Source organism: Ixodes scapularis, unplaced genomic scaffold, assembly GCF_016920785.2.
Source record: "Ixodes scapularis isolate PalLabHiFi unplaced genomic scaffold, ASM1692078v2 PGA_scaffold6__148_contigs__length_123643588, whole genome shotgun sequence".
In the NCBI taxonomy this organism is placed as follows: Eukaryota; Metazoa; Arthropoda; class Arachnida; order Ixodida; family Ixodidae; genus Ixodes; species Ixodes scapularis.
Genome location: NW_024609881.1, coordinates 15,133,545 through 15,205,633, shown reverse-complemented (window position 1 = coordinate 15,205,633; position 72,089 = coordinate 15,133,545). Strand labels below are relative to the sequence as shown.

The window sequence follows — 72,089 nt, the reverse complement described above, 5'->3', positions numbered from 1 at the left end:
ACGCTTAGCGAAAACCACGACCGGACAGAACGAACATCTGCCGCCGTTGAGAAATCCCGGGCACACTCCCGATGTCATCCCTGATGCCGTCGCCGCGGGTGCACCAAGCGTCAGTAGCACGCTTAGCGAAAACCACGACCGCACAGAACGAACATCCACCGCCGTTGAGAAATCCCGGGCACACTCCCGATGTCATCCCTGATGCCGTCGCCGCGGGTGCACCAAGCGTCAGTAGCACGCTTAGCGAAAACCACGACCGCACGGAACGAACATCTGCCGCCGTTGAGAAATCCCGGGCGCACTCCCGATGTCATCCGTAATGCCGTCGCCGCGGGTGCACCAAGCGTCAGTAGCACGCTTAGCGAAAACCACGACCGCACAGAACGAACATCTGCCGCCGTTGAGAAATCCCGGGCACACTCCCGATGTCATCCCTGATGCCGTCGCCGCGGGTGCACCAAGCGTCAGTAGCACGCTTAGCGAAAACCACGACCGCACAGAACGAACATCCACCGCCGTTGAGAAATCCCGGGCACACTCCCGATGTCATCCCTGATGCCGTCGCCGCGGGTGCACCAAGCGTCAGTAGCACGCTTAGCGAAAACCACGACCGCACAGAACGAACATCTGCCGCCGTTGAGAAATCCCGGGCACACTCCCGATGTCATCCCTGATGCCGTCGCCGCTGGTGCACCAAGCGTCAGTAGCAGGCTTAGCGAAAACCACGACCGCACAGAACGAACATCCACCGCCGTTGAGAAATTCCGGGCACACTCCCGATGCCATCCCTGATGCCGTCGCCGCGGGTGCACCAAGCGTCAGTAGCACGCTTAGCGAAAACCACGACCGCACAGAACGAACATCCGCCGCCGTTGAGAAATCCCGGGCACACTCCCGATGTCATCCCTGATGCCGTCGCCGCGGGTGCACCAAGCGTCAGTAGCACGCTTAGCGAAAACCACGACCGCACAGAACGAACATCCACCGCCGTTGAGAAATCCCGGGCACACTCCCGATGTCATCCCTGATGCCGTCGCCGCGGGTGCACCAAGCGTCAGTCGCACGCTTAGCGAAAACCACGACCCCACAGAACGAACATCTGCCGCCGTTGAGAAATCCCGGGCACACTCCCGATGTCATCCCTGATGCCGTCGCCGCGGGTGCACCAAGCGTCAGTAGCACGCTTAGCGAAAACCACGACCGCACAGAACGAACATCCACCGCCGTTGAGAAATCCCGGGCACACTCCCGATGTCATCCCTGATGCCGTCGCCGCGGGTGCACCAAGCGTCAGTAGCACGCTTAGCGAAAACCACGACCGCACAGAACGAACATCTGCCGCCGTTGAGAAATCCCGGGCACACTCCCGATGTCATCCCTGATGCCGTCGCCGCGGGTGCACCAAGCGTCAGGAGCACGCTTAGCGAAAACCACGACCGCACAGAACGAACATCCACCGCCGTTGAGAAATACCGGGCACACTCCCGATGTCATCCCTGATGCCGTCGCCGCTGGTGCACCAAGCGTCAGTAGCACGCTTACCGAAAACCACGACCGCACAGAACGAACATCCACCGCCGTTGAGAAATCCCGGGCACACTCCCGATGTCATCCCTGATGCCGTCGCCGCGGGTGCACCAAGCGTCAGTAGCACGCTTAGCAAAAACCACGACCGCACAGAACGAACATCTGCCGCCGTTGAGAAATCCCGGGCACACTCCCGATGTCATCCCTGATGCCGTCGCCGCGGGTGCACCAAGCGTCAGTAGCACGCTTAGCGAAAACCACGACCGCACAGAACGAACATCCACCGCCGTTGAGAAATCCCGGGCACACTCCCGATGTCATTCCTGATGCCGTCGCCGCGGGTGCACCAAGCGTCAGTAGCACGCTTAGCGAAAAACACGACCGCACAGAACGAACATCCACCGCCGTTGAGAAATTCCGGGCACACTCCCGATGTCATCCCTGATGCCGTCGCCGCGGGTGCACCAAGCGTCAGTAGCACGCTTAGCGAAAACCACGACCGCACAGAACGAACATCCACCGCCGTTGAGAAATCCCGGGCACACTCCCGATGTCATCACTGATACCGTCGCCGCGGGTGCACCAAGCGTCAGTAGCACGCTTAGCGAAAACCACGACCGCACAGAACGAACATCCACCGCCGTTGAGAAATCCCGGGCACACTCCCGATGTCATCCCTGATGCCGTCGCCGCGGGTGCACCAAGCGTCAGTAGCACGCTTAGCGAAAACCACGACCGCACAGAACGAACATCCACCGCCGTTGAGAAATCCCGGGCACACTCCCGATGTCATCCCTGATGCCGTCGCCGCGGGTGCACCAAGCGTCAGTAGCACGCTTAGCGAAAACCACGACCGCACAGAACGAACATCCACCGCCGTTGAGAAATCCCGGGCACACTCCCGATGTCATCCCTGATGCCGTCGCCGCGGGTGCACCAAGCGTCAGTAGCACGCTTAGCGAAAACCACGACCGCACAGAACGAACATCCACTGCCGTTGAGAAATCCCGGGCACACTCCCGATGTCATCCCTGATGCCGTCGCCGCGGGTGCACCAAGCGTCAGTAGCACGCTTAGCGAAAACCACGACCGCACAGAACGAACATCCACCGCCGTTGAGAAATCCCGGGCACACTCCCGATGTCATCCCTGATGCCGTCGCCGCGGGTGCACCAAGCGTCAGTAGCACGCTTAGCGAAAACCACGACCGCACAGAACGAACATCCACCGCCGTTGAGAAATCCCGGGCACACTCCCGATGTCATCCCTGATGCCGTCGCCGCGGGTGCACCAAGCGTCAGTAGCACGCTTAGCGAAAACCACGACCGCACAGAACGAACATCCACCGCCGTTGAGAAATCCCGGGCACACTCCCGATGTCATCCCTGATGCCGTCGCCGCGGGTGCACCAAGCGTCAGTAGCACGCTTAGCGAAAACCACGACCGCACAGAACGAACATCCACCGCCGTTGAGAAATCCCGGGCACACTCCCGATGTCATCCCTGATGCTGTCGCCGCGGGTGCACCAAGCGTCAGTAGCACGCTTAGCGAAAACCACGACCGCACAGAACGAACATCTGCCGCCGTTGAGAAATCCCGGGCACACTCCCGATGTCATCCCTGATGCCGTCGCCGCGGGTGCACCAAGCGTCAGTAGCACGCTTAGCGAAAACCACGACCGCACAGAACGAACATCTGCCGCCGTTGGGAAATCCCGGGCACACTCCCGATGTCATCCCTGATGCCGTCGCCGCGGGTGCACCAAGCGTCAGTAGCACGCTTAGCGAAAACCACGACAGCACAGAACGAACATCTGCCGCCGTTGAGAAATCCCGGGCACACTCCCGATGTCATCCCTGATGCCGTCGCCGCGGGTGCACCAAGCGTCAGTAGCACGTTTAGCGAAAACCACGAACGCGCGAAACGAACATCCGCCGCCGTTGACAAATCCCGGGCACACTCCCGATGTCATCCCTGATGCCGTCGCCGCGGGTGCACCAAGCGTCAGTAGCGCGCTTAGCGAAAACCACGACCGCACAGAACGAACATCCGTCGCCGTTGAGAAATCCCGGGCACACTCACGATGTCGTCCCTGATGCCGTCGCCGCGGGTGCACCAGGCGTCAGTAGCACGTTTAGCGAAAACCACGAACGCGCGAAACGAACATCCGCCGCCGTTGACAAATCCCGTGCACACAGACGATGTCATCTCTGATGCCGTCGCCGCGGGTGCACCAAGCGTCAGTAGCACGCTTAGCGAAAAACACGACCGCACAGAACGAACATCCGCCGCCGTTGAGAAATCCCGGGCACACTCCCGATGTCGTCCCTGATGCCGTCGCCGCGGGTGCACCAGGCGTCAGTAGCACGTTTAGCGAAAACCAACAACGCGCGAAACGAACATCCGCCGCCGTTGACAAATCCCGTGCACACTCCCGATGTCATCCCTGATGCCGTCGCCGCGGGTGCACCAAGCGTCAGTAGCACGCTTAGCGAAAACCACCACCGCAAAGAACGAACATCCGCCGCCGTTGAGAAATCCCGGGCACACTCCCGATGTCATCCCTGATGCCGTCGCCGCGGGTGCACCAAGCGTCAGTAGCACGCTTAGCGAAAACCACGACCGCACAGAACGAACATCCGCCGCCATTGAGAAATCCCGGGCACACTCCCGATGTCATCCCTGATGCCGTCGCCGCGGGTGCACCAAGCGTCAGTAGCACGCTTAGCGAAAACCACGACCACACAGAACGAACATCCGCCGCCGTTGAGAAATCCGGGGCACACTCCCGATGTCATCCCTGATGCCATCGCCGCGGGTGCACCAAGCGTCAGTAGCACGCTTAGCGAAAACCACGACCGTACAGAACGAACATTCGTCGCCGTTAAGAAATCCGGGGCACACTCCCGATGTCATCCCTGATGCCGTCGCCGCGGGTGCACCAAGCGTCAGTAGCACGCTCAGCGAAAACCACGACCGCACAGAACGAACATCCGCCGCTGTTGAGAAATCCGGGGCACACTCCCGATGTCATCCCTGATGCCGTCGCCGCGGGTGCACCAAGCGTCAGTAGCACGCTTGGCGAAAACCACGACCGCACAAAACGAACATCCGCCGCCGTTGAGAAATCCCGGGCACACTCCCGATGTCATCCCTGATGCCGTCGCCCCGGGTGCACCAAGCGTCAGTAGCACGCTTAGCGAAAACCACGACCGCACAGAACGAACATCCGCCGCCGTTGAGAAATCCCGGGCACACTCCCGATGTCATCCCTGATGTCGTCGCCGCGGGTGCACCAAGCGTCAGTAGCACGCTTAGCGAAAACCACGACCGCACAGAACGAACATCCACCGCCGTTGAGAAATCCCGGGCACACTCCCGATGTCATCCCTGATGCCGTCGCCGCGGGTGCACCAAGCGTCAGTAGCACGCTTAGCGAAAACCACGACCGCACAGAACGAACATCCACCGCCGTTGAGAAATCCCGGGCACACTCCCGATGTCATCCCTGATGCCGTCGCCGCGGGTGCACCAAGCGTCAGTAGCACGCTTAGCGAAAACCACGACCGCACAGAACGAACATCCACCGCCGTTGAGAAATCCCGGGCACACTCCCGATGTCATCCCTGATGCCGTCGCCGCGGGTGCACCAAGCGTCAGTAGCACGCTTAGCGAAAACCACGACCGCACAGAACGAACATCCACTGCCGTTGAGAAATCCCGGGCACACTCCCGATGTCATCCCTGATGCCGTCGCCGCGGGTGCACCAAGCGTCAGTAGCACGCTTAGCGAAAACCACGACCGCACAGAACGAACATCCACCGCCGTTGAGAAATCCCGGGCACACTCCCGATGTCATCCCTGATGCCGTCGCCGCGGGTGCACCAAGCGTCAGTAGCACGCTTAGCGAAAACCACGACCGCACAGAACGAACATCCACCGCCGTTGAGAAATCCCGGGCACACTCCCGATGTCATCCCTGATGCCGTCGCCGCGGGTGCACCAAGCGTCAGTAGCACGCTTAGCGAAAACCACGACCGCACAGAACGAACATCCACCGCCGTTGAAAAATCCCGGGCACACTCCCGATGTCGTCCCTGATGCCGTCGCCGCGGGTGCACCAAGCGTCAGTAGCACGCTTAGCGAAAACCACGACCGCACAGAACGAACATCTGCCGCCGTTGAGAAATCCCGGGCACACTCCCGATGTCATCCCTGATGCCGTCGCCGCGGGTGCACCAAGCGTCAGTAGCACGCTTAGCGAAAACCACGACCGCACAGAACGAACATCTGCCGCCGTTGGGAAATCCCGGGCACACTCACGATGTCATCCCTGATGCCGTCGCCGCGGGTGCACCAAGCGTCAGTAGCACGCTTAGCGAAAACCACGACAGCACAGAACGAACATCTGCCGCCGTTGAGAAATCCCGGGCACACTCCCGATGTCATCCCTGATGCCGTCGCCGCGGGTGCACCAAGCGTCAGTAGCACGTTTAGCGAAAACCACGAACGCGCGAAACGAACATCCGCCGCCGTTGACAAATCCCGGGCACACTCCCGATGTCATCCCTGATGCCGTCGCCGCGGGTGCACCAAGCGTCAGTAGCGCGCTTAGCGAAAACCACGACCGCACAGAACGAACATCCGTCGCCGTTGAGAAATCCCGGGCACACTCACGATGTCGTCCCTGATGCCGTCGCCGCGGGTGCACCAGGCGTCAGTAGCACGTTTAGCGAAAACCACGAACGCGCGAAACGAACATCCGCCGCCGTTGAAAAATCCCGGGCGCACTCCCGATGTCATCCCTGATGCCGTCGCCGCGGGTGCACCAAGCGTTAGTAGCACGCTTAGCGAAAACCACGACCGCACAGAACGAACAACCGTCGCCGTTGAGAAATCCCGGGTACACTCACGATGTCGTCCCTGATGCCGTCGCCGCGGGTGCACCAGGCGTCAGTAGCACGTTTAGCGAAAACCACGAACGCGCGAAACGAATATCCGCCGCCGTTGACAAATCCCGTCCACACAGACGATGTCATCCCTGATGCCGTCGCCGCGGGTGCACCAAGCGTCAGTAGCACGCTTAGCGAAAAACACGACCGCACAGAACGAACATCCGCCGCCGTTGAGAAATCCCGGGCACACTCCCGATGTCGTCCCTGATGCCGTCGCCGCGGGTGCACCAGGGGTCAGTAGCACGTTTAGCGAAAACCAACAACGCGCGAAACGAACATCCGCCGCCGTTGACAAATCCCGTGCACACTCCCGATGTCATCCCTGATGCCGTCGCCGCGGGTGCACCAAGCGTCAGTAGCACGCTTAGCGAAAACCACCACCGCAAAGAACGAACATCCGCCGCCGTTGAGAAATCCCGGGCACACTCCCGATGTCATCCCTGATGCCGTCGCCGCGGGTGCACCAAGCGTCAGTAGCACGCTTAGCGAAAACCACGACCGCACAGAACGAACATCCGCCGCCATTGAGAAATCCCGGGCACACTCCCGATGTCATCCCTGATGCCGTCGCCGCGGGTGCACCAAGCGTCAGTAGCACGCTTAGCGAAAACCACGACCGCACAGAACGAACATCCGCCGCCGTTGAGAAATCCCGGGCACACTCCCGATGTCATCCCTGATGCCGTCGCCGCGGGTGCACCAAGCGTCAGTAGCACGCTTAGCGAAAACCACGACCGTACAGAACAAACATCCGCCGCCGTTGAGAAACCCCGGGCACACTCACGATGTCGTCACTGATGCCGTCGCCGCGGGTGTACCAAGCGTCAGTAGCACGCTTAGCGAAAACCACGACCGTACAGAACGAACATCCGTCGCCGTTGAGAGACCCCGGGCACACTCACGATGTCGTCCCTGATGCCGTCGCCGCGGGTGCACCAGGCGTCAGTAGCACGTTTAGCGAAAACCACGAATGCGCGAAACGAACATCCATCGCCGTTGACAAATCCCGGGCACACTCCCGATGTCATCCATGATGCCGTCGCCGCGGGTGCACCAGGCGTCAGTAGCACGTTTAGCGAAAACCACGACCGCACAGAACGAACATCCGTCGCCGTTGAGAAATCCCGGGCACACTCCCATGTCATCCCTGATGCCGTCGCCGCGGGTGCACCAAGCGTCAGTAGCACGTTTAGCGACAACCACGACCGCACAGAACGAACATCCGCCGCCGTTGAGAAATCCCGGGCACACTCCCGATGTCATCCCTGATGCCGTCGCCGCGGGTGTACCAAGCGTCAATAGGGAGTTTTCGTAGACCGCGCTGCCCCTTCCGCTAAGCGTTCCGCAACGAAGAAGTTGCCACTGCGCCTGCGCGCCGATAGCCTTGACTGTGGAGTTCCCGCTATCGTAGCGGGTTGCGGAGGGCCTTACGGGACGGCGAAAACGATCTACGAAAACTCCCTAGTAGCACGCTTAGCGAAAACCACGACCGTACAGAACGAACATCCGTCGCCGTTGAGAAACCCCGGGCACACTCACGATGTCGTCCCTGATGCCGTCGCCGCGGGTGCACCAGGCGTCAGTAGCACGTTTAGCGAAAATCACGAACGCGCGAAACGAACATCCGCCGCCGTTGACAAATCCCGGGCACACTCCCGATGTCATCCCTGATGCCGTCGCCGCGGGTGCACCAAGCGTCAGTAGCACGCTTAGCGAAAACCACGACCGCACAGAACGAACATCCGTCGCCGTTGAGAAATCCCGGGCACACTCACGATGTCGTCCCTGATGCCGTCGCCGCGGGTGCACCAGGCGTCAGTAGCACGTTTAGCGAAAACCACGAACGCGCGAAACGAACATCCGCCGCCGTTGACAAATTCCGTGCACACTGCCGATGTCATCCCTGATGCCGTGGCCGCGGGTGCACCATGCGTCAGTAGCACGCTTAGCGACAACCACGACCGCACAGAACGAACATCCGCCGCCGTTGACAAATCCCGGGCACACTCCCGATGTCATCCCTGATGCCGTCGCCGCGGGTGCACCAAGCGTCAGTAGCACGCTTAGCGAAAACCACGAACGCGCGAAACGAACATCCGCCGCCGTTGACAAATCCCGGGCGCACTCCCGATGTCATCCCTGATGCCGTCGCCGCGGGTGCACCAAGCGTTAGTAGCACGCTTAGCGAAAACCACGACCGCACAGAACGAACAACCGTCGCCGTTGAGAAATCCCGGGTACACTCACGATGTCGTCCCTGATGCCGTCGCCGCGGGTGCACCAGGCGTCAGTAGCACGTTTAGCGAAAACCACGAACGCGCGAAACGAATATCCGCCGCCGTTGACAAATCCCGTCCACACAGACGATGTCATCCCTGATGCCGTCGCCGCGGGTGCACCAAGCGTCAGTAGCACGCTTAGCGAAAAACACGACCGCACAGAACGAACATCCGCCGCCGTTGAGAAATCCCGGGCACACTCCCGATGTCGTCCCTGATGCCGTCGCCGCGGGTGCACCAGGCGTCAGTAGCACGTTTAGCGAAAACCAACAACGCGCGAAACGAACATCCGCCGCCGTTGACAAATCCCGTGCACACTCCCGATGTCATCCCTGATGCCGTCGCCGCGGGTGCACCAAGCGTCAGTAGCACGCTTAGCGAAAACCACCACCGCAAAGAACGAACATCCGCCGCCGTTGAGAAATCCCGGGCACACTCCCGATGTCATCCCTGATGCCGTCGCCGCGGGTGCACCAAGCGTCAGTAGCACGCTTAGCGAAAACCACGACCGCACAGAACGAACATCCGCCGCCATTGAGAAATCCCGGGCACACTCCCGATGTCATCCCTGATGCCGTCGCCGCGGGTGCACCAAGCGTCAGTAGCACGCTTAGCGAAAACCACGACCGCACAGAACGAACATCCGCCGCCGTTGAGAAATCCCGGGCACACTCCCGATGTCATCCCTGATGCCGTCGCCGCGGGTGCACCAAGCGTCAGTAGCACGCTTAGCGAAAACCACGACCGTACAGAACAAACATCCGCCGCCGTTGAGAAACCCCGGGCACACTCACGATGTCGTCACTGATGCCGTCGCCGCGGGTGTACCAAGCGTCAGTAGCACGCTTAGCGAAAACCACGACCGTACAGAACGAACATCCGTCGCCGTTGAGAGACCCCGGGCACACTCACGATGTCGTCCCTGATGCCGTCGCCGCGGGTGCACCAGGCGTCAGTAGCACGTTTAGCGAAAACCACGAATGCGCGAAACGAACATCCATCGCCGTTGAGAGACCCCGGGCACACTCCCGATGTCATCCATGATGCCGTCGCCGCGGGTGCACCAGGCGTCAGTAGCACGTTTAGCGAAAACCACGACCGCACAGAACGAACATCCGTCGCAGTTGAGAAATCCCGGGCACACTCCCATGTCATCCCTGATGCCGTCGCCGCGGGTGCACCAAGCGTCAGTAGCACGTTTAGCGACAACCACGACCGCACAGAACGAACATCCGCCGCCGTTGAGAAATCCCGGGCACACTCCCGATGTCATCCCTGATGCCGTCGCCGCGGGTGTACCAAGCGTCAATAGGGAGTTTTCGTAGACCGCGCTGCCCCTTCCGCTAAGCGTTCCGCAACGAAGAAGTTGCCACTGCGCCTGCGCGCCGATAGCCTTGACTGTGGAGTTCCCGCTATCGTAGCGGGTTGCGGAGGGCCTTACGGGACGGCGAAAACGATCTACGAAAACTCCCTAGTAGCACGCTTAGCGAAAACCACGACCGTACAGAACGAACATCCGTCGCCGTTGAGAAACCCCGGGCACACTCACGATGTCGTCCCTGATGCCGTCGCCGCGGGTGCACCAGGCGTCAGTAGCACGTTTAGCGAAAATCACGAACGCGCGAAACGAACATCCGCCGCCGTTGACAAATCCCGGGCACACTCCCGATGTCATCCCTGATGCCGTCGCCGCGGGTGCACCAAGCGTCAGTAGCACGCTTAGCGAAAACCACGACCGCACAGAACGAACATCCGTCGCCGTTGAGAAATCCCGGGCACACTCACGATGTCGTCCCTGATGCCGTCGCCGCGGGTGCACCAGGCGTCAGTAGCACGTTTAGCGAAAACCACGAACGCGCGAAACGAACATCCGCCGCCGTTGACAAATTCCGTGCACACTGCCGATGTCATCCCTGATGCCGTGGCCGCGGGTGCACCATGCGTCAGTAGCACGCTTAGCGACAACCACGACCGCACAGAACGAACATCCGCCGCCGTTGACAAATCCCGGGCACACTCCCGATGTCATCCCTGATGCCGTCGCCGCGAGTGCACCAAGCGTCAGTAGCACGCTTAGCGAAAACCACGACCGTACAGAACAAACATCCGCCGCCGTTGAGAGACCCCGGGCACACTCGCGATGTCGTCCCTGATGCCGTCGCCGCGGGTGTACCAAGCGTCAGTAGCACGCTTAGCGAAAACCACGACCGTACAGAACAAACATCCGCCGCCGTTGAGAAACCCCGGGCACACTCACGATGTCGTCCCTGATGCCGTCGCCGCGGGTGCACCAGGCGTCAGGAGCACGTTTAGCGAAAACCACGAATGCGCGAAACGAACATCCGCCGCCGTTGACAAATCCCGGGCACACTCCCGATGTCATCCATGATGCCATCGCCGCGGGTGCACCAGGCGTCAGTAGCACGTTTAGCGAAAACCACGACCGCACAGAACGAACATCCGTCGCCGTTGAGAAATCCCGGGCACACTCCGATGTCATCCCTGATGCCGTCGCCGCGGGTGCACCAAGCGTCAGTAGCACGTTTAGCGACAACCACGACCGCACAGAACGAACATCCGCCGCCGTTGAGAAATCCCGGGCACACTCCGATGTCATCCCTGATGCCGTCGCCGCGGGTGTACCAAGCGTCAATAAGGAGTTTTCGTAGACCGCACTGCCCCTTCCGCTAAGCGTTCCGCAAGGAAGAAGTTGCCACTGCGCCTGCGCGCCGATAGCCTTGACTGTGGAGTTCCCGCTATCGTAGCGGGTTGCGGAGGGCCTTACGGGACGGCGAAAACGATCTACGAAAACTCCCTAGTAGCACGCTTAGCGAAAACCGCGACCGTACAGAACGAACATCCGTCGCCGTTGAGAAACCCCGGGCACACTCACGATGTCGTCCCTGATGCCGTCGCCGCGGGTGCACCAGGCGTCAGTAGCACGTTTAGCGAAAACCACGAACGCGCGAAACGAACATCCGCCGCCGTTGACAAATCCCGGGCACACTCCCGATGTCATCCCTGATGCCGTCGCCGCGGGTGCACCAAGCGTCAGTAGCACGCTTAGCGAAAACCACGACCGCACAGAACGAACATCCGTCGCCGTTGAGAAATCCCGGGCACACTCACGATGTCGTCCCTGATGCAGTCGCCGCGGGTGCACCAGGCGTCAGTAGCACGTTTAGCGAAAACCACGAACGCGCGAAACGAACATCCGCCGCCGTTGACAAATCCCGTGCGCACTCCCGATGTCATCCCTGATGCCGTCGCCGCGGGTGCACCAAGCGTCAGTAGCACGCTTAGCAAAAACCACGACCGCACAGAACGAACATCCGCCGCCGTTGAGAAATCCCGGGCATACTCCCGATGTCATCCCTGGTGCCATCGCCGCGGGTGCACCAAGCATCAGTAGCTCGTTTAGCGAAAACCACGAACGCGCGAAACGAACATCCGCCGCCGTTGACAAATCCCGTGCGCACTCCCGATGTCATCCCTGATGCCGTCGCCGCGGGTGCACCAAGCGTCAGTAGCACGCTTAGCGAAAACCACGACCGCACAGAACGAACATCCGCCGCCGTTGAGAAATCCCGGGCACACTCCCGATGTCATCCCTGGTGCCGTCGCCGCGGGTGCACCAAGCGTCAGTAGCACGCTTAGCAAAAACCACGACCGCACAGAACGAACATCCGCCGCCATTGAGAAATCCCGGGCACACTCCCGATGTCATCCCTGATGCCGTCGCCGCGGGTGCACCAGGCGTCAGTAGCACGTTTAGCGAAAACCACGAACGCGCGAAACGAACATCCGCCGCCGTTGACAAATCCCGGGCACACTCCGATGTCATCCCTGATGCCGTCGCCGCGGGTGCACCAAGCGTCAGTAGCACGTTTAGCGACAACCACGACCGCACAGAACGAACATCCGCCGCCGTTGAGAAATCCCGGGCACACTCCGATGTCATCCCTGATGCCGTCGCCGCGGGTGTACCAAGCGTCAATAAGGAGTTTTCGTAGACCGCGCTGCCCCTTCCGCTAAGCGTTCCGCAAGGAAGAAGTTGCCACTGCGCCTGCGCGCCGATAGCCTTGACTGTCTAGTTCCCGCTATCGTAGCGGGTTGCGGAGGGCCTTACGGGACGGCGAAAACGATCTACGAAAACTCCCTAGTAGCACGCTTAGCGAAAACCGCGACCGTACAGAACGAACATCCGTCGCCGTTGAGAAACCCCGGGCACACTCACGATGTCGTCCCTGATGCCGTCGCCGCGGGTGCACCAGGCGTCAGTAGCACGTTTAGCGAAAACCACGAACGCGCGAAACGAACATCCGCCGCCGTTGACAAATCCCGGGCACACTCCCGATGTCATCCCTGATGCCGTCGCCGCGGGTGCACCAAGCGTCAGTAGCACGCTTAGCGAAAACCACGACCGCACAGAACGAACATCCGTCGCCGTTGAGAAATCCCGGGCACACTCACGATGTCGTCCCTGATGCCGTCGCCGCGGGTGCACCAGGTGTCAGTAGCACGTTTAGCGAAAACCACGAACGCGCGAAACGAACATCCGCCGCCGTTGACAAATCCCGGGCTCACTCCCGGTGTCATCCCTGATGCCGTCGCCGCGGGTGCACCAAGCGTCAGTAGCACGCTTAGCGAAAACCACGACCGCACAGAACGAACATCCGTCGCCGTTGAGAAATCCCGGGCACACTCACGATGTCGTCCCTGATGCCGTCGCCGCGGGTGCACCAGGCGTCAGTAGCACGTCTAGCGAAAACCACGAACGCGCGAAACGAACATCCGCCGCCGTTGACAAATCCCGTGCACACTCCCGATGTCATCCCTGATGCCGTCGCCGCGGGTGCACCAAGCGTCAGTAGCACGCTTAGCGAAAACCACGACCGCACAGAACGAACATCCGTCCCCGTTGACAAATCCCGTGCACACTCCCGACGTCATCCCTGATGCCGTCGCCGCGGGTGCACCAAACGTCAGTAGCACGTTTAGCGAAAACCACGACCGCACAGAACGAACATCCGCCGCCGTTGACAAATCCCGTGCACACTCCCGATGTCATCCCTGATGCCGTCGCCGCGGGTGCACCAAGCGTCAGTAGCACGCTTAGCGAAAACCACGACCGCACAGAACGAACATCCGTCGCCGTTGAGAAATCCCGGGCACACTCACGATGTCGTCCCTGATGCCGTCGCCGCGGGTGCACCAGGTGTCAGTAGCACGTTTAGCGAAAACCACGAACGCGCAAAACAAACATCCGCCGCCGTTGACAAATCCCGGGCACACTCACGATGTCATCCCTGATGCCGTCGCCGCGGGTGCACCAAGCGTCAGTAGCACGCTTCGCGAAAACCACGACCGCACGGAACGAACATCCGTCGCCGTTGAGAAATCCCGGGTACACTCACGATGTCGTCCCTGGTGCCGTCGCCGCGGGTGCACCAGGCGTCAGTAGCACGTTTAGCGAAAACCACGAACGCGCGAAACGAACATCCGCCGCCGTTGACAAATCCCGTGCACACTCCCGATGTCATCCCTGATGCCGTCGCCGCGGGTGCACCAAGCGTCAGTAGCACGCTTAGCGAAAACCACGACCGTACAGAACGAACATCCGTCGCCGTTGAGAAACTCCGGGCACACTCACGATGTCGTCCCTGATGCCGTCGCCGCGGGTGCACCAGGTGTCAGTAGCACGTTTAGCGAAAACCACGAACGCGCGAAACGAACATCCGCCGCCGTTGACAAATCCCGTGCGCACTCACGATGTCATCCCTGATGCCGTCGCCGCGGGTGCACCAAGCGTCAGTAGCACGCTTAGCGAAAACCACGACCGCACAGAACGAACATCCGCCGCCGTTGAGAAATCCCGGGCACACTCCCGATGTCATCCCTGATGCCGTCGCCGCGGGTGCACCAGGTGTCAGTAGCACGTTTAGCGAAAACCACGAACGCGCGAAACGAACATCCGCCGCCGTTGACAAATCCCGGGCACACTCACGATGTCGTCCCTGATGCCGTCGCCGCGGGTGCACCAAGCGTCAGTAGCACGCTTAGCGGAAACCATGACCGCGCGAAACGAACATCCGCCGCCGTTGAGAAATCCCGGGCGCACTCACGACGTCGTCCCTGATGCCGTCGCCGCGGGTGCACCAGGCGTCAGTAGCACGTTTAGCGAAAACCACGAACGCGCGAAACGAACATCCGCCGCCGTTGAGAAATCCGGGGCACACTCACGATGTCGTCCCTGATGACGTCGCCGCGGGTGCACCGAGCGTTAGAAGCACGCTTAGCGAAAACCACGAACACGCGAAACGAACATCCACCTTCACTGACGTTGAGAAATCTTTGGCACAGTCTTTTTCGCTCGCTGGATGCTTCTGAAGACGGACGGACAAAAAGGCGTAAGAAACAGGTTACTGAAAAATATATTCTTTTCATCTGCACACCCAGCTGCTTTGGAACATACAGGTCGCGCACATGGAACAAGAAGCCGGGACTGAGCGTTCGTTCCTGGCCGGCCGTTGCTCGTTGACGGACAAAGAAACCGGTTTTCTTAAAAAAATATAAGTCAGCAAAACGACCCTCTTGCATTTTCCCCACGAACCCAATGCGAGGGAGAGAGGGTGCGTGGGGACTCGTCCTTGGTGCGAGGCACCATAATTACACACACATCCCAGGCTCGTCTCGGTTTCCCCCTCCCTTCGCGTCGGCTTCGAGTGAAGGTCGGTAAACAGGGGAGCGAGTCACCCGTTCCGGGTAAGATTTTTAGGAGAAGCGGGTCGTCCGGTGCACGAAAGGAGCTGCCGGTGACATTCCTGTGAAATCTGTTTGCCGTCAAATAATCTACCAAAGACTTGTAAACTGGTTCCGAATGAAAACGGGTGAAAGTGCCAACCTTTTTGGATCGTCAAAACAGTTTACTGCACGCACTTCTTGAGAATTGCAACGTCGTCCCGAGCTAAAACTCGCAATTACGAGAATGCCGCTCGAGTGGCCTCGTAACTGCTCTGTCCCAGACTTTTGCCTGTCGCAAATATCAAGTTGCCGGTGATCGCTGCCCACCTTTTTGGATCGTCAAAACAGTTCGTTGCAAGCACTTCTTGTAGAATCGCAACGTCATTTCGAGCTAAAACACGCACTCACAACAATGCCGCTGCATTGGTGGCCGCCATTACGAACACAGTCCCCCTGCTCGTCTTGGCTTCCTTGACTTTACCCGTTCCCCTTGCGTCGGCTTCCAGTGATGTTCGGTGTCCGGCAAACGAGGGTGGCATCCGGTAGGATTCCAGCGGCGGGTAATCGAAAGTGGTTCTGGTATAACTTCCAGCGGAAGTGGCTACGCTGGTTTCTGGTGAAAATGAGTGGAAATTACCCATTTCCGCCGAATGTCACGGGAAGTTTTTGCCGGATTTAAACCGTAAGTGGCTCCGGTAAAAGGTGCAGCGAAATCTGGTTACTGAAAGTGGCGGCCGGTAATATTACCACCAAAGGCTGGTAAACTACGCTAGTTTCTGGTGAAAATGAGTGGAAATTAACCCATTTCCGCCGAATGTCACGGGATGTTTTTGGCGCATTTTAACCGTGAGTGGCTCCGGCAAAAGGTGCAGCGAAATCTGGTTACTGAAAGTGGCGGCCGGTAATATTTCCACCAAAGACTGGTAAACTACGCTGGTTTCCGGTGAAAATGAGTGGAAATTAACTTGTTTCCACCGAATGTCACGGGAAGTTTTTGCCGGATTTTAACCGTTAGTGGCTCCGGTAGAAGGTGCGGCGAAATCTGGTTACTGAAAGTGGCGGCCGGTAATATTTCCATCAAAGACTGGTAAACTATGCTGGTTTCTGGTGAAAATCAGGGGAAGTTAACCCGTCTTCACCAAATGTCACTGGAAGTTTTTGCCGGAGTTTAACCGTAAGTGGCTCCGGTAAAAGGTGCAGCGAAATCTGGTTACTAAAAGTGGCGGCCGGTAATATTTCCACCAAAGACTGGTAAACTACGCTGGTGTCTGGTGAAAATGAGTAAAAATTAGCCTGTTTTTACCAAATGTCACTGGAAGTTTTTGCCGGAGTTTAAACGTAAGTGGCTCCGGTAAAAGGTGCAGCGAAATCTGGTTACTGAAAGTTGCGGCCGGTAATATTTCCACCAAAGACTGGTAAACTACGCTGGTGTCTGCTGAAAATGAGTGGAAATTAGCCCGTTTCCGCCGAATGTCACGGGAAGTTTTTGCCGGATTTTAGCCGTAAGTGGCTCCGGTAAAAGGTGCAGCGAAATCTGGTTACTGAAAGTGGCGGCCGGTAATATTTCCACCAAAGACTGGTAAACTACGCTGGTTTCTGGTGAAAATGAGTGGAAATTAACCCATTTCCGCCGAATGTCACGGGACGTTTTTGCCGGATTTTAGCCGTAAGTGGCTCCGGTAAAAGGTGCAGCGAAATCTGGTTACTGAAAGTGGCGGCCGGTAATATTTCCACCAAAAACTGGTAAACTATGCTGGTGTCTGGTAAAAATGAGTGGAAATTAACCCATTTCCGCCGAATGTCACGGGAAGCTTTTGCCGGATTTTAGCCGTAAGTGGCTCCGGTAAAAGGTGCAGCGAAATCTGGTTACTGAAAGTGGCGGCCGGTAATATTTTCACCAAAAACTGGTAAACTATGCTGGTGTCTGGTGAAAATGAGTGGAAATTAGCCCGTTTCCACCAAACGTCACTGGAAGCTTTTGCCGGAGTTTAACCGTAAGTGGCTCCGGTAAAAGGTGCAGCGAAATCTGGTTACTGAAAGTGGCGGCCAATAATATTTCCACCAAAGACTGGTAAACTACGCTGGTGTTTGGTGAAAATGAGTGGAAATTAGCCTGTTTCCACCAAATGTCACTGGAAGTTTTTGCCGGAGTTTAACCAGAAGTGGCTCCGGTAAAAGGTGCAGCGAAATCTGGTTACTGAAAGTTGCGGCCGGTAATATTTCCACCAAAGACTGGTAAACTACGCTGGTGTCTGGTGAAAATGAGTGGAAATTAGCTCGTTTCCACCAAATGTCACTGGAAGTTTTTGCCGGAGTTTAACCATAAGTGGCTCCGGTAAAAGGTGCAGCGAAATCTGGTTACTGAAAGTGGCGGCCGGTAATATTTCCACCAAAGACTGGTAAACTACGCTGGTTTCCGGTGAAAATGAGTGGAAATTAACTTGTTTCCACCGAATGTCACGGGAAGTTTTTGCCGGATTTTAACCGTTAGTGGCTCCGGTAGAAGGTGCGGCGAAATCTGGTTACTGAAAGTGGCGGCCGGTAATATTTCCATCAAAGACTGGTAAACTATGCTGGTTTCTGGTGAAAATCAGGGGAAGTTAACCCGTCTTCACCAAATGTCACTGGAAGTTTTTGCCGGAGTTTAACCGTAAGTGGCTCCGGTAAAAGGTGCAGCGAAATCTGGTTACTAAAAGTGGCGGCCGGTAATATTTCCACCAAAGACTGGTAAACTACGCTGGTGTCTGGTGAAAATGAGTAAAAATTAGCCTGTTTTTACCAAATGTCACTGGAAGTTTTTGCCGGAGTTTAAACGTAAGTGGCTCCGGTAAAAGGTGCAGCGAAATCTGGTTACTGAAAGTTGCGGCCGGTAATATTTCCACCAAAGACTGGTAAACTACGCTGGTGTCTGCTGAAAATGAGTGGAAATTAGCCCGTTTCCGCCGAATGTCACGGGAAGTTTTTGCCGGATTTTAGCCGTAAGTGGCTCCGGTAAAAGGTGCAGCGAAATCTGGTTACTGAAAGTGGCGGCCGGTAATATTTCCACCAAAGACTGGTAAACTACGCTGGTTTCTGGTGAAAATGAGTGGAAATTAACCCATTTCCGCCGAATGTCACGGGACGTTTTTGCCGGATTTTAGCCGTAAGTGGCTCCGGTAAAAGGTGCAGCGAAATCTGGTTACTGAAAGTGGCGGCCGGTAATATTTCCACCAAAAACTGGTAAACTATGCTGGTGTCTGGTAAAAATGAGTGGAAATTAACCCATTTCCGCCGAATGTCACGGGAAGCTTTTGCCGGATTTTAGCCGTAAGTGGCTCCGGTAAAAGGTGCAGCGAAATCTGGTTACTGAAAGTGGCGGCCGGTAATATTTTCACCAAAAACTGGTAAACTATGCTGGTGTCTGGTGAAAATGAGTGGAAATTAGCCCGTTTCCACCAAACGTCACTGGAAGCTTTTGCCGGAGTTTAACCGTAAGTGGCTCCGGTAAAAGGTGCAGCGAAATCTGGTTACTGAAAGTGGCGGCCAATAATATTTCCACCAAAGACTGGTAAACTACGCTGGTGTCTGGTGAAAATGAGTGGAAATTAGCCTGTTTCCACCAAATGTCACTGGAAGTTTTTGCCGGAGTTTAACCAGAAGTGGCTCCGGTAAAAGGTGCAGCGAAATCTGGTTACTGAAAGTTGCGGCCGGTAATATTTCCACCAAAGACTGGTAAACTACGCTGGTGTCTGGTGAAAATGAGTGGAAATTAGCTCGTTTCCACCAAATGTCACTGGAAGTTTTTGCCGGAGTTTAACCATAAGTGGCTCCGGTAAAAGGTGCAGCGAAATCTGGTTACTGAAAGTTGCGGCCGGTAGTATTTCCACCAAAGACTGGTAAACTACGCTGGTGTCTGGTGAAAATGAGTGGAAATTAGCCCGTTTCCACCAAATGTCACTGGAAGTTTTTGCCGGAGTTTAACCGTAAGTAACTCCGGTAAAAGGTGCAGCGAAATCTGGTTACTGAAAGTGGCGGCCGGGAATATTTCCACCAAAGACTGGTAAACTACGCTGGTGTCTGGTGAAAATGAGTGGAAATTAGCCCGTTTCCACCAAATGTCACTGGAAGTTTTTGCCGGAGTTTAACCGTAAGTGGCTCCGGTAAAAGGTGCAGCGAAATCTGGTTACTGAAAGTGGCGGCCGGTAATATTTCCACCAAAGAATGGTAAACTACGCTGGTGTCTGGTGAAAATGAGTGGAAATTAGCCCGTTTCCACCAAATGTCACTGGAAGTTTTTGCCGGAGTTTAACCGTAAGTGGCTCCGGTAAAAGGTGCAGCGAAATCTGGTTACTGAAAGTGGCGGCCGGTAATATCTCCATCAAAGACTGGTAAACTACGCTGGTGTCTGGTGAAAATGAGTGGAAATTAGCCCGTTTCCACCAAATGTCACTGGAAGTTTTTGCCGGAGTTTAGCCGTAAATGGCTCCGGTAAAAGGTGCAGCGAAATCTGGTTACTGAAAGTGGCGGCCGGTAATATTTCCACCAAAGACTGGGAAACTACGCTGGTTTCTGGTGAAAATGAGTGGAACTTAACCCATTTCCGCTGAATGTCACGGGAAGCTTTTGCCGGATTTTAACCGTAAGTGGCTCCGGTAAAAGGTGCTTCGAAATCTGGTTACTGAAAGTGGCGGCCGGTAATATGTTTACCAAAGACTGGTAAACTAAGCTGGTTTCTGGTGAAAATGAGTGGAAATTAACCCATTTCCGCCTAATGTCATGGGAAGTTTTTGCCGGATTTTAACCGTAAGTGGCTCCGGTAAAAGGTGCAGTGAAATCTGGTTACTGAAAGTGGTGGCCGGTAATATTTCCACCAAAGACTGGTAAACTACGCTGGTTTCTGGTGAGAATGAGTGGAAATTAACCCATTTCCCGCCGAATGTCACGGGAAGTTTTTGCAGGATTTTAACACTAAGTGGCTCCGGTAAAAGCTGGTTAACGCCGTCACTATGGCGGAAGCTGAACCCCGTATCCAAGTGGTTCGCGTCGGAGCGTCGGGACTTCATCCTCCGGCTCCATTCACTTTCACCAGCCCGGCGGAATGTCCGACATGGATCGCGACTTATCAGGAATACGCCTTCGCAGCCGGTCTCGATACTGCCAGCGACGAAATGCAGGTACGCACGCTCTTGTACTGCATGGGACCGCAAGCTCGAAGCGTCCTGTCATCGTTCGGAGCGCCAACTCCAGAGACCCTGTCGTTCGCGGTCGTCAAAGAGAAGTTGGCCGGGAACTTCATGCATCCCGTCAACGAAATATACGAGAGTCGCCGGTTCCACCGTCGGACGCAAGAGCAAGGCGAGTCTGTCGACGACTTCTTCACGTCGCTTCGTAACCTGGTCAAGCGCTGCGGTTACAACAGTGCGGACGTCGAAGACCGCCTGGTACGTGACAAATTATTCGTGGGGTTGCGGGATGAGAAGCTCTCTGACCAGTTGTGTCGTTCTACGAGGCTCTCTGCGGAAGAAGCGCTCTGTCAGGCCTGTGTTCATGAGAACGCCGAAAAAGAGCGGCTGTCACGCTCCAGCGTTGCCCGCGGGAATACCGCCCCCGAAAAGCTGAATGTCGACACCGCGAGACGGAAGAAGATAGCGACCAGTCAATCGGCACGCTATCACGGCAAATCTGAGCAGTCCGCCAGTTACACTTGTGAGTATTGCGGACGTCACCCTCACCTGCGGAAAGATTGCCCAGCGCGGAAATCGTCTTGCCATTTCTGCAAGAAGCAGGGCCGTTTTGCAGAAGTTTGCAAAGCTAAGAAGAGAAAAGAACTCTTGGGCTTTGTGGAGCTTCACGCAGTCAGCACACGGCATGCAAGATACACCGAGGTGCGCGTGAATGGTCATCTTTCCAAGTTCAAAACTGACTCGGGTGCGGAGGTCACCGTTGTTTCACCCTCTTTTCCGGGGCTTCCTATTGTCCTGGACGAAGCCGACGGCGAGGTGTCGGGTCCCGGCAACCTACGTCTGAACGTTCTGGGGACTTTCAAGGCTACCTTGGAGTGGCGTGGCAAGTTCACGGTCCAGCGTCTCTACGTCGTGCAAAATCAGCACACGTCTCTTCTCGGACTGCCTGCCATTGAAGCTCTGGGCGTTATCCAGTTCCTGGACTCCACGGAATACGTTCCATCAACTCAAGCCAAGATTTTTCAAGGCTTGGGGGAACTCCAAGAGGAGTATCACATCCATCTCCAGCCGAATGTTTGTCCATTTTCTCTGAGCGTTCCAGGACGGATTCCAATCCCTCTGCTAGGTGTCGTGAAAAAGGAACTGGATGACATGGAGGCCCAAGGTGTCATTCGAAAAATCGACACGCCAACTCAGTGGTGTTCCGGTCTAGTCGTTGTTCCCAAACCATCAGGCGGGTACAGACTGTGCGTGGACTTGACAAAGCTGAATCAAGTGATTCAGCGAGAACGTTACGTCTTGCCCACTGTCGAATACATACTGGGTCAGTTGGGTGAAGCTCAGATATTTTCCAAGCTCGATGCCAGGTCCAGATTTCATCAGGTGAAACTTAGTCGTGACAGTGAAGAGCTCACGACGTTCATCACTCCCTTCGGCCAGTATTGCTACAAGCGTCTTCCATTTGGCATCGCATCGGCACCGGAGTACTTTCAACGCCTGATGTCAAGACTTCTTGAAGGTCTCTCGGGTGTCGTCAACATGATTGACGACATTCTAATTTTTGGGAGGGATCGTCGCTAACACGATCAACGTCTGGCCGATGTCTTGAGTCGCCTGGAACAAGCTGCGGTTACACTGAACGAGAAAAAGTGTGAATTCCGCGTTACCTCTGTCACGTTCCTAGGCGTTGTCGTGGATGCCGAAGGAATTTCGCCAGATCCAGACAAGATCAAAGCCATCAAGAATTTGATGCCACCAGAAGATATCAGCGGTGTACGCCGGTTGCTTGGGACGGCTAATCACATAGGACGGTTCATTCCACTCCTTGCTGACGTTGCCACACCAATTCGCTCTCTGTTAAACAAGAACAGCGTCTGGATGTGGGGTCCTAGCTAAGAGGAGGCTTTCGCCCGCCTCAAGTCACTGCTTAGCTCTGAAACATGCATGGCAAAGTACCACCCGCGCTACCCTACCGTAGTATCTGCAGATGCCAGTTCTTATGGTTTAGGAGCCGTGCTGCTTCAAGAGCAACCTTCGGGGACTCGGCGGGCTGTCGCCTTTGCTTCCAGATCCCTCACTCCCACGGAGGGTCGCTACAGTCAAACGGAAAAGGAGTCTCTAGCCGTAACGTGGGCCGTCTTATGGTTCGACCAGTATATTCGTGGTCTGAACTTCGAGGTCGAGACAGATCACCTTCCTCTTGTCGCCCTTCTCAAAGGAAAGGACCTGGAGCTCTTGCCACCGCGGGTGCAACGCATGCGAATCAAGCTGATGCGTTATCAGTACAACATGAAGTATGTACCGGGAAAGCTCTTGGCGACTGCCGACACACTCTCACGAGCACCTTGTGACGCGCCAGCTTCGAAAGAAGTAGGGAGTGTGGAACTCTTCATTGGCGAAGTCTTCAAATACCTGCCGCCAGCGGTGGCGAGTCGACTGGAAGACGTCCGCCAGCACCAAACGCAAGATGGGGAGTGTTCCATGGTAGTAACTTACTGTGGGAGAGGTTGGCCCAGCAAAAAAGTGCCAGCTCACATTACTCCGTATTGGAAGGAGAGAACGATTGAGCGTCTACAAAGGCGTACTGCTTCTAGATCGCCGCATCGTCATTCCGTCCGCTCTCCGACAGAGTATCCTGGCCTTACTGCACGAAGGGCACTAGAGCATTCGCCGCTGTCAAGAACGCGCCAGAGAAAGCGTTTGGTGGTCGAACTGCAATTTACACATCGAACAACTTGTAGCCGAGTGTGCCAAATGCGCCTAAACTCGTGTGGTACACTCTGAGCCGATGATGCAGACTCCAACGCCAGCAAACCGTGGTAGCGCCTCGGGATAGACCTTTTCCAGCTAAAAGGACGTGATTACGTTCTGATTGTAGACTACTACTCAAGGTGTCCTGAGGTCATCTCTCTCGGATCTACATCTGCGCAAGCAGTCATCTCGGCTGTCAAGAGTTGCATGGCTCGCTATGGGATCCCGGACGTCGTGCGGTCAGATAACGGACCGCAGTTTGCATCTCACGAGTTTGCAAACTTTGCTCAGGCGTACGGATTTCGCCATGAGACTAGCAGCCCGCGGTACCCCCAGAGTAACGGCGAAGTTGAGCGTATGGTGCGTACCGTGAAGGACTTGTTCGCAAAAAGTTCTGATCCGTACCTGGCCCTCCTAGCGTACCGAGACACACCTGGTGTCAATGGCGTGTCTCCTGCGCAGTTGTTAATGGGGAGAAAACTCCAAACTCGACTTCCTGGTTTACCCAAACGACTTGAGCCAGCATTGCCCAGCCATCAGAACTTTAAGGCGATAGATGCCGCAAACAAGTTACAGCAGGCAAAGAACTACAACCGCCGGCATAGTTCAAGTCCTCCGACTCCCTTGAAGTTGGGGGAGGACGTGTGGGTTAAGGACGTCAATTGCCGAGGCCGTATACTCAGCCCCGCTCAGCGACCACGGTCATATGTGGTGGAAACGCCCAGGGGCACTCTGCAGCGAAACCGTCAGCATCTTGTCCCCTTCTCAAACGGCCAAGCAGAAGAATAACCGTCGGCTAGTTCACAGCAGTCTATGCCTGTTGAGGGTCAACGAGTATCATCGCAAGAGCCTCAGCAAGAAGGACTTCGGCTGAGACGCACACGTTGCGGTCGTGAGATTCGACCGCCAAGGCGATTGGACTTATAGATCTTAAAAGGGGAGATGTAGTGGGCGCTACTCAGGGTTGGGCAGAAATACTCAAAAATGTATTTGGAAATACAAATACTGGGATACATTAAAATAGTAGCTAAAATACTGATACTGAAATATATTTGTAAAAGTGTATCGCGATACGTATCGGAAATACATTTTAAATAGAGGCAAAATGTATTTGGAAATACAAATACAGGAATACATTTTAGGGAGGGCAGAAATACAAATACAGAAATACTGATACTGCAATACATTTTTCAAATTCGAGACGCCAAATGAGATGAAGCTTGAAGTTGGAAGTGGAAGTTTTTGATTCTAAAATTACTTCTCGTAGGCTTCGCACTTTGCCTTGGAGGTAGTGATTTCGGACGACGAGTAGTCTTCAGTGGGCTCAAAAAAGCGTTCCATCAAATACTGACCGCGGTCTCTTTTCTGACATCGTGTCTGTCGACTTCGACCTCCAAATAAATTTTATGTCATCGTAAATTCCATCAAAATGTCACCATGCCTCTGGCCAATAAGGACGCCCCTGTCAACCTTTATCACATGACGTCACGGTGGAATGAACTGGTATGCTTTGTCTGTAGCTGTGGCCTTGAACATGAAACTTTACCGCACTGTTGTATGAAAGGACAATACGTGCTTTCGTTGTAGGTTACCTCGTTGAAGATCATGCAGGCAGTGTCATTTGGAATTATTCAGAATAGTGGGCCACCTAAGGCATCTTGGAACACATGTCTTCTGTTACGGTTGATAAAACGATACGGTGGCATCCCTGTTGTGAAGGTCCTTCCTACCGAACCTCCGCCACCGACGCAAGGATTGCAGTCCTCAAGTTTCGTCTTGCATACTCCAGATAGAGGCCTCGTGGATTGCGACCTGATATTACCGGCACAGGTGCCAGTTCTCTGAGAAACAGCGCGCTCGAGACGAGTCGCAGGTGTACGAAGTCTTGGTCGGCACAGCGAAGCCACGTCTGACCTCCGTCCTGGGTTTCGGATCACCAGAGCAGCGGATCACTTTCACGTCCACTGATGACGTACCCTTGAGCCGTGCAATATTACGGGCGCAGCCACAGACGCATTCGAATATATTTTGAACATCACTGCGTGAGTCATCCTACTATTTCAAGTCAACCACCGCCAGGCTCGTGCTGCAATGGACTGCGAATCAGCTTTGCCGGCTGGGTGTACTGTGTACGCTAAGGCAAAAGAGACGGTTAGCAGCGGGCTTTGGATGCCAGCAAACACGACTCAAGAAACCCCTACCTAAGGACCTGCAGGCACAAGATGCTCTGCCTCTACTCCTGGCACGCCACCTGGTCCGAGTTCCCGACTACGCAACACTTCTCAGAAGAGAGAAGAGTACGCATAGAAAAATAGTTTCGAGAATTGCAAGGAACCTTGGTCAGCAAGGTAACAATGTTCGAGCATCACCTTGACCCTAATTACTAAAAAAAAAAAAAAAATTTCGGATCTGTTTTTTTTTTTTTGGGGGGGGGGTGTATTTCTCAAGCAATGTAACGAAATACATTTCACCCTGATTGTATCGCGATACAAAGAAACATTCAAAATGTATTTCGATACAGGAATACAGATACTGGTGAAAAAAAGGTATCGCGATACAGAAATACTGATACAAAATGTATTTCTGAAATACTATCGCGATACATTTGTATCGCGATACTGCCCAACCCTGGCGCTACTGAAGTGATGGTGTTTTTTTTTATTGCTCACCAGAGGACACCATCATTTATAGAGGATTATATAAGGAGCGGCGCGTGAGATTAAAGGGCTCTTTTTGGTTGTGGTCACGAGCTGAGCTGCTGTCACTTGGCCGTCGTCCATTCCGAACGTTCCGAACAGCGTCCTCCGGGATATAGACCCGGACTATACCGAAAATGACATAAAGACACAGCTGCAGTCATCCATCGGCATAGTTGAAGTGAAGCGACTCGGCAAAACATCGCCCGTGGTACGCGTAACATTCGCAGGAGAGCAGGCGCCCCAACACGTGAAAGTGGGCCTCGAGAGAACAGAAGTGATTCCCTACAGAACACGCCCTCTGCAATGTTACAAGTGCTACAATTGTGGCCACATCGCAGCTGCATGCACGACTATGTCTCAACTGTGCTATCGGTGCGGCAAGAGTCATGACGGCATGTGCGAAGGCGGCCCGTACTGCGTGAACTGCGAAGGTGACCACGCCTCTAACGCAGCAAATTGCCCGGTTAAAGAGCGAGAGAGTGAGATTATAAGGTACAATCAAATACTTTACTAGGTACAAGCTCGAGCACAACACCACATTTCGCGAAGCGAAAGGAGCCGTACATGCTAAGAGACAGGTTAGCAAGAAAACGACTGCTAAAAACAGGCACTCATCTAAGAACACCACCAACAATGCGCCTCCTCTGACTGCTGAAGAGTTCCCTCAGCTTAAGACACCGGGCGCAAGTGAGAAGTCCGTGGGCGGAGCGTCCACCACAAACAGTTCTCCGAAATCATCCTTTTGGCACGGCCACTCGATTAGGACTACCCTTGGGAGCGGCCTGCCGTATGCCTCACTCCGCCGGTGAGAGCGGTAGTTCTACTTTACCCCGCAGCGCCAGCCGTGGCGCTCGTTATCGGTAAGAGATAGAGTGCCTTCATACACACGCGCGCTTTTGCTTGAGTGGTGACATCTCAGCCATTTTTCCGCCCAATGGTTCTTAATGCATTTTGAAGTGCGCGCAATCCGGTGTCACACAGCTCGAGCGCGTAGCTTTGGCTAATGCATACCCTACTGAAAAAAACCATTTGGCGCCCATATGAAAATAAACGGGTCCATACCGGTAACCGTTTAACCATACTGGTCACCAGTTTGTCAAAGGGGTCGCCCGTATGGCTCAAAGGGGTCCCCCGTATGAGCCATAACGGTCACCTATTTGGCAAACGGGTCGCTCGTCTGGGCAAATGGGCGACTCGTTTGGGCAAAGTTGTCGCACGTTTGCTCAAACCGGCGACCATGTTGCAAACTGCACCGGTTTAATCAAACGGCTCTCCGGAGCCCGTTTGATATTGAGCGTACAGATCGGCGGCGTGGGCACGCCTAGCGTTTCAGCCGTGGCAGCCAATGTTTTCCGGAAGGCTGGGAGCGCCGGTTCATCGATTTCAGATCGTCCGCGTAATGCAAGTAATTATATTTATATTTCAATTGCGCTGATTTTCGATTATACTGCAACTAAAACTAACACCTTTTTTTTTTTTGTTTTACGTAAACGCGCGAGGTTGGTGAGCCGATATTTTTGACAGACCTTTAATACTTTGTCCATCTTTGTTGCCTCAATTTACTTATTCAGCTCGAATCTCTCTCGCAGAAGACGCGACCGCGTGAAAGAATGTGCGTCTAGACTCCGTTTCACTTTAATTCAAGACGCAGCGAAGGTAGCACGCGTACACGCGGCTGCAAGAACATCGAGCATTGCGAGAGCACGCCCGCCGTTGCAGCACTCAAACTACGAGCTTGCGCTGAGCTCTTTCTTCGCTCGAGCGCAAGCCGAGCTTCTGGCAGCCCCGCCGCCATTTCCAAAGTTCGAGCGCGCGCGCGCGCGCGTGTTTGTTCTTCGGGACTACAAAAACGCATCTCCCTGGAATGCCTGGGGAGAGGGAGAGGGGCTGTCCCGGTGGTCCCAGCGCCTTGACCTCGCCCCCTCCCTCCTCTCTTGTCACCCCTGTCACGTGACCCACAGCAGCGCGCGAGCTACACGCTGATAAGCATCGAGATCCGGAAGGGCGCGCCTTGCAGGCGCTTTTTTTCTTTGTCTGCTTGTTGTCAGTTGCTGCTCGAAGTTCGCTCGTCCTACCTGCTTCAATGTGTCGCCTAACCGTGCGGTCTTGTTGGGATGTCTCTCGACAACGTTTTGGATGTGCACCAAAGCTATCAGTGTTCGAAAAGACCCACGTGTATGTCGGCAACGAGCGATTCTTCAAAGAAGTCGCAAATTCTCGCGGTTTGGTTGGGTTCGGCAAATGACAGCTTGTGCGCCGCATCGTGTTGAAACTTCCAAGGAGCCGTTCCCTCTCGTTTGTGTTTGTGTGGTTGTCCTGCTTTGACCGTGTCGACAAATATCACGGATTACCTCTTTCAAGTCCGCTATTGTTATGGTAAGTGCACTGCAACCTACGTGTTGACAACGATTGACCGTTCTTCTACGCGTACTCTTCTAAATTATCTAAAGAATTATGCAGCGCCTATTCGCGCGGCAGCCAGGAGAATAATTTCCCCGAAAGTCTACCTGTATAGTGTTCACAGATCGCTTGCACGTTTGTACTTGTCTACAGAAGAGGTAATAAACTTCGAGGAGAATTGAAAACAATCTTTTGTGTCGGTTTTCCTGTCCACTTACAAGCACCTACGCGAGTGCATTTGTTCTACGTGTTTTCTCCATGTTATAAATACGTTTATGAGTTTCGGGACGTCTTAAATATGTTTTAAGATAACCAACCTCCCAGACGATACCCATTTAGGGCTAGCGCATAATTTGCCATTTCGAAGGGCACTTTCAAACGTGTGGTCACGTGCCATGTCGAACGGGTACTCGTACCATACGGCACCCGTATCAAACGGGCACCTGTATCAAACGGGTACCGTTTCGAACGGGTACCGTTTCCAAACGGGTACCCGTATCCCATAATCACGTTTGATCCAAACGGATCGACAGGTTTGATTCAAACGGGCGACCAGTTTGCCACCCGTTTGAATTTCAAATGGTTTTTTTCAGTAGGGTAGACGCCATTTTACCGCCCAAGCCACGCATTGAGTGCGCGAGAGCGTCACGTGCTGGCACATTCAGGGCAACAATGGATGTCTTCACCCTGAGACAGACAGACATGTAGGCACCCTAGTTAGAGATAGAGTTCCTTTCGGGGGAGCATATCGAGGAACTCTATACTTCATTTCGCGCTAGTATGTACTTGTTAGTCGTGCTAAAAGCGCGAGATAGTTGCTTCGAAGGAAGCCTCGGCGGCTGCATGAGCGCTCGTGCAGCGAGTGCTCCAGTCAAGGCAGTAAAGGCTAGCCGCTCGCGCTAGCACAGCGTTCGCGTTTAGTCCATGCTAAGAAAAACGACCACGACGACGCTCCAGCCAGGACGATCGAATTTGTCGCTCTAGGAAGACTACGTTATTTTATGGTTATTTCCTGGTTTATTGACCGAATATTTCCCTGGTTTTTCAAGAAGACGTCTCCTGTCCACACCCAATTAGGAGCTACGACTCCGCCCAACGGGGGCCACGTAATATGAGCCTCCCGAATCCACCACAGCCTAACCAGGATGAATCTGGATCTGCCGAACCACATCACAAGCCTGAAGACTCTCATGATAGCGTCATGGATGACTTCGAGGACGAAGCTGGGTGGCAAACCCAAACGTCGAAGAAGAGACGTCACGGCTCAAAGTCAAGTGAGGACACAATCATAACTCAGCCGGGTTATAATCTCACAGTCATTGTTAAGCCTAACGACCCAACCACGATCATCACCAACATGAACCCTCTGGTACTAAAACAAAAGCTGGACAGTCTGGCCCCAGACGGTGTCATCCAGATTCGGCCCAACTACCGATTGAATCTTCTGGCCATCAATGCTAGAAATGTAGAATCCACAAAAGCACTCCTGCAACTGAAGAACCTGGGAACAGTTCAAGTTCAAACTTACGAACCTCCTCCACCATCGGCATCTGTGGGTATTATTCGAGGAGTATCTGCAGACATCGAGGACGCTGATCTCTTGGCAGCCATGCGAGAAAAAGCTTCAGTAATCCAGGTGAGAAGACTTGGAAAGTCAGAAATTGTCAAACTGGTCTTCGCAACAAAATCCTCACCTGAATATGCCACTGCCGGGCATACACGTTACAAAGTTCTTCCCTACCTTGAAAAGCCAAGGCAGTGTCCGAAGTGCAATCGCTTCGGCCACATTGCAAGCACCTGTCTTAAGGCGCAGCGCTGCAGTCGTTGTGGCGGCGACCATGGAGTAAATGAGTGTGCAGCGGAGCAGCCTAAATGTGCCAACTGTAAGAAGCGCCATGATGCGACATCAAAAGTCTGTGCCATCTACAAAGTAGAAAGACAAATCAGCAACTACAAAAGCTCGAAAAATGTGAACTACACTTCCGCTAAATCTGCTATCGAAAACGACCAAGAGGCGTGTGGAACTGGAAGACACTGGACACCTCGAAAACGATCACAAGGCTCAAAAGAAGATAAGCAATCATGCATTCCACTCCAGAGCGAAGATAACTTCCCTCCTTTGGAAAACTTGACAGGCAAAACTGCTCCAGACGCCTCAGCAGCTCCCCCAGTACAGTCTGGACCAAGCACTCAGCCATCTAGTGCTTCAGCAGCTACCGCCAAAAAAGGCCCTTCAAGAGGTCTGACCCGGCCAACCCGAAAGCACAGTGAGCCACCTGGTGATCCTAAACCAATACCTAATGCAACACCTAAGCCTCAAAGCTTCGGAAGTGCGATTTGTACGTTAGCCATACAGCTACGTACCTTTCTCACGTCTCTAAATTTTCCATTCGCTCAGGCACTGGTTACAGTAATCGACATGCTCCTGCCACTTGCCAGCTCCTGGTCTAGGTAGTCTCGCCTTAATAAGGCCGGACTGCAATCGACGCAAAATCATCTTCCTCGCTGCGCAAGACGCTGTTTAATACCTCAGATTCTTCAGTGGAATGTTAATGGACTACGAAATCGGATAGACGACTTACGGCAATATTTACAAAGGCACCAAATTGAAGTACTAGCCCTCCAGGAGACAAACTGCCAACCACAATCGATTCGTCTGTCGCCCTATGTTATCTACAATAGTACGCCTCGGACGACTCTCACATCAACAGATCCTCCAAAGGCATCCTTGTACGTACACCGAGATCTACCTCAATTACAAGTGGACCTGTCGGACTTGTGCGACAACATCGCCGAATATGTCGCTGTCACAATCAAAAAAGGGAACTCAGACGTCACTGTCATCTCAGTCTACATTAGACCTAACGTTCAGTGGGACCCCTCCTCATTGCGTGCAATTCTCTCACGATGCGCACCAGCCACCCTGTTTCTTGGGGATTTTAACGCCCACAACGAGACCTGGGGGGATAAGAAAACAACACCTCGCGGGCGACTGCTTGAGGATGCCGCAACTGCCCTTGGTCTTCAATGCTTGAACGACGGAGTGGCCACCTTCGTACGACCTGGCGTGGAGGGAAGTGCACTAGACCTTAGCTTCACTACGTCCCCAGTACGAGCCTTGTGGTCAGCGGAACCTGATAGCTGGGGCAGTGACCACCTACCAATCAAAATTACTTCACTAGAAGGAGGCCCCACGACGCACAAGACTTGCAAAGTGACTAACTGGGATGCTTGCCGCGTGTTGTTTGCCGAAATAATGTCTCTAGGCAATTTGGATTACACCGCAGCCATCTCCAATGCGATATCCAAAGCGACCAGAACCGTGATTATTCCCATATATCGGCCAAACCCTGACCTAAAGTACCTTAAGTTACGTGCCTCGCGACGCCAGGCACAGCGCCGAGCACTTAAAACATCAAAGCAAGAGGACATTCAGCGATATCGAAAGATAGACAGAGCATTCCGGAAGCACACCAAACGATTACAAAGGAGACAATGGCGGCAGCGTTGCGAGTCGCTTCACTCCCCTGGTGGAGGAAAACAAGCGTGGCGCATGGCCCGTGCCCTTGCCGGGCACGCTGTTCCACGGTCACCCGTTCTTGGTCTTGTCATCGCCCAGAACATCACTGTGGCTCAAGCAGTAGAATTCCTTGCCGATGAATTCACCTCTGTCCCTGTCTCACCCCAAGGCTATACCGCGCATAGCACCACTACTATCACTTTACCAACAACATTGACCGCGAACGACGTGGACTTTACGCTGAAGGAACTCCAAAATGCTCTTCGCCGCTCTGCTCGCAAACGCACCGCTCCAGGGCCAGATGGGATCACCTTTCAGGCCTTGCGCAATTTAGATGCAACGGCCCTTCCGGGCCTTTTGGAATATCTCAATGACATCTGGCGCTCGGCAGTTCTGCCACGCGCATGGCTCACATCTGAAGTAGTTCCCGTTCATAAACCAGGGAAGCCAACCGGTGACATCAGCTCCTACAGGCCTATCTCCCTCACCTGCTGTCTCGGCAAGGTTCTGGAGCGGATGGTCCTAAGACGCCTTGACTGGCAGCTTGAGACATCTGGCGCTTTACCTCATCAATTATCAGGCTTCCGAAAACGGCGGTGCACAACAGACGCGATTGGTGACCTAGTGTCAGACATGGAACAATCAAAGGCAACTCGCCAAGCAACCTCGGCAATATTCCTTGATATCAAAAAGGCCTTTGACTCTATCCCACACGAAACCATTCTAGCTCAGCTAATCAGGCTTGGTGTTACCGGCCGAGCACTCGCATTCGTTCGTGCATTCCTGACAGGGCGTACAATGTGCGTTCGCTTAGAAGGTGTGCGCAGTTCACAACGACAAGTAGCCCAGGGTGTTCCTCAGGGCAGCGTCATTAGCCCATTTTTGTTCAATGCAGCAATGGCAGCTCTGCCGGACGCTCTGCAGCCCTTGAACAACCCCTCTCCAGTCATAAACATCGCAATTTACGCCGACGATGTTGCTCTCTGGGCTACTGCCCCAACTAGCTCATACAGTAACATGCAGCGAACACTCCAGCTAGGCCTCGACGCTATAGTTGACGTGATATCTAGGCTTGGTCTTACGATATCGGCCTCTAAAACAGCCGCTCTTCAATACCACCCTACGGCCAGGTCTTCCATCAACCGAACTTACACGATCAATGGGACAAACGAGACAAGGGTTCGAACATACTCCTATCTAGGCTTCCTCCTGGATGATCGAGTCTCTTGGCGACCAGCAGTCAAGACAACCATTATCAGATGTCGCCGACACCTCAACGCTATCCGCATGACCATTGGCAGCAGATGGGGGACCGTACAGGCAATGATGATGCATCTCTACAGAGGTCTTATTCTTTCAAGGTTGCTATACGCACTGCCACTGGTGAACCTCGGCAATACCCAGAGTTCAGCAGTAGAGACTTTTCAGAGAGTGGCAGTTCGTCTGTGCCTTGGATTACCCAGATATTCACCAAACGTTCCAACACTAGTGGAAGCGAGGGTAAACCTAGTGGAAAATCACGGTAGAGAACTAACACTCCGACACATAGCGAGGCAAACTGTCTGTCGCTCAACTGCTCCTCTTCTGAATCGCCTTCGCCAACGCCCTCTTTCTTGCCTTGGTTCTCTGGCAACGGAGTTTATGGCCTTTATTGGTGATCCGGACACCGACTACCCGGCACCGCCACCATATGCCCCTCCACTGAACATAAATGAGACTGTTCCAATGCTCAAAAGCAAACGCAACACAGCACAGGTCGTTGCCCGGACAACTACAGAGGATCATATTGAGACACTGTACCAAGGATGGATGCGAATATACACCGACGGCTCAGTTCTTCGTAGCAGCAAGTCATCTACCGCAGCGGTTTATATACCTGACCTGAATGTGTCTCATGCCAGAAAGCTCAGCTTCCACGCCACATCAACAACCGCTGAGCTGGTGGCCCTTAGACTTGGACTTGACGCCCTGGAGAAACTTCCTTACTGCAGGAAAGCTTTGCTCCTGACCGACTCAAAAATAGCGCTACAACATCTCGGTAATCTTGATGATGCCCCTCAATATGCCCGATACATTGCACACCTTGCAAGAAACCTCCAAGCGAAGGGCTGGGAAATATCATTCCAATGGTTGCCCTCACATGTAGGCATTTTGGGTAATGAGACGGCCGACCTTCTTGCCGCTGCAGCACACCAGCTTGGTACTCCCATTATTGTGGTGCCAAGGATTCATAAAGCCAAGCTGCTAATTCACCAAGCGATAATCCAGAATCATCCGGACCCACGGGTCGCTGACGGGAGACCACCCCCACGCGTCCCTACGAAGCTACCACGTGCAAGCGCCTCCGTACTACACCGGCTTCGCACAGGCTGTGCCTATACTGCATCTGCCATCCACCGAATTGACGCAACGATGAGCCCAAACTGCTCTACTTGTGACACTCTTGAGGATGTGGACCATCTCTTTTGGGCCTGTCCCAATTACGCAGACGAGAGAAAAATCTTCTTCGACAAACTGCAGATCGCGGGAGTTGCCCGCTCTACTACGCAAGACATTCTTTTCCCCCCCGGCTCCGTTCGTGATGCCGCAAGAACATTCTCTTCTCTTCTTGTATTCCTGGAAGATACCTGCCTACTGGACCGCTTGTAAAAGTGCTGACAGTGCTGTGAATAGATATAGAGTAGTGGACAAACCTAATGAAGTAACTGTGACTTCATCCAAGATGCCTTCTCTCTCTTCTCTTCACCTTTCTAATCTTTCCTTTTGATTCCCTCTTCCCCATCCCCAACCTGGAACTGGCTTGCCCCCAATCGACGGTGTGGTTAATAAGTTCCAGGCTTCCTTTCCTTTCAACACTTCTCTCTCTCTCTCTCTCCATGCTAAGGTAAGACGAAATATAGTGAGAGAGGAGCAATACGCCCGGCCCGGCCCGGTGTGGCTATTTAGATTTTTTTTTTTTTTCGTGAAGCCGCAAGTTTTAATTGAAACGAGTGCCCGATTGCATGAATGATGTGACAAATCTGTGTGGAATAAAAGCGCATTATTCTTTCTGCGAAAAGCTCACTCAACTGCAGGCTGCTCGTTAAAGCTGCATTCTGTTGGCAGTATGAACGAATTGTCGTTTTCTTGTTCCCGTAACTGTTGCCCCGTTTCTATTACTACTGTAATAAGTTATCGTTAGATATAGCTTGGCCGTATGACTTCAGGTTTTAACCGACGCTCGATCACGTGCGAGCTGTGCCATTTATTCATCTGTGAAGGACAATATAAAATCAGATTTCGCGTGCATAACTTCAGCAATATAAACTTCATTGTTCACAAAAAGACAGACCAAAGGAGTCATATAGGAGTACCTTACGGGAAAGAGGCTTCCGCGAAAGCCTCATTATATTCTCTAGTGGGCTGTTTAGGTTGCCAGCCCAGTTTGCCAAAAAAGGCCTGAGGAATTTCTTGAGAAAGAGCTCGCAGAGCTCTTCGCTGTGGTAGGGGTCTCGGCAGCTAACACACCACATCAGCAGGCAGTCCATAAGGTGTGGAAGCACAGCGCTCGAGAGGACCTTGCAAATCCTTCCACAACCAGGAATCTCTGCCGAGTGTAGAGCCCTCTCGACAAAGGCGCAGACGAGCTTGCACAGCCAGACAGCGTCAGGTCGTGGATAGCTCAGTCCTCCTTGGTGAAGGCTAAACATGAACTGATATGCACCGTCATGTGATGCATTTCCTTTAAGTTGCGCTTGCATTCGGGACAGGTCACCTGCAAAGTTTAGCGGGTTCTACACATTAGCCTTCCTTGCTTTTCACTGAGAAATTCTTATTGCTTTTCTAGATTGAATGTTTCAACTAATTACTTTGAAATTACGGCAATTTCTACAAATAAAAATTGTCACCCTTTGTTCGCAAACGAAGGCCAAGTAGCCAGCCATGTAAGTTAGCGGTGCGAACTCAAGTTCGGAAGAGACTTCATCGTACTTCCTCAACTGCAGGATTTCCTGTTTCACGAGTGGAGTTGGCGCATTTCATCGCCGTCTGGCACTTAGAACTAGAACGCGCATTTACATTTCCGGCAGCTTCCAAAATGCCAACATAAACCACACACGCGAGCGCAGAGTGACACAACGATATTGGGGTGTTTTCATAGATCGTTTTCGCCGTCCCGCAAGGCCCTTTGCAACCCGCTAGGATAGCGGGAACTCCACAGTCAAGGCTATCGGCGCGCAGGCGCAGTAGCAAATTTTTCGTTGCGGAACACTTAGCGGAGGGGGCCCAGCGCGGTCTACGAGAACTCTCTATTTCCGCCGAGCACAGCGGTGCATAGGTGGGGGGAAATCGAGTTTTGCTGTCTTCTGCCAACGCGGCAGCGCCTGGGTATCGGCAAGGCTAATGACAGTCAGATATTTTATCTGGGTAGCGGAGCAAGAGCGCGTTGGGCGCTTTCTCTATACTCCGTTTCACGTTATGTTGTACCGCAGCGAAGGCTGGAAGCGCGAGCTCATAGCGTTGAGAGCTTCCCTTACTGCACGAGAGCTTGTGCCGCCGAGATCTTCCCCAGAGCAAGGAGCTCGCGTTTACAGCCTTTCCTGCGGTACTTGTATTAGCGCCGAGATGTTTCGGTGGCGCCCTCTTATGGTTTCCCTCCGAGACGTCACGACTGCGATTTGCCTCGCCGTGACGTCACCAGTTGTTATTCTGGCTACTTACCATCGGGTGCGACGACGAGTTCGATGGTGTGTTTAAAAAGCACAGCAGAAGCTAGGAGCCATCGCAATCCGAAACTAACACCGTCAAAGTTGACAATCTGACAGTGCTCATATGCCTATGGTTTGGCCAATCGTGGAAAGCTGACCACAGCGACGCTTTTGGTCGCGCACATCGCTAATAGCTTTCAGCTCACAAGACCGCCCACCATTCCGCCCACTGATGTGCAGCGCCCCCACGGAAAATGGGAGAAGTTCTCCTCTCACGCGCGCTCTTTCGTTTTCGGAAAAACATCGGCAGGCCCAGGCCGCACCAACAGGGGGGATCGAGCGGCCGTGCTTTTGGGAACAGCCAAACATCAAAGGCATCACCTCGCACACGGTTTCGGAGGGGCATATGCCGACATCCAACCAGACAAGTGGAATGGAACATGGTTCTACTTTTAAAGCCATAATTGCACTTGCGATCACTGCGCTTCGTAGACTATTGAACACACTCTCACCTTCGTCAGCGCTTCATCAAGTGATCGGGGCAATCCTTTCCCTAGAGCCCAATATGATGATGGCATTCTGAAGGTCTTTCATGCTTTCCTTACTCGCCAGTAGAATAACTGTCTCTGTTTTAGACTAGTCACCGCCGAAATCATCATTTATCATTCCTCAAATGGCTCATGGCGTAGCTGGAAGTCTATGGCTAGTGTCCCCGCAACGACCTATTCATGACAGCGCACAATAAAACGACCAGAACAACCCAAGACACCGGATGCCCGACAATTCTGCAGTGGAATTGTAACGGTCTAAGACAAAGACTCACGCACCTCAAAGCACGGATACTGGAACACCCATTTCATATACAACTGCTACAAGAGCCACGAATGGAACAAAAACAAATCAAGATCCCTCAGTACACCGCTTACGCGACCAAGCAGACAGGCAAATATCTGTGGGCAGTGATACTCGTGAAGAACAGTGTATACCACCATCAGCTGGATCTCAGCAAGTAGTGCTCAGAAAGGGCGGACTTCGCCGGGGTGCAAGTGCGCGTACGCAGAAAAGATATCGTGATAGTTTCGGCATACATACATACATCGGGCAGGTGGCGACCACGTGTGCTGGCCGAGATGAGAGCGGAGCTTGGCACAAACAAGGATATGCTGATCGGCGGCAAGTTCAATGCTCAAAACGAGTCTTGCGGAGACGGGAAGACAAGAGCCAGAGGTCGGAGACTGCAGAAACTCCTGGACACAACGGGCTTCGAAGAAATTGGCTCAGGGACCCCAACATTCCTTAGGGCAGACACGCAACAAAGTGTGATCGACCTGACATTCACGGCCGGGACACTCAGACTGCAACGAGCGACCCCTCAACCCGACGGGTGGGGAAGTGACCACACACCCATCATAGTGGGAAACCTCCCTAAACCGCCCTCGAAGACTTGCAAAGTTGTCGACTGGGCTAAGTACCGGTGGCACCTCTCCAGCTTGCGTGCTAGTGGTCAACCCCTCACCACTCGGGCTATGGCCGACGCACTTCGACTGGCGACTCACACGGTGAGCGTGCCGACCAACAGGCCAAATCCAGACCTAGAGTGGCTGGAGCTTCGTGCAAAAAGAAGACAAGCCTGCGGCGAGCCAAGAGAACAAGGCCTACCCGCGGACCAGGTCACTTTACGGAGACTTGGCGCAAAATTTAAAAGGCACGGAAAACGGCTAGCACGAGAACAATGGCAGCTCAAGTGTGAAACATTGGAGGGAAGAGGGGGGAGCACAAGCGCATGGAGAATGGCAAAGAGCTTGACATGCAGACCTGGACCAAGACACCCCATCATCGGCATGGCCATCAAGCTGCATATTACCACAGAGGCTGTGGTAGAACTCATCGCGGACGCACCTACTGTGTACCCCGTCCCTCCCTGCAGGACCGAGGAAACCACGCAAAGGCTGGATCCGATGGAGACCGCGGGAATTTCAGGCGATGACCATAGGACAGGAGGACCTTCACCTCCATGAGCTCAAACGCGCCCTCGCATCGCTGCCTCAAAAGAAGTCGGCTCCCGGACCTGACGGAGTGACAAATCAAGCGCTTCGAAACCTTGAAGAGGACGCCTTGGCAGACCTCCTGGCATAACTTAAAGGGGCCCTCCGGAGCGTTCTGCGATGGTCTATTTTTGGCAATAACTCAATCTACAGGCCCTAAGGATTCTAAAAATCATAAAATTACGGTTATGCGCGGCGGATTTCTCTATTAAAATTGCTATCAAAGTCCCCGGCACGACCCCCTTTCTGAGATGACCCCGGAAAACGGGAGGGGCATCTCTTTACGCGTCAGCGAATAGCAAGCGAAGGATTCCGGCGTCACTGCGCGTCACCAACCCGGCCGACCGCCGACCCGCGGAGGAATCTCTCGAACAGAAGAAGAGAAAGATTCGCGCCCCGGCTGGACGTGCTCCGCATGGGCTCCGCTTCCACCTGGTTATAGCTTTGTATCATCGCAACCCCACCAGTCGAATTGATACCAAAGTGTTCCTAACGTCACCAGGACCACATCGGTGCCAGCATCTTCGCCCATCGATACCGGGTACGTGAATCACCACCGAATTATGACCAGCCACGCCGGCACTCCTCGCTAAGCCTAACGACGCCTTCGCTTGGCGAGGCGGCCGCCGGCTCGGCGTTAGCCCTTAGCGACAGAGGCAGGAACCACCTGCGCACGTGCGGTTCGCTCCACCCAACGCACCGACATGAGCGCCTCCCAACCAGCTGCCGACGCGGGAACTTCAAACTCTCCGCCGCCGCCTACCACCAACTCGCCGCCGCAGCAGCTCCCAACTTCTCCGACTAACACTACCATTCTAATCACGCCAAAGCGTGTCGAATACATGGTTGAAGGGGACGAAATCGATCCCGACATTCTACGTGAACCTGGATGGAAGACAATTCGCTCCCGCATCGCAGCAACAACCGCTACTTCAGCCACCACCACACCCGCTGCTGAACCCACCAAGCCCCAACAAAAACGCCGACAACATCGCAAGAAACCTACCACCCCGCCAGAAGACCCGCTCCCCCCTGATGACTTCAAGGTTGTCATTCGTCCTCAGGGCGGTCTGGACCTCAGCACAACTAATGCAGCCCAGCTAGCCGACTGCATCTTCCACCAAGCCAAGATAACAGACTTTGCTCAAGACCAAGTACGCATAAACACCCGTTCAAACCTCATCGTAGTAAGTACCCCCGATGAACTCAGAGCCCAACAATACATGGAGCTCAATGCAATCACTTGGAACGCTACCCATTACCCCATCCAAAGCCACATACCCCCACCCAGCACCACCACGCCAGGAGCAATATCCAGATCCCAGCTGAAGACTCCGAACCACTAATCATGGAAAGCCTCACGCGTCATAACCCCACCATAACAGTCCTCGATGCCCGTCGCATCAAAGACACGGGCATCGTGCAAGTCCTCTTTTTGGGGCCGCATGTACCCTTCTGGGTGCGGTACCGTGCGGTTTTTCTTCGTTGCTACCCCTACAAGAGGAAAACCGAAGCATGCATGGCCTGTTGGTTAGCTGGCCACAGGCGAGACGTCTGCCCCAAACCCTCACCGAAACCCCACTGTACAATTTGTGGTACACCGGGCCCCACACCAAATCACCCATGCCAGCCTCGCTGCATCCTCTGTGGACAAGATCACCTGACAGGTGCAGCGGGATGCCCTAAACGCTTCCAGCCTCGCCGCACCCTACCGAAAACCCTACCCAACACACCCCCCTTCACCCCCGAGACCGGACCTGACCGCAACACCACGACCTTCACCACACCCGGACTCACCTACAGCCAAGCCGCTCAGGCCCAGGTGCGCGCAGCTCTGCTCCCAAATCCCCCAATTCACCCACTCCCACCCCCGCCCTCCACATGGCAAAACGAAATGCGCCAAATGCGCCAGGAAATGCAGCAATTGCGTAACACTATCACCCTCCTTCGCGCAGACAATGAGCGTCTACAAGCGGAAAACCGTCTCCTTAAGGCCACGGTCCCACTGAATGTGGCAGTTTAGGTACTTTTTGGCAGGCCATTACTCATCTCCTTTTAAATAGTTTTGTGGGATTGATGTCATTCGAAAGGCAATGCAATCCTCTTTTATTTGATATTATGTATGTGTTGGTTTTTACTGTTCATGCGCATTTGTAGCGTTGCGAATATGATGGCGCGGACCCTCACTTGCTCCGCTAGTTCATGTTTTATGAACGATCCATTAAAGATAGCACGGTTCCAATATAGCAGTTTTGTTAAGATGATGTCGGAGCAGAATCTAACGATACACTTTTTTGGTATGTGCACTACTTCGTTTTTTTCATCCCTCCAAATATTGCCCTAAAATTGACAATTTTCAGCACAAATATGTTTTTAATGACAAGCGCTAGGGCAATGAAATTAGCTACAGATGTAGTGCTTATAATTGGTAATATGCAGAAAAATATTTAATGTTGTGTAAAATTTTTTTGTTTAGATATTTTATATCAAACTTAGCACTTTTTTGTGCTTCGAGTCATGGTAGTTCAAATGCCGCTGAAGAAATAATTAAACTATGATAAAATCTTTTATAACATTTAGAGCTACAATAGTTGCCCAAGAGGTGGACGATGGCTTTTTTTTTCATTTTCAAAGTCATAACGCTCCAGGAGCCCTTCAAACTTGCCTGTTTTTGACGCATATCTGTTTTGGACATCAAACAGATTTATTGGCATTTAATAACATTTATTGTTTGGAATAGATATACATTGCGATGTATTAAATTTTCACAATGATCTTGCGTTGGTTTCTTAATAGGTGTAGAGCTTAGCTAATTTTAAAAGCAATTAAAAACTGTTTGGGTGTTTTGTTGCGCTACCTGGCGGATGGCAGACAAACTGCTGATTTCTAGTGTTCAAAAAATTTCCGAGGGCGGCGTTGGCGTCTGTATCATCATCAATCTCCGTGTCTTTTTACCTTCACATTTAAAAAATATATTGGAAGATTTACTATCGACAAATGAGTGGTTTAAATACTGGGTCAGGCTAATAAATCTAAGACAAATAATTACACAAGCGTAGCGTGATATAATGCGTTCATTATTCGATATGATTGAAATCAATAAACAATAAAGACGAAGAGGAAAATAATACACCCGAGTTTACTTTATGCCTAGAGTCACTACATGAGCTTTAAAGTATCGGCACTCAGTTCCCCAATATTGGTTTGGGCGCCGCCATTTTGGGTCTTGCTCAGAGCAAACGCAACTGCCGATCATCATGATCCAAAAGTACGACTTCCTCAGCATTACATGCGGTGCTAGGAAGCTGATGCAATATTGAAATGCTCTGTCGCGGGTTGTTTAAACATTTGTTAGGGACGGAAAAGCGTTTCCTGTGATTTTAGATAAAGCTCCATATAACTGGCCACCATGATTTTAAGCCACAATTTTAAGTTAAGTGTCGTTACTCGGAACCGCAGCTAATTTACTGGCACAAGCGGGAACAATGAAGAAGAGGCAGGTGTCAAAAGGTAGTGGCTTGTGGAATCCACGGGGCTTACGTCATGGCCCCTCCAGGTATTACAAGCCTCTTGAAGAAGAGCATGAATAGTGTCATTAAATAAGCTACGCTTCAGAGTAGCGACACTTGACCTTATTGTGGCTTAAAATCATGGTTGCCAGTTATTTGAAGCTTTATCTGAAATCACAAGAAACGCTTTTCCGTCCTCCACTTTAAACAGTTTTCGACAAAGCAAAGCAACATTACATGAGCTTCCTAACACCGAATCTAACGCTGAGGATGTCGCACTTTTGAATCATGACGATCGGCAGTTGCGCCTGCTCTGCACAAGCAACAAAATGGCGGCGTTCACAGCACTGTCGGGGAAGAGAGTGCCGATACTCTAAGCGCAGCTCATTTATTGGCTCTAGTTCCCGCGAAACTCCTTTTCCCTGACTGAAACTGAAAGTAAATATGAATAATACACCATTATTATAGCTTATTTAGTTATAACAAAATACACATAATGAGAGGAGGAAGCGGGCGGGTAGGAGAAACGCGGGTATTATGTGCGACCGTTCTAACCGCCTCAAAAGAAAGAACGCACAAGCTTGCGCTGGTTTAAAAAAAAAAAAAGCATCAAAAGAAAAGATGCGGCACGCTGTGTTCTTTGTTATTATGCGTCTAATTGCAAATTGTTGTGTGCAGGTTTATACAGCCGGAAGTTAGTCTACCTTAGTGGGCATCTGGTGTCTCAGCTGTAGATGAACAATTTAGCCAGTGCGGTACAGCCGCAAACCTGGGGTCTTTAACGTGCACCACGCGGTAGTGATACACGACCGCACGCCGGTACGATGCTCTTCCAGATCGAAACGGGCAGGGGCGGGGTGGGTTCTGCAGCGCGAGCTTTCGCTCCAAGTGCTCCGAGCTGGTGTGCGCTAGACCATGCACTCGGCCACCGACCCCCCCCCCCCCACCCCCCTTGTGCGTCTAATTTATATACAGGTATAAGTATTTGAAGATCGACGATGGACGTCGATCGTCTCGAGGTAATGTAACGTAATAACAATGCATAAATAATAAACTTGTTGAAGGACTGAACGACTGAATTTTTCAATTCTTGGATTGTAATATGGCGGTAGCCTATTGTTGATGAAGAGCAATATGAGGTGACGAGGTAATTATTAATTGATGAGGCTCCATAAGGACGACGACATTAGTGGGTGTCAAACCACAACGTACAGTGCCAGACTTGTTTCGAGTATCGTGTACCCAAAAACTTTCTTCACCCGCAACAGTATAAGGTACAATCAATGAGGATGCTGCTTTACAACTGTACGTTGAACTGGAAAATTGCACTGTGCAGAAGTGCGGCTTATTCGTTAATATGAGGGACAGATTTCAAGCAGCATTCCCTGATTGACTACTTGGAACAAATTGCCTCGTTGACGTAAAGTGTCCCCGTTCCAAAAGATTCTTGAAGCATACTTAAACCGCAAAGGAGTATGAGGCGAAAAATAAGAAAAAGGAGCCTGGTGTGAAAGGTCCAAATCACCACCATAGCTTCTACTATAAAATACAAGGGCAGTTGCACAATACACAAAGAGAGGTTTGTGATTTAGTTATATTTACACTGAAGGGCATTGATATCACACGTATTCAGAGAGATGACACCTCCTGGTCAACCAACATAATGCCTTTTCTACTCAAGTTTTACATGGAAGGCCCCACTTCCGCTGAAATTCCTCACGTAGACGAGTTGTCCGACCGATTAAACTGCCATTACTTTCTATCTGGGAATCTCTCGATCTTTGTTCGTAGGCCACAGTATTATGAGACCGAGGGGTGTGGCTCTTCGTCCGCCGAATATTGCTTCGGCGGGTTTTTTTTCGTGTAAGATGAGACCGTCGCGTGCTGCCGGAACAAGAACCTGGCGATTCTTCACTGAACTGCTTCTTCCGTAAGCTTCAAAAGTGTTTTTTTTTTCGTTTCGCACATCATCTGTTCTGCTTGCCTGTTAGTTGCAGGATGGTATGGTGCACTAATGTGATGCCTCATGCCGGTTTTTTTTTCTTCAAAAACTTGTTTATTTTATTTGGAGCAAAATTTTGCGCGTTATTAGAGAAAAGTATCTTTCGGTAGGGCAAAAGTAGGTAAAAGAGACTGTAGAACGTCAATGACGTGTTTGGACGTCGTGGCAGGCATCGTGTAAACTTCCAGCCACTTAGAGCACGCACCGCCCATGACTCCGTAGATGCGGATACGTTTCGCTACCCACCGACTGAATAGTGGATCGTTTTCAGTTACTGTTCATGATGGCGTTTGACTCAAGGAAGACTTCGAGTCTTTCCACAAAGTTAACCCAGGTGCCAGGACTTTCGTCAAAAGCGGTAAGTGTTCGAAACGTCGACAACGTCGGTAGCCACGTGTTGTGCTTGACACTGGACACTTACCATTCGCTGAGAAGAAACTTGCTTGTTCGTCTGCCATGAGTCGTCCGATATCAGGTCATCACCGCAACACCATCTCCCGACAAAACTGGTCTTCATTGTTCGCGTGTCCATAGTTATGGCGAATTCAGGTGGTCAATCGCACAGGCAACGAAAACCGCGCCAGCGGCGCACCACGTGACCCTCTCCACCCGAACACAAAGCGCCTGCAACTGGCGTTTTCGTCTGCCTGGGTCGCGCGTGAACTTCGTTAACTTCTTCCTCGATTATTTTTTGATACAATAGGCACGCTCTAGGCATCAGCAACATATATTCGGACTCTGAGATGTGGGTAAACAAATTGTAATATATTTTGTTTAGATTCTCGAGGAACTGTTGCCATCTTACAAGGATCCTAGAAGGCTCACCAGCGTCGCCATTTTATATTCCATTTTCTTGTTATTACCTTTTTGCTAGAATCCTCAGCATTTTGATTTGACCCAGCTTTCTAAAATAGTAATGCGCGTTCAAGTGTCGAGCTGCAGCACTATCAATACATTTTTTACAGCGGTGTAATAACACGCTGTGTCCCATAGGAAACTGATCTTGCGGAAGTTTCCTTTAAAATATTTTATCTTTATCTCCGTTGTTTTTGCTGTCTTTCTCGGACCACAGAGGGGTGTCTGTCTCAATGGCTTCGTTTTCTACTCGAACACGCTCTCGGCGACCATTGTTTCGTTTGGTTCCCTTTCCCGATTCGGATATGACGATACCGGATACAGTCTGGCAGACAAGCTGCCCGACCTCTTGGAGCTCGGGCAAAAATTGTGCCGGTAAAATTGCCAGCACACGCCTGAGAACTGCCACCCGAACGGCGCGCACTCGCCAGCCTTTGACCACGCGAACGCCCTTGGCGGAGATATGGCAAAATATTTTGCCGGGAAATGACCACGCGAATTCGCCATTAGCAATCACGTCAACTTATAAATTCCCGAACGCTCATAACTTGCCGTCGCTAAACGCCGTTCATTCATAGCGTCTTCATTGCAAATAAATGTCTTCCTATTTCTTCTGATGGTTTTCCTAAGCTGTACTTACAACATTATGCGTGTCGGTACTTCCGAAAATATTGCAACGGCGTTTGTTTTCCGGGAACTATAATGTAACAACCTTTACAACATCTTCCGGACCCCGTGAAACACAATATTTCGTGACGTTATTTTAGTCGTCATTAATATGGTGAGGTAAGTACCGTAAATCGCGAAGCAGTTTACTTGACGTCCACTTCCAGTGGTTGAGTCTACTGAGCGTGCATTCCTGCAGAGGAAATTTTCATTGATAGAATATTGACACGTCAATCAACCTTTGATTCTTTCTTGGTAAGATTTATTGCGAAAGCCCGTTACAACCGCCGAACCGTATGTCCCTATATCAGAGAACAATTTATACCCAGCCTGACATTATCGCATACATCCGTTTGATGGGCCACGCTATTTGAGCTAGTTGAGCATAAAGTCACTTGAGCACAGCTGGCAGCGGCGCGAGCAAGGCCACGAGGGGAACGTGATGGTGCTCGAGCCATCCCACTGTGAACCAATGTTTCGGCCACCCCACTAGAGTGCCTTCATACACACGCGCGCTTTTGCTTGAGTGGTGACATCTCAGCCATTTTTCCACCCAATCGTTCTTTTATGCATTTTGTAGCGCGCGCAATCTGCTGTCACTCAGCTCGAGCGCGTAGCTTTGGCTAATGCATAGACGCCATTTTACCGCCCAAGTCACGCACCGAGTGCGCGAGAGAGTCACGCGCTGGCAGATTCAGGGCAACAATGGATGTCTTCACCCTGAGACAGACAGACATGTAGGCACCCTACACCCCACGGATGCGTGTCGCCATCTACTGGTTGAACTAACGCCTTGTTCAAGATGGCTGCCGTGGGACCCCAGCCTTAAACAGCAACTCCAAACCTCCCACAATCCTCCAGCCCCGTCATCTGATCAGCTAACCACCTCCCCCCCGAATAAGAAACGGGCACTGCCCCCCAATACTGACCCTCTCCCCACATCCTCAGCCAACGCAGAAATAGCCACCCTACGCGCCGAAATAGAAACGGCTTTCGATAACCACCGCCAACACACCTCTGCCCAAATCAATGCAATCCAGGAATCGGTACATTTCCTACATCAAGAAGTCCCACAATAGATGCACCTTGCCGCCCCAGCTACCACACCCCTACCTATAACCCACGAAAATGATCCGGACCTCCAACCCACAATACATCTGGTAATGAAACTGCCGCGGTTTTCGAACTAAAAGAGCCAACCTCCAAGCACACATTGCATCCATACCCAACCCCTCCATCCTCATAGCACTACAGGAAACATACCACTCACCCAAGCTCAAAGACTATGCATCTCACTCCCCATCGGATTTCCCCCAGATAGCCACCCTTGTACATCGCAATATTGCCACCCAGCACGTAACTTTCGCCTCACCGATCCCACATATACTCACCACACTCCAACTTCCCAAATCCCCTGTCACACGCCTGCATGTTCTTAATATCTATAGCCCCCCTAAATCCAAACACATATCCTTCAAATACATCTTCCAGCAGGCACTCGCTTTCACTAAACGTGACCCTCTCCTAATTGTAGGTGACTTCAACGCCCCTAGCTTAGAGTGGGGCTACTATTATAGCACTCGCAAAGGCCGCCTACTCTCTGAACTCACCCATTCCCTGAACCTCACCCTTCACACCGACCCTTCCTCCCCCACACGCATTGGCAACAGTGCCCAGCGCGATACCACTCCCGACCTCACCTTTAGCACCGGACGACTCACCCTTCACACATCCACAACATCACACACACTTGGCAGCGATCACTACATCATCAGCACGTGTCTTACCCTCAAAGGCATCTCCACAAGCCCCCACTTCCACCACCAACACACACAGATTGGGATCTATTCCGTACCGAATGCCCACCCCCACCCACCACCACCTGTGATTCCGACCTAGAACAATGGACGACCCACCTTCTCTCAGCTAAAGAGATTGCAACCAAAACTATCGACCCTCCTCCCCCAGCGGAATATGTAGATACCCACCTCCGTAACCTCTGGGAGGCCTACACCAGCCTAGAGCAGCGCTGGCGGAAACATAAACACCGACGCAACCTTCGCCTCAAACTACAAACTCTCCGCACTAAAATCGAGACGCACGCACTCACACTAGCCAGGAACAACTGGAACAATATTTGCGACAAAATGCGAGGCCAGCTCTCCACTAAGAAGGTTTGGCACATCCTCCGTGCCCTACTGGACCCGCGCACTACTAAGACGCACTCTCGCCACCAAACCACAACAATTATAGCGGAAACTCAGCTCTCAACCACCGCCCTATGCGACGCCCTCCGCTCCATATACATCCCACCTCCATCATCACACCCTGTTGGTCCTCCACAATACACTGGCAACCCCAACCCAGAGCTCGACGCCCCCATCACCTTTGCAGAACTACAAGCGGCGGTGCAAGCCCTCAAACGCAACACCACACCAGGACATGACAACATCACAAACACCCTCTTACGTCACCTCAATGAGGAGGTCCTAGAACACCTTGTACAGCTCTTCAACCAACATTGGCTTAACCACACCCTTCCCTCCACCTGGAAACACTCTGACATCACCCTTATCCCCAAACCTGGAAAAACACCCTCCATACACAACCTTCGCCCCATCTCAGTCACCTCCTGTCTCGGCAAACTTCTCGAACACGTCCTGCAGAATCACGTCAATGCGCACCTTGAATACACAAAAACCTACCCATCTAATATGATCGGCTTTCGACCCAACTTATCCACGCAAGACGCCCTGATACAGTATCATCATGATTTCCACCAACACCCCCCGCAACGAGATCACACATCTATACTCTCACTAGACCTCCAAAAAGTCTTTGACAATATCTCACACCATAGCATCCTTCAGGCAATCTCATCCCAAAACCTAGGCCTACACTTCTACCACTATATCTATAACTTTCTCGCAAAACGTACCGCTACCATCCGTTTGGGCAATGTCCAGTCTGATTCTTTCCACATGCCAGACCGCGGAACGCCACAAGGAGCGGTCCTCTCGCCCATGCTCTTTAACCTCACCCTAAGCCCACTTGCCCGTACTCTCCTCACTATCCCCACACTACGCAGCACACTGTACGCAGATGACATTGCCCTTTGGGTCCACTGTGGCTCCGACCAACACATTGAAGCGACACTTCAACACGGCCTCAACCAAGTCCTTCATCACATCGAACCTTTGGAGCTCCGATGCTCCCCACACAAATCCGCTCTCCTCACCTTTACGCCGCCTCGTCACAAACCCCTCCAAACCCCCCCCCCCATCCAACTTTTTATACACTCTGACCCAATACCACACGCACAACAAGTTCGACTTTTAGGCCTCACCCTCACACACAACAGATCACCCGCACCCACCCTCCAATACGTAAAGAAATATGTTACTCAAACCTCACACCTCATTAGAAGGATCGCCACTAAACACCACGGCATCAAGGAACAGGACCGCCTCCGACTCGTCCATAGTTTTCTACTCAACCGTATCCTATACCAGCTACCCTACCTTAACCTTACACCCACCCAACTCGACTCCCTTGATGCGCACCTCAGGAAGACATATAGACATGCTCTCCTACTCCCCCCTCACGCCCCAACGCACCGCCTGCTCGACCTCGGCATACACAACACAATACACGAACACCTAGACGCCCACCACATGTCCCAACTCACCCGCCTCGGATCCTCACCCACAGGGCACTACATTCTTAACACTATAAACACACTCCCCCCCACCATCCCAATCCCCCCACTCCCCATTCCACCGCACATACGTAACCGCATTCGAGACCACCCAATCCCTCGCCACATGCACCCAACTTTCCATAAAGCCCGGCGACTAGCACGAGCCAACATCCACGCCAAACTATACTCACCATCACCATGCACACTATACATTGATGCCACACCCTACCCTCACAAACCTGCACACTGTGTAGCTGTTTTTGGCCAACATCCACCACCAAACGTCACGGCGGCCACCATCCTCACTACAAACACAACCACGGCGGAGGAAGCGGCCATTGCCCTCGCGCTCGCCCAGAGCCCCACCCCCCAATTCGTCCTATCTGATTCTCAGCAGGCCATCCGCAATTTTATTCGCGGCAATATCTCCCCCATGGCCTTCCAAATTCTCACCAACAACCCTCCATCCGACACCGTGACCCTGCTGTGGACACCAGCCCACACAGGCGTAGGCGCTAATGAGATGGTGCACGATCGTGCTCTCGAACTTATCGACCGAGCCGCCGTTTCAACTGCGCCTACACGCGATGCCCCTGCAGGCAAGCCTACCTCCCTCCTGCAGTACAGGGATATTACCCTACACTACCGCCTCCTCCGCCGCCAATACCCACCTCCGCACCCCCACCTCTCCCAAGAGGCAGCACACATGCTGCCCCTCTTACAAACACACACTTTCCCCCACCGAACACAACTAATACACACTCACCCACACCTCTTTACCACCCCCGCCTGTCCTGCCTGCGGGGCATTCGACACTCATGACCATTCCCTTTGCGAATGCCCCGCAGACCCATACCCCCCTCTTCCCTCCCCTCACCTCTGGGAGCAGATGTTGCGCGACCCGGAGGAGTCAGCCCAAGTCCTGACCACCTCCCGGGCCCTGGCAATCGCAGCGGCCCTCTGGGTTTCCACCACCCCCAATACCTGATCCCGGAAGAATAATAAAGTTTCCTCCTCCTCCTCTCGAACACGCGCGGACCGTCGTCAAGGGGCCCGGGCTTTGTGCTCGGCAGTCGTCGTTCGTCGCATCGCACTGTCGCGCTGCTACTGCAATACGCAGTCGCATTCCACAGATGACAAGGAAAAGTTTGACTCGTTGACGTGGAAGGATCGCAACGCTGGCTTCGGAATCGGGATCCACGGGAAGAAGGAACACGTGTCCCGCAAACGCATGCCTGCAGACGGCCCGGGAAGCAGACGAGCCGACGCGCCGACGCATTACCCCCTAGCAACAAGCTTGCGGGGAGAAAACATAGTTCGCTGGTTTAGGAGCGATAATTGCGGACTATGTTTCCCGCACCACAATCAGTTTACGTTTTTCTCAAACTCTAATTTACAACACGCTTAAAAGTGTTGCAATAATAACGTTCGCATTCACCGCAAGATGCAGCATTTCCATTGGTCAAGTTTTTGGCGATGGGCAGGGAATGGGGGATTGTCTTCGAAGAGAAAATAGTCCCGATATATTTCTTCTGCCATCTGCTTAATAAACGGTTTTGTTATCTTAAACATTGTATACATATTAACTTGCACCTACTACGCAAAATAACAACATAACCAGACGATCGCAGAAAGCTCCGGAGGGCCCCTTTAGCGAGGTATGGACAACAGCATGCCTCCCGGAAGACTGGAAGAAGGTCATCGTCGTGCCACTGCTCAAGCCCGGCAAACCGTCAGACCAGCCCAACTCCTACCGTCCGATAGCTGTCACGTCGTGCGTCGGGAAGCTCCTCGAGCAGATAATCCTCTGCAGGCTGGTGCACCATCTCGAGACGGTAGGAGCTCTGCCAGAGTGCTACGCAGGATTTCGACGCGGCAGATGCACAGCGGACGCCATCGCTGACCTGGTCACAGCGTTGGAGGACGGCAAGGCCCGACACCGAACAACAGGTGTAGTTCTTCTCGATATCTCCAAGGCCTTCGATGCCGTTGAACACAACAGCATCGTGACAGAGCTAAAAAGACTGGGAATCGGTGGCCGAATGCTTGCCTTCATCCGCGCGTTCCTGGAAGGCCGCGAGGCACAAGTGAGCGCTGCGGGTGTCTGCAGATGGTGAGGCGTATGACACGAGGGGTACCGCAAGGCAGCGTACTGAGCCCGCTGTTGTTCAGTGTGGCGTTGGCGGCGCTCCCGCAAGCAGCCCGGATAGGCGAGCGGACGATCCGCCCAGTGCACATGGCGGTTTACGCAGATGATATTGCCATCTGGGCGGCCGACCGAGGCTGCTGTAGAAAAAGCGTCCAGAAGGAACTGCAGAGAGCTCTGGACAACATCTACCATTTTCTAACGACACTGGGCCTCACACTCTCCGCGGCAAAATCGGTAGCCCTGCTCAATGCGCCACGCAGGATGTACAAGTTCACATTGTCTCGACAGATTGCAGGGGCCACAGTACCAATAGTAAAGCAAGCAACATACCTGGGCCTGAAACTAGATGACAGAGTCTCGTGGCAACCAGCTGTGAGCACAGTCCTCAACAACAACAAGAAAACGACGTCCATCCTTCGCATCCTTGAAGGGGTACGAAGAGCCGCCCCACAACGCATGATGCTCCCCTCCTGGACCTCAACCACAGGCAGTGGGCAAGCTTGGAAAGGCCACAAAGAGTGGCACTGCGCATATGTCTAGGCGTCCCACGGACGGCATCATCGTGTCACTAGTAGAATCGGGAACAAACACAGTACAAAATGCAGCGACAGAGCGGGCTCTACGACACCTCAAACGGATGCAAGAAACTCCCAGCACAGTATCACTCATGAAGAACATAGCGACTCGCCGTGCACATCTTGCGACACTCGTCAATCTCCTTGAAGAAATGGCTGGGTGCCCAAACACCCACATTACACTTCCACCGCCGCCCAGTGAGCCTCCCACAGTGAGGATCGAAATGAATATCGCCCAGATGGGTCCGAAGAGAGTAACCCCAGCGACAGTAGCGTATCAACACACATCACAGCACATCGACGTATTCTACCACGGATGGACACGGACATTCACAGATGGGTCAGTGAAAGCACAACGAAGAACAGCTACGGCTGCGGCAATCTCGGAAGGACACAGCAGAATGGGGAAGCTGAGCTTTCATGCGTCATCCACAACAGCCGAGCTGGCAGCCCTCCGCCTGGGACTGGCAATGACGGATGGGAAACAACCGGGGAACCTGGTTTTGCTCACGGACTCTAGGGCGGCGCTAAGACTCCTGGAGAAACCCGACAGGGCATTTGCACTCGCACGGGAGGTAATGGCCAAGGCTCAGAATCTCCAAAAGGGAGGATGGACGATTGCCTTTCAGTGGCTTCCATCTCACTGCGGGATTGAGGGCAATGAAGCAGTTGACGGCCTCGCGGACCGGGCCCACGACGAGCCAAACTGCCCCATTTCTGAGGTCCCCGCTTTCGCAGACGCTCGCCTATTGACGCGGCGAATTATCTCTGCACGCAATCCGGAGCTCGAGAATGGACTCCTAGCCGCTGAAGTTCCCGGACGCCTGACGAGAAACGAGACGGCCGTCCTTCACAGGCTACGCACCAGAAGAGCCTTCACTCCCGCCTACCTGGCAAAATGGAAGGACCACCGAGATGACGCATGCGGTAAATGTAGGGTAACCGCCGACGACGAGCATCTTCTGTGTGTGTGCCCCCTATACAAAGAAGAGCGGGATGAACTAAGACAAACCTACTCCGCCCTCGGACGCCCAATTGACACCCTGGAAGCGCTGATTAGGCCCACAGCAACAGCTGCCAAGGCGGAAAGAATGCTAACAGCGCTAGCCAAATTCTTGAGTCGCACGCGGCTATGCGACCTAATATGGCGACACTACTGACGTTCCAGGATGATCTAACCGCCTAGGAAGATGGACATAGAACCTCACTCCCGAGTGCTAGTCGCCATACGCAGGGACAGTCCGGCTTTTCCTCCGCCTAGCCGAACAATTGCACTGCAGCCCATGATACGCCTGATCCATACACGACAACGATGATGAGACTATGACTGTCACACTCTCTCTTTTATATTCTTCATTTCTTCTCTTCTTTTATCCTTTTCTCCCCTCCCCCTCCCCCTCCCCCCTCAACGGTGACCTACGGGCCTGCATGGTCGCGCAACCCATCGTTGTTTTCTACAAAATAAGTAAAGTAAAGCTAAACAAAAACAACAACAATCCTTTGCTGACGTCAAAGTCAGCATTCGGCCAATCGGGGGGGGGGGGGGGGGGGGGACCAATTACCGCGACGCTTTCGATCGGTCACGTCACCAATAGCGGATCGGCCTAAACGCGCTGCTTTGTATCGACTGCGTGGGTGCGTTTCTAACGGCGGAAGGTGTTCCCGCGCTACTTGCCCAATTAGAGAACGAGAAGCAGCAGTAAAACACGAGAATAATAGGAAGTTTTATGATACTCTTCAAACATTTGATTTCGAAAACATTATTTTGATAAAAAATATAATTAAAACGGCGGTAATAGCACAGAGCTTTGCATGATTCAACGGAGAGGAGGCGGAGGGGCTGGAGAACTTCAACCAAAGGCGGCGATGGCGCCCTCTAGTAGCATCCACAGAAAGAGTAACCCCTCCGCCCTGCATGTGGGCTCACTACTCTTCTCTAGTTCACTGTACCGATGCTGAAGAAACGACGCGAGCCGGGTGCCGCTACCCTATAGTGACGAAACTGGGTCATCTTACAAAATAAAGTAAAACGGAGAAAAAAAAACGACACAGAAGAAACAAGGAAGGCAAAGAAACGGCGCTGTTTCGCCTTGCTAAGAAAGGTACCCGCTTGTTGAATACGGGGAAAGTCTATAAGTCTCAGAACATGAAATCGAACTCACCCCGAAAGCTCGCTGAACCCGCTGAACCACTTTCAGCGCCTGGCAAAATAGTAGGAAAACAATGAACCGCCACCGTCGTCGCAAGCGCAACGTTTCGCCGATGGGCGCGCCCAGGGAAACAGGACCGGAGACACAGTCTTTTTGCAAACTGACACTTAGTCTCATCCATTGGATCTGCAGTCTTGTCTGACACAAAACTCGAGTAACCATGTGTGGATTGCCCCTGCACCATGTGTACACTTACGTTTTTCTGAGCCTTGCTGAGGTGTCACCTTGCTAGAAAAATCAACGTGGTTGGACCTACAGCCACCTTGGGAGCTACTGACCAGGCACAATATGTTAATGACAGCTTCTTCGACCTTCCTCGTAGTTATGCACACTGCAGGTCATGTTCACATTTTTGTGCAATTGCTGAGATGGATACAAGAGCTGTCACTTTGGGCCACTGGAGCCAGCACAATTCACCATGATCACAGTGTAGCGAAGCTGCAACCACGGACCATTAGTGGCCACGAGCATGAGACTACCGACGGCACTCACGCATCATACATGTCCTGACATAGGTTCAAACCACGTATTATGGAGATGAATCCAGACTGTTTTTTATGCCTACCACTTGGTGGTGGTGGAGGCTGCCATCTGTGCTGGGTCCTCACTAGCACCCTTGGCCACAGCAGATGAGTCCTGCATAATTCAATTAAACACAAGTTAACGCACAACAGATGGACACCCTTTCTGGTTATGCGTTGATGTAATGCACCTTAGGTATCGGAGTGCCTCATTTACAGGTCTAGAGATATTGACCCGTGAGCTTGAGCGCTACGATCCCAGCTTTCGAAGAAACATTACGAGGCAGCACACTCGCGCAAAGTCAATAAGACCAAAAACACGGTGTCTGTTCACTACCATTAGGCAGTTTTAGCAAACCGTTACCGCATTCTGCGGTGGCCGCGGTACGGCTGGTAAGGCTTTAGGCGCGCGCTGAAAAGGATGTTTTAAAGTTACAGCGCGAGCTCCCAGTCGCAAGTCCGCTGCGCACGGCAACGCTACGCTAAAACCGCCCATTACGGTTCCCAGGGTATTTCCAAGCACTTACCGACACTGCAGCCTAGATGGCGTGCAGGGACGGACGAGGCGTGTCCGCCCTCGAAATCCTGCGCTTTCTCCCGCGTCCTTGCGAGGAATCTTCTCATTGGGGCCAGCATTCTGTCCTACTCCCCGAGTTCAGCGACGACACTTGGTTCACGTCTTCCACCGGACTGCTGTGTGGCAATCGCGACGTGACAACCTGTGAAAAAGTTCGACTGGACAGCTAAAATTCCAAAAGTGAGGCAAAGCTCCTCACAGACACGAGGGCACTTCACGCTCGACATTACGCCGTCGGCCATAACGATTCAACGCGATCGCGATGCAGCTCACGCGTTGCGATCATCTAAATTGTGTCACTTATGTAAAAAGACGTGATTCATGGGACCTAAACTTGACACCGGTAATTGTATAGGATGCTTCAAGTCACCAGGCTCGATCTAAAATGAACCTTAAAAATCTACGCCTGCACGTAGCCATCTAAACTTTTCGTCACAGGTTATTTCACGCGTCGGTTTTTTCTTGTAAAACTGCAGAGCGTAGTTCTCTTTTAGTAAAAGAATAGGGCCAAGAAACTTGCCAGGATCTACGGCGGGCGGTGACCCAGACGACCAAGTCCAGCAGCGGGCTGTGCTTGACGTTCGTATTGATAGATGGCGTCGGGAGCAGTGTCTGAAGGTGCAGCAGACCAGCGAAAGATAGCAGACGACACGCAGACGAAATCCGTTGGCAGCAAAAGCGCCGCCGTTATGCAGGCGCGTTTCTTTTTTTCTTTTTTTTTTTGCTTTAAGTTTTGCTTTTATTGTTCGCATTCATTTCTTAAACGAAGGTACATTTCAAAAAGATTATATTATTTTAATAAACCACGGTGGTCGCGAGCCGTCGCGATTAGGAGGTAGTTCCATCTATCAATACGAACCTCAAACACACCCCGCTACTAGACCCCTGTCGTCTGCGTTGCTGCCCGCCGTAGACCCTGTCAAGTTTCTTGGCCTTATTTTTTACAGAAACAGAGCCACGCTTCGTAATTTTGCAAAAACAAAAATGACCTCTGAAATACACCTTTGATGAAAAGTTTAAATGGCTACGTGCACGCGTCGATTTTTACGGTCCATATTAGATCGAGCTTGGTGACTTGAACCACCCTATATTTATATTGTACCGAATTCTACATTTTCAAAAATTAAAAATGTTGCTTTTACAAGACCTTCCAATGTGGCGTTGCGCGTTTCCCTCTAGGGACATTTTTTGGGCACACATCCCGATCAAGTTACAACTCAATCGCCACTCTTCGTCGACGTCATCAACGCACCGCGATGAAGTTCCCTGCCAGTAGACCATTTCCAATAATCCCAAGCGCCCCAGCCCGCACTCAAGAAATCATAAGAACGGTGTTCCTTTAGCTTGGAAAGAGAAATTTATTTACAAGTTGGGACAACGGTACACAAACAAAACGAAGAAACGTAAGGCACAAAGAGGACGCACGCGAACCTAAATAACAACTAGAAATCGATTTCCGGGAGCGATACAAATATGTGCAGTGCTTATCCGGGCACGGACGGCGAAAAGGGATCACAGGCACATAGAAAATAAATAGCAAGTAGACTAGAACGGCTCCAGCCGCTGCACTAGGGAAAGGTGCATGAAAACATAATTAATCAAGGCACCACCAAACTTGTAGCACCACTCTGCGGCCAGCAACGTCAATGAAGCCTGCATGCCACCTCCGGAGAAACTCCTCCTCCACAAGGGCAAAAAGTGCGTCCTCGAGGTGGGAGAGGAGCAGTGTCCGGAGCCGTCGCAGCAACGGGAACAGAGCGAGACTGCGCTGGCGGCCCACGGAAATGTTCCTCTGTTGCCACAAGACGTAGCAGGTGGCGGCAAACGCCAGACCCGCACTCCGGTGTCTAGCGTGGAATTGTCTGCTCAGTGGCAGCGCAAAGATGCGACTCACAAGAGTCCAAAAAGTTTTAGCTACAGCGCACTTAAACACCGCGTGGGTATTGGTTTCAACTTGCTTACAGTTGACACAGAAATTGGAGTTAGCGACACCCCATCGTGCTAGACGGTCACGGGTATACGTAGAACGCCCCACCCAAGCCGCCAATGAAAGTCTGCAAGGCCAGGAGGGATGTCTGGGGAGAAAGCGCTGGTCCAGTTTGCACTCCGACTTCGATCCCGGAGTAGAAGGGGCACCTCCGGCTCACAAAGGGCCTCACAAAGACGTGAGATAGGTACCTCACAGACGTCACGGTCAGGTGTGGCCGTTTGTAACTGCTGGTAGACCTGAACTACCGTCGCGTAGAAAGACAATAGGGACTCCGCCGTCGGGCACGAGTTCCCTAGCCCCCGAGGCACCAGGACGCGACGGTGGGTGCTGAGCCAGTAGAGCGTCAGGCTTCGGCCGGGATAGTCAGGGGCGTCTAGGATGTCCAGGACGTTCCGAAGGGCAAGTAACCGGCTGAAAGTGAGAAGGCAGGGGATGCTCAGGCACCCATCAGAGCACGACATTCGAAGGGCCAAGCGAGTGACCAGCTCAGGGCGCCCCTCCCAGAGGAAGGCAAAAATCACGGAGGTTATGCGCCGGACGACAGACGGAGGTGGGAGAGCGACCCATGAGGCGTGCCACAGTCGGGCGCACAGCACCGACTTCACGATATAAGCTGTATCGCGCTGGGGCAGGGAGAAACGCGAAGCAGCAGGGGCCTTGTGCACGACGTCTGTCGCAATGCTGTTCCATGTTTCTGCCGACACACCAGAGCAGTCAAAGAGAACACCTACCCAGAGGGCAATTTATGTCCCTAGGACATCCCACGTTCGTTCCGCTTCGGACATTTAGAAGTCCACCGGATGTCCATTTACCTCCGAATGACATTCATCGGATGTCCATTGGATCATCCGATGCAAAAACTCTGAACGTGGCACGGTTCATCCATGGGACGTCCAAAGACGGATGTACGGACATTTGGCGGAACACCCAGCGAATGACCCCCTGTGCAATAATATTGCATTTTCTTTAGAAAACTATTATTACATGCCATATGTCAAATATTAATATAATTATTGTTTGTTCTTTTTGCGCTCATGCTTGGTGTAGTACTACTGTCGAGTTATCTATCCGTACTATATATGGAAAATTCACATAAACGTGGTTCGATCATATCATGCTCTAGTTTATTTCTGCATTAAATTCACACCACTGCTTCGCTTCAGCTGGGTTTGCGTGCACACCTATCAGTGAAGCGTAGCACCGGAGTGAACGTAATGTGTAAACAAACTAGTCCATGATATCATTGGAGCATGTTTATGTGAGTTTTGGATAAATAGTGCAGACAGATAACCTGACAATAATACTACACCAAGCATGGGCTCAGAAAACTAGACCAAAAGTAGGTTCAGTATTTGCTTTAGTAAGCTAAATTGTGACAGTATGTCTGCAAGTAAACTAAGAGAAGTGGAATTTCTCTTGAACTTTAATTGCATACACAATGAATGTACCTGGTCTTTGCTATGCGCCTTCAATAACACAAATATAAAATAAAAAGATAAATAAATATAAACGTTGGCAGAGCTAGAAGACTTAGCTAAAACAAGTAGAACCAATACCTAAAAAATGCACAAGTTCAACGCTGGCTGGCTTTTCCAAATTCTCGTTCTGGGGCATGTCTGAGCCATGACTTTGTTGTGACTTCAACATCATCCTTTGTTGATTGTGTAAACCTCTTGTTTACTGCTGCTGGAAGAAAAACAGTATAAAAGCAAATATAAGTACGGCCTCGCTAGAACCACTGTACCCTTCAAGGGCAGTATGAGATTGGAAAGAGAACAATATATTCTTTCATCTGGTGTTTAAAAGTGTATGGAAACAAAATTCTTGCACCTATTTTATTGTTCAATGTCGTCTAGGCAATGACATCTGCTCGCAAAGAAAAATGTTCTGTTGAAAAGGACAAGAAAACAAATGATGAAACGAACTAAACGATTATCGAAGGGCACCTGGTTGATGTTTAAAAACAGTGTTGTATGCCATGACTATGAACCCTGTATTAGGGCATTGCTTATGACATATGGTTAGTGCCCCTCTGTGGAGGTATGGGTATACCCGTGGAAGTCGCCAACGCCTGAACGCAAAGTTTTGGTCGAGAAAGCCAATGTAGAGCTAGCCACGATGACCCCGTTAGGTTGATCGCCCCGGTTGACCCAATGGCCTATCGGTAGTCTGCTTCGGTGTGGCATTTACTTTGTTGGAAGGTTCAGAAGTGAAGAGCTTCTGTGGGTTTTAATGCCCAGATGCCGCGCGATTGTGTGGCAGATTACTGTAATAACTGCATGCCACATCGCGAGCTGCCAACGCGTTAATTTCCGAGCAACAGATGTGTCTGGCACATCTGTCGTTTTTCATGTGGATTCCGACAACAAATGATCGCTTGTGCTCTGACCACTTTCGTGATGAGGATTACGAAAAGAGCCCCAGGGCCATGAAGTGTTTCAGTCCGACTCTGCAGCCGCGGCAGTGTGGGCGGGCAGTCCACCATTGTAGTCAGTGCTGTGGCATTCGGCTGGTTTGGCCCTCAGATGTCTCAAAGGGCCGAGTTGTGATGCACTGGCGCCACCGAGTGGTAAAGCTGATAATTACGCCAGCCTCTGTAGCCTTGCTCGTGCTGTATGGGATGCTGTCACGGGTGTGTCGAAGACCCCCAAGACGCATTGCACTCTCCGTGGCTGCTCTTCGAGCGCTTGCTAGAGAGGGCCGTTTAGAATGAAAAATATTGCCATCCACTAAAAATAAAAATGTGTGATTGTCATACCCGGGTAGTAATGATCACATTTATCCTACTTTTGAACTTGATAGTGATATTTCAATTTCCGTTTCAACATCCCTTTAAGCTGGGAAGTAATAGTACAGTAATGAAATTAACATGTTCAGAAGAAAACATAATGTACATTTCTCTTTCAGGGGTGTATTTTTAGTTCTGATTTCTCAAATTTAGCGGATTAAAATGTTTGCCCAAAATTGCTACCTTATCCACTCTGGCACTCATTATGTTTCTTTTGATCATATTTCTCTCTCCCAGGGTAAGAGTAAGATAATTTTTCACCTGCAAACAGAAACCTTAAACAACTGTGACATAAATTTTAGTAATGAACTTCAAGGAATTAAACAACTGACACTAACCACACATGAGTTGACAAATACGAAGCTTGCAGGACTTCTTCTCCTTCTTTCCCTCCCAAGAGTACTCGGCTGCTAGTTTATCAGTCAGCAGGTAGGCGAGCATCCGCTTGGTTGCGGTGTTGGGGTTTCGTCCACCAAGTTGAATTAGTTCCTTGACCTGGAAATTTCAGATGCCACACAAATTGGGTGAAGCATTTCGGCAGAGCACAGCCTATGAGAGTTCCTTTACAACCTATGAGAGCGATTCTCTAAAGGGTCCATTTTAAAAATACAAGACAGAAATAAGCTGTATCTATAATTCCTTCTCCTCAACCTTTTCACATAGCAAGCTGCAACCGGAAGCTTTGGAGTCTGATGTGTGCGAACTTTAAGACACTCTTTATTTTTGTTAGTTCCTGCCAATTTAGTAAACCTCAGTCTTCACAAAACTAATATTTCTTGAAATAATTTGGTTGCACCTCAACACTTGGGAAGGAACATGCTAAAGAACTGCTAGCTATGTTTTCTATTTTACATACACAGGTGGCATGAACAACACCTAAGGGCCCACAGCTATCAGCTCAAGTCTATGTTATGTAAACGTGGACGCACCAGAAGAGCTTCGTCAGATGCGCTGAGATCTGCCTCGATGTTGGAGAGACCATCGGCTGTGTCGAACGGTTGCGGTACAACCGGATTGGGTGCAGCAGTAGGCTCGCTGGAGGCGGTGAGAGCGTCAAGCGTGCTGGCAACTTGCTGCAAGATCAGTTTTATAACATTGAGTAGCCTTAACACTTGGCCCTGAAATTCTGAAGAATAAATCAAAATTACTTATTAGCAAGGTTGTGAAGTACCTAGGCACAAGTAGCTGGGTATTGGTAACTACCGTTAAGTAACGATCAAGCGGCGCTCATTCAAAATTCGGAGATAACTGCAAGAAAGTGGGGGATGGGCACTTGTTAGATCACAGATTTGATCTACTTCGCATATTTTTTCAGGTGCCACAACACTTAGGAATGGCCGCTTAGTGTAGAATGGGCGGATGCTTGGTATTTTACGGTAGGCAGTATTTGTATATCTCAAGTACAAATGTAGACGCTTTTATTTCTTGGTAACTAACTGTATCTTAGGTACACTTTCTAGTAAATTGTAGCTATCGCATGCTACTTTTTTGCAAGTACATTTCTGGAATTCCTATTAAAATTAGAAAGTGTTCCAACCTGCAAAAGAGAGGTCAGTGTGGAGGAGTCATACGAAGACAGGCTCAGGCACTTCCCAACATGAGCATTTTACCCCAAGCAAAGTGGACAGTGAAAACCATAATGTTGCTGGTGTAACATCTGGGTAAAGCGTTCTTGTATGAAGCATTCTGGGATGAGGAGGGCAGTCTGCCTATGCTGGTCGCGCAAGCTTCATTAAAAAAAAAAAACTTAATTCGCCCATTTGGCTGCTGCTTCCCGCGATGATAGAGGATGTTGGGGGACGTCACAGTAAGTTGGAGACGTTTATTGGTAAAAATGGCGGAATCCATATGCGCTCTTCCCCTTTCTCAGCAACCCGACCGCGTTTTTTTTTTTTTAATAATATGCCGGCTTACCTTTTTGAGTTTGAGGTGGGTTTTGCCTGAAACTACCGGCGGAGCAAAAAGAGTGACGAGATAGCTGTGCACACCATAGCACATGTTGTGCGTCCTCCATAACCTCCATCAATGACCTCATTGAAAGAGGTTATAAACACTCAAAATGCCTGCATGTACAGCATTTATACCTCCATGTACATAAGACAAACAAAGGGGACATATAGAGCACATAGAAATGTTATGGTCCACTTCCTCATTTCTGAACATGATGTTAAGACATGTTGACAGCACACATTAAAAAAAACTTGCACATTTAGCATGACAAGCCTACTGCTTGAGCCAGGAAACAGGATGCTGGATAAAATAAGAAATATCGTAACTCACCACGCTCTGGCAAGACAGTGGGCCCAGGGCATGGAGTTTTTGTCCTGGAATGTTACAACAGGTGTGATCAAGACAAAGCTTCGGCTTACATCAGAAACAGCACTTAAAATATGCAAGCATTCCGACTGGCGAGAAAAGGCTAACAGTGTTACCAGAGTATGCCTGCACCCCGACTTGAGGTGTTCCATGTGGCGACGGGTTAGCCAAGGCTTGTCCTGTGTTATTAGGGTTTGCATGCATCGAAAAGTTCCGTTGCCTTACTCGCGACTCTCACAGTTATCTTCGAAACTTGTGAGCAACTTACTTGGTCTTGGTGATGCTGCGCAGCAAAAAAAAATGATTTCATTTCCTTGTTTGTTTTTTAGACGTTATTAATCTATATATCAAGTTATTCACACTCAAACAAGCAATTAATAAACATCTCACTATGAAAGTTCAATGGGACCGGCATTTGTGAGCATGGCAGCAGAAAAGACTTAAAAACCAGAAACATATCAACGAGGTTCTACTGTATTAAGCACTGTCAATTAAAAATTATCAAGAAAATGTATGCTATTTATAGCATAACATGCTATAAATAATGTATAGCATAACCTACTTTCTACTCACGTCTTCCATGCTGGTTCAAAATTGGGGACTCCACACGACATCCATCAGAGGTAACACAGGCTGCACATCAGTACAACAGTGATCAAAACCAAAAAGTTTAGTGTTGCACGACCAGTATTTTGTTCAAACCTTTTGATATAAACACATGAAAGGCTGACACTTTAAGTGGCCACAAATTATCAGAAAATTATAATTACAACTATAAATATCTATCTTCATCGGTTACCTTCCCGGAAAGAGCTGCATGCCGTCAGGAAAAAGCCCTGTTGTTGAAAAGGCTCCATGCCTATTAAACACCGGGTGTCTATACCCGTTTTCACCTCAAGAAAGAAACAAGTTTTGCGCATTGTTCATATGCAGCACGAATTAGTTCTTACTAGATTTGGTTGTCGGAGGAAAATGCGATGCGTTGGGCGTTTGGAATGTGTATGGCTTGATAAGATAACATAAAACTAATCTACAAAAAAAAAGATTTTTATAAACAGCCTAATTGGGACAAGCATGTCACAAAACAAATCTTACACAAAAAAAAACAATTTTCTGTAGCAATATTTACGCTTCAGGACGTAATTTAGTTGGGGACACAATTTCTCCACATTTGAAACTCCCGCTTTTTCGACGCGCGCGGAGTGGCTGCTATACGTCACTCCGTGACGTAGAATACCAACTTTGTGGCGCGCAGTTTAAAACGGACGAAACAGCCGCAAACTATAATCAGTCTGGCGCAATAAATATTGCTGTAAACGGTTTTGTTTTTGGCGGAAAAATTGTTCTGTGACATGTTTATCCTAATTAGGGTGTTTAAAAATACACTTTTTTTCTTTGCAGTTACCCTTTAATTCTCTACATAAAGGGGGAAATCAGTAATGCTCTGCAAGAAGCCTGACTTTTTTTTCCTATGGTTCTTGAGGTGAAAACAGGTATAGCAAATTTTTATTTTGAAATTCTGACTTTTTCAGGTTTTCCCTGTCAATTCCAGGTAAAATTCTCTGACCACTGTAGAAGCACTTAAATATATATCATTACAGCACAAGGCATAGACAACTCAGCACTATGAGTATCATTTTGCACGGGCTTAATCCAACTTGCATATTCCGAAACATTTGGGTTCGTCCAGTCCAGAATAAACGAGCACTTTCTTGCTGCCGACATCGTCAGTGAAGATACCACTTCCGGAAACACTGCGCTCAATCACATGTCAATAACCAAATGTCAGCATGGCCGCTAGATGCACACTTTCGGCTTAAGGCTTGGAGTAGGATCTGCGGCTTTTCCATTCGTTACTATATCTAGTAGTTCTAACTGGATCTGGCCTACTGTCGCGCCCTAAATCCAATCCGATTCAAGGCCTGGACTGGATTTGTCGACTGTTTCCTTTGGATCGGGTAGCACACCCTACATCGAGTGAGCAGAGCCAGCGCTCCGCTCTAAGAATTTATTGCCTATTTTTCTGCCCCCGAGTCCAAGTCTTTGCTCAGGACACTTGATGGCTTTTGCGGCTAATTTTCCTTCACTGGGCTTGCTTTTTGATAATATTCCTGACTATTCCCTGATTTTTCATGCTTAGGTATGTTGATAATTAGAATTTCCCTGGGAATTCCGGGTGCTAGGCACTCTGATACATTACATAATCAAAACCAATGTGGGAAGCTTTGAGTGACATCACATAGCTTCAGGCAGGTACCCTGGAATTAGAATTGAACTGTGATAGAGCTGTGACAATATACCCCAGGCTGTCAAGGTTTTTCACTGGACAAGGGGTATTAAGAACAAACTTGGAAGTGAGCGCATGTTGATGCGCTTGCACTACTGCAAATACACAATCGTTTATCCTTTTCCTGTTGAGCAACATTGACAACACTGTACATAACAACAAAACACCATGAAACCTGCTAGAGTATGGAAGATACATAGCACAAAAGAATGTTGTTACTCTCACTTGTCTCCTGAAGTGAGGTTGTTTCCATCAAGTGTCTCCTGAAGTGAAGTTCTAAGGTCTATAGCTCTACAACAGCATAGATATAACTACCGTTTTCTAGACAGCATGGCTTCAAATTGGAAAAATCGACACTGTTATTATGCAGTCTCACCCCGAGGAAAGTCCGTTGGAACTTCAGGGGGCAAAGTGCCTGCACTGTCTTCTGACCACAAGCTGCTGCATGTATCATCAGTAGGGTCCCATCTTGTAGCTGGTGTCCTCCTCCGTTTCTGAGGTGGCTCATCTTCGCTTGCCAAGTCGGACGTGTATTGACTCTTGTCCAGCTTCCTTCTAGCTTCATCGTACGAAGCTGCACATGCAAAAAAAATATAATCAAACAGTGTCTGTACTCAAAACGGCTGCTAGAAACATTGCCAAAACATGCTATTCCATGCCTAAAGTGACTTATCCAATGTAGAATGAAGTTCCAGCAACACCACGGTGAGCATTTATCATTTTACCACAATACGAAATAGTTTCAGCAGTGTGAAACAAATTATAGATGTCATAATACATTTATGGACTGCTGTGTGTCAATACAGTGACATGTCTTCTTCATGGTTGACCACCAATGATTCTGAGAAAGAGGGTTATCAATTCCAACTTTTATGTGCTCGCCTTGGGGATTAGGAAGTTTTCTAGTGTAGTATTATCATATATATATATATATATATATATATATATATATATATATATATATCATAGAGTTGTCCCTTATACACCAATACGTGCCTCCAACGTCACTCCTCTGAAGTGGTGCTTCCCCAGGTACTGTGCCCACACTTCTCACCTCCCAAAAAGCTTCTGCATATGTGCGTGCGCACACCCAGCATTCGTAAACAGCGCGCTCGTCTAGAAAAGTTATGTCTTTATGCTAAAGCATGAATCCACTTACCAAAAAGTCCTTTGACCTGAACCTCATACCTCTGCCAAGGCAATGAGGATGAACAGGGGCTGTTTTTCTTCACCATTGTGTTCAGTTTATCAAGCGGAACTTTTGGCCACATGCAAGTGCTTCCACTAATCCAAGAACATGGCACAACTTCTATTTCGTTCCGACCAACAAAATCTGCAATAGCATATGCCATCTGAAAAAAAAATAAACATATGAAAGCCCTTTATCAGTCTTTTCACAAAAAACAGATTAAATTATGTCTAAATAACACAAAAAAACAACCTTCAATTATCAGTCACAGGGAGTAATTTATTTCACTGGCACTTCAGTAGTACGATGAAAATTTAAAGCACCAAGAGTTCAGTCAGTATGAATTTCTGGAATTACCACAAACTTGCTGGAATAGGGCAGCATGAGCATCTTCTTGGGGCTCTTCAAAGGCCATAGAAGTCTTCTTTGCAAAGAAATTCCTGTCCAACAACACATGCTTCATTTGAGTCTTTCATATAGGCAAAGGCCTGAAAAACAATGATGTGTCCATCAACTATAATGCCGTTATCACCAGTTTTTGTACTAACAATGAAGTCTTTGCATTTGGCCACACTGAATTCATGTCCTGTGCAAAGAGACGGCAAGGGCCCGAAGTTCTGGGGGTTACTCAGCACAATGGTTGGCGACTTTTCCTTAATGACAGATGGCAGCTGCTGTCGTTCCAGCATTCGGTTTCAAAGTTGTTGGAGTGGCCTCTCATGCTTTCGCAGCTCTTTCTTCCCATGTCGTATGTTGTTTACAAATGGGAATGCGCTGAATCTGTCAATGGCTCCATCAACCTTGACATCTTCGGCCAGATGAATTAGACAATGGACATTGTATGACACTTGACGTTCCCCATAGATCCTCGTAAAAGTAGCCACAAAGTGTTTAAGCAATGCTCCAGCATATTCAGCATGCAGACAGCACAACTCGCTGTTTGCCAAAATGAAGAGCCCAGCATGCAAAGTTAAAAAGTTTTCATAGAGTTGGGGCTTCAACACCGGCTGTAATATCAATGGGCCTGTGTAAAACAAAAAGAGCCGCAACTCAACCGCCTTCCAGCGTTCAACTTCGGTCAGAGGCCGCGGTGTTCGAGAAAACTCTCGGGGAATGTGCTCTTTTAAACTTGCACTGGCATCATTCATCAGCCTGCGTTCAAGAGGGCGAACACGAGCAGTCAGCGGCCCAGACATCCAAAGCAGCACTAGTTTTCTGACAACACCAAGAAGCACCAGATGCATATAGTCTAATGGAATGTCCTTCACCGTGTCGATTGGGAGCTGGACAAGAACAGAAGTACCCTTCTGGTGGTCAGGGTCTTGTTGTTGTCGAAAGCTGGCATCAGTACGCATTTCACAGCTTGTGTCAAGGAAAACTATCTTCCCCTCTTTGTATGAACCTTCACATGTGCACTTTGGACAACCATTGTAGCCAGAGAGCCCCTTGGTACACAAAATAAATGAACGTGCTGGAGCATCACATATTACCGCGCGCAAGGCTGAGAAAGCAACGCTCGGTCACGGACCTCCAGAAAGTTCTCGTTTATTCATGTACCGCGCGTAACTTCAATCATTTATTCCTGCTTTTGTTTTCTAGGAAGTGCGTGTTCATTCTCGCCCCGATCACGCGACGCTCGAGCCGCTTTCGCCGAATCTTCGAGATTCCGACGCACTCTAGATAAGAGGCCGCCCGCGACCTTGTCGAGTCAGTTTCGCCCCAGCGCTCGACTCTGCTTTCTCGCCGACTTCGACGCCCGCGACGCTCTGTTATTATCTTTTGTACCCTTTTATTTTTGGCACAAGTTCGCCACATTAAACGTTTATTTATTTCTGTTTAGTTATTGTTCTTTTGGTCACCACCCGTGACATTTTGGTGGAGGTGCGGGGTACCGTATGTCCGTGCAGCGCAGCCCTCCGAGTTCCCGCGCTACAAGTCCGAACGCAAGCTCCCGAGGACCCAACGAAGACTAGATCGAGACTCGATCAAGTCGCCAAACCCAAGGGTTACACCCGGAATACGGACTTTTACCACCCAGGACCAGGCAGCCGACGATGGCCAACCAGTCGCAGACCCCCGCCGCTCCTGCCGTCGTCTACCTACCCGTCGCTCCTCGGACACCGGCTCCATTCCACGGCGAGCAGTACGAAGACGTCGAAGACTGGATTGACCAGTATGAACGCGTCGCCCGCCACAATTGCTGGACCGACGAGCAGCGCCTGCACAATGTCTATTTTTCGCTCGAGGGGACCGCGAAGCACTGGTACGAGAATCATGAGTCCTCCCTGACGTCGTGGGACATTTTCAAGACCGACCTCAAGGCTACCTTCCTAAACCACCACCGCCGAGAGAGAGCCGAGGACCTACTGCGAACCAGAACCCAGGGCCCCAACGAGAGTGTCACCAGCTTCGTAGAGGACGTCCTGCGCCCGAGCGCCCGCGCCGACCCTCGGGCTACAGAAGAGAAGAAGCTACGATTCCTCACGCGGGGCGTGAGAGAAAACATCTTTGGTGGCCTTGTCCGCAGCCCTCCGACAACTGTCGAAGATTTTGTCGCCGAGGCAACGAACATCGAGCGTGCCCTGCAAGCCCGAGCCAGCCACTACAACCGACTCCCCGACACGCCTGTTGCTTCGACGCTGGCATCTTCCCGAATCGACGAGGGCCACATCCGCGCTGACAACCTTCGTGAAATTGTCCGGGACATCGTCCGGGAAGAGCTCCGGAAAATTCTACCCGACACTGATCGCCCCGCCTCGATCTCCATCGCCGAGGTCGTGCGGGAAGAAGTGCAGAGAGCCATCCAACCAGAGGCTTCCATCAGCGGGGCAGTCCCCGAAGAACCCAAGCTAACTTACGCCGCAGTGGCCCGACGGCCACCACCTCCTACTCGCGCCTATGTCGCGCCGCCCTGACGTCACTCTCCTGCGCCGCAGCACAACCGACGCCACGACGATCAAGTCCAGTACGCCTGCACGGAGCCCCGCGTACCCCGGAAGACCGACGTGCGGCGAACGCCCGACCGACGCCCTCTGTGCTTCCACTGCGGGGAAGCAGACCACACCTACCGCCGATGCCCATACCGACGACTCGGGCTGCGCGGGTTCCACCCGAACGACCCGCGCACTCGTTATGGTGAACGACCTCGGGAGATCGACGAGTACCTGCGACGACCTCAGTCCCCCGAGCCCGCGTCCCGCCGAGAATTCCGGTCGCCGCCGCCACGACGTCCAACTTCGCCGATGCACCGACCCCGACGTGAAAGCCTGTCACCCCTCGCTCCTCGCCGGGAAAACCAGGCGCGGCAACCCCTGGAGGTGGAGTTGCCGAAGACGACCGACGCCAAGATCCTCCACAAACGTCGGAGGGCCCCCACTCGAGCGCTACCGGAGACCAAAACGACGCCCCTGCAACGGTGTCCAATAACCTAAACGTCGTCATCGACGGCCACAACGCATCAGCACTCGTGGACACCGGAGCAGACTACTCAGTCTTGAGTAGGAGGCTCTCCCGCCGCCTTCGCAAAGTCATGACGCCGTGGGATGGACCCCAAATACGAACCGCAGGAGGACATCTCATCACGCCCGTCGGAAGGTGCACTGCTCGCGTCGAGATTCACGGCGAGACGTGTCCGGTAAAGTTCATCGTTCTACAAGACTGTTCCAGAGATGTCATTCTTGGCATGGACTTGCTGGGTGAATACGGCGCCGTCATCGACCTGGGTGAGAACAGACTGACGCTGCGGAAGCCTGTTCCGCCTTCAGAGAAACCCCAAACAGGGTCAGCCGCCGTCCGAGTCGCCACCGACCACGTGAACCTGCCGTCGCGATCAAGTGTTGTCGTACCCGTCGTGGCCGATATAGCTACCTGCGGCGAAGTTGTCCTAGAAGGCAACCTTCAATTGCTCCTGGGAAGAGGAATAGGCGTCGCAAGAGGAGTAGCTGAACTTCAGGATGGGCGGACTGTGGTCCTCGTGACGAACTTCCGAAATGAAACGCAACACCTCACGAAAGGTGCAGCCGTGGGCCACGTCGAGGGACTTCGAAACGCCGCCGAAATCGCCACGATTACTGACGAAACCTCGCTACCTCAGCAAGACAGTCCGTCGCCAGCGCAGCTCGACATTGACCCTAAGCTTCCGAGCCCGAAACGACGGCAGCTAAGTGACCTCCTTGCCGTATACAGTGACTGCTTCGCGACGTCGTCGAGGGTGCGCCAAACCGCCGTTGCGAAACACCGCATCGTGGTGTTTCGCAAAATGTCACGGGTGGTGACCAAAAGAACAATAACTAAACAGAAAGAAATAAACGTTTAATGTGGCGCACTTGTGCCAAAAATAAAAAGTTGCAAAAGATAATAACAGAGCGTCGCGGGCGTCGAAGTCAGCGAGAAACTGACTCGACAAGGTCGCGGGCGGCCTCTTATCTAGAGTGCGTCGGAATCTCGAAGATTCGGCGAAAGCGGCTCGAGCGTCGCGTGATCGGGGCGAGAATGAACACGCACTTTCTAGAAAGCAAAAGCAGGAATAAACGATAGAAGTTACGTGCGGTACATGAATAAACGAGAACTTTCTGGAGGTCCGTGACCAAGCGTTGCTTTCTCAGCCCTGCGCGCGGCAATATGATTGCCTTCAGAGAAACACAAACACTACAGCCGTTGACGACGAGACCGTTTTCCAGCAGGTTCTCTAGCTCCATTACAAATGGCAAGAGAAAGTCATTTGCAGATGCCGGCTTGCTTGGTCCAGCAAAGGCGCCGACGAGAAACGGTAATTGGTCACTAAAATTCACGATGAGGCACTGCACTGGCCAGAGTTGGAGGTTGGAGCTTTTTGATAACGGCAAGCCGTCAATGTTGAATGAGAGCACCAAATCTCTTGGCAGCTCATGGAGGGCACTGATTGCATACAGCAGTCCTGCTTCAAGACCGAAGTGGCAGTAGTGTCCAGGGGAAAGGGGCGTAATTGGACACTCCAGACATGGGCCCCGGGCCGTGTTCAAAAGTGTGCGCGCATCACTAGGAAGGGAGGAATGACAGGGATGTCGCGTCAAAAGCTTTAGGAGATCACTCAATGCGTTCCTCTTTATCCTATTGAGAATTGCCCAGCTTTGCAGCTCTCTACCAAGGTCCTGTTCAGTAGAAGAGGGCTCGTTGGCACTGCTAGTGTGAGAGAAAGCCACAAATCCTTGTGTTTGTTGGGAATTGTCGTGAACTTCGGCCGCAGCACTTAATGTTGTTTGGGGTCCGTCGGTCAAAGAATAACGCTGAGGCAAGTCGCTGGAACAAGCGTCTCCTTCGGGTCGGCTGCACAAGTGTGATAAATTCATGCGCATGCTTGCATCACCAAGTTCCAAACAAGCGTCCTTGGCACAGCCTTGTGAGGATAGCACCACGCTTTCAACGTCAGGAGCGATGCCTTTATGACCATGCCCACTTAACAAACACATAACCTATTTTGTTTGTCGGGATGCTTTCTCCAGAATACCCAGACGTCTCCGTTCAGGATCCTTGCTGGCTGAACGCATTTCTTTGTCCCTATGAATCTTCAATGGTGAGCCTAGACCCAAAGCAAAAAGCAGAACAAAGCAGAGTGGACATTACATGTTTTGTTTAAACAGCACGAAGTCCGTCTGACATGGGATGCCGCACTGGTTCATGCTGCTGATAAACTTAGCCAGTGCAGCACAAAAGCTACATGTGCGAGCTCCATGTTCACGGTACCACCTCCTTCCTGTCTGTGCATAAAAGATTGCAAAGCCCTAAAAGAATTTGTGTCTGTGGATATTCAGACCATCTGATGTTCGGTTATTGAAACAAGGTGTACGAGTCTCCGCTAAAGATGAGCAATTTAGCCAGTGCAGTATGACAGCCTGGGGTCTTTAACGTGCATTAATAGCAGTGATTACACGAATGCATGCTGGTATGATGATCATCCATAACAAAATGGCAGGGGTGGGGATTGAACTCATGATCCCTGGGTTCTGCA

General features: G+C 51.7%; 3 protein-coding genes across 3 annotated transcripts; 2 read left to right on the top strand and 1 right to left on the bottom strand.

Moving 5' to 3' along the window:
- Window positions 1-29,520: 29,520 nt before the first annotated feature.
- Window positions 29,521-31,064, top strand: LOC115312271. The gene has a single exon (XM_029971158.4). The coding sequence runs from the start codon at window positions 29,631-29,633 to the stop codon at window positions 30,972-30,974; it is 1,344 nt and encodes a 447-aa protein (XP_029827018.3). The 5' UTR covers window positions 29,521-29,630; the 3' UTR covers window positions 30,975-31,064.
- Window positions 31,065-49,625: 18,561 nt separating this feature from the next.
- LOC115329835 lies at window positions 49,626-50,357 on the top strand (the record flags this gene model as incomplete). The annotated part of the gene is made up of 1 exon (XM_029991524.2): window positions 49,626-50,357. A coding segment is annotated over exon 1 (732 nt), but the record flags the coding sequence as incomplete, so codon positions are not given.
- An 8,665-nt stretch (window positions 50,358-59,022) lies between these two features.
- Window positions 59,023-62,309, bottom strand: LOC115332015. Its single transcript, XM_042294701.1, has 5 exons — window positions 62,226-62,309; window positions 61,922-61,997; window positions 61,241-61,458; window positions 60,650-60,806; window positions 59,023-59,209 (listed from the first exon to the last, which is right to left on the bottom strand). The coding sequence occupies exons 1-5, from the start codon at window positions 62,307-62,309 to the stop codon at window positions 59,097-59,099; spliced, it is 648 nt and encodes a 215-aa protein (XP_042150635.1). The 3' UTR covers window positions 59,023-59,096.
- Window positions 62,310-72,089: the final 9,780 nt, after the last annotated feature.

Bases quoted from the DNA above. Each gene is read 5' to 3' on its own strand.
- LOC115312271 (XM_029971158.4), top strand. From the start codon at position 29,631: ATGAGCCTCCCGAATCCACCACAGCCTAACCAGGATGAATCTGGATCT.
- LOC115332015 (XM_042294701.1), bottom strand. From the start codon at position 62,309: ATGTGCTATGGTGTGCACAGCTATCTCGTCACTCTTTTTGCTCCGCCG. The intron at 61,459-61,921 runs GTAAAATGCTCA...CTTGCTAATAAG, and splicing joins CACTGTCCACTTTGCTTGGG to TAATTTTGATTTATTCTTCA. The intron at 59,210-60,649 runs GTTAGTGTCAGT...TTTTTCTTCCAG, and splicing joins TATTTGTCAACTCATGTGTG to CAGCAGTAAACAAGAGGTTT.